The sequence below is a fragment of the Zingiber officinale genome, chromosome 7B (genome assembly GCF_018446385.1).
Source record: "Zingiber officinale cultivar Zhangliang chromosome 7B, Zo_v1.1, whole genome shotgun sequence".
NCBI classification, from domain to species: domain Eukaryota; kingdom Viridiplantae; phylum Streptophyta; class Magnoliopsida; order Zingiberales; family Zingiberaceae; genus Zingiber; species Zingiber officinale.
The window spans coordinates 21,429,943-21,502,031 of record NC_055999.1 but is presented as its reverse complement, the minus strand read 5'-3'; the positions used below and the strand labels follow the sequence as shown (position 1 = coordinate 21,502,031).

The 72,089-nt window shown below is 37.8% G+C and overlaps 1 protein-coding gene, 2 long non-coding RNA genes and 1 other non-coding gene across 4 annotated transcripts; all 4 read right to left on the bottom strand.

The window, feature by feature from the left end:
- Positions 1-19,690: 19,690 nt before the first annotated feature.
- TRNAT-UGU lies at positions 19,691-19,762 on the bottom strand. The gene has a single exon. It is a non-coding gene; the product is annotated as a tRNA-Thr (tRNA).
- Positions 19,763-31,965: 12,203 nt separating this feature from the next.
- Positions 31,966-38,580, bottom strand: LOC122005506. The gene is made up of 3 exons (XR_006118410.1): positions 38,528-38,580; positions 38,345-38,431; positions 31,966-32,231 (listed from the first exon to the last, which is right to left on the bottom strand). It is a non-coding gene; the product is annotated as an uncharacterized LOC122005506 (long non-coding RNA).
- On the bottom strand, positions 32,924-35,188 carry LOC122005505. Its single transcript, XR_006118409.1, has 4 exons — positions 34,707-35,188; positions 34,126-34,167; positions 33,508-33,632; positions 32,924-32,959 (listed from the first exon to the last, which is right to left on the bottom strand). It is a non-coding gene; the product is annotated as an uncharacterized LOC122005505 (long non-coding RNA).
- A 32,998-nt stretch (positions 38,581-71,578) lies between the features above and the next one.
- LOC122003662 (EPIDERMAL PATTERNING FACTOR-like protein 2) lies at positions 71,579-72,028 on the bottom strand. The gene is made up of 2 exons (XM_042558741.1): positions 71,863-72,028; positions 71,579-71,788 (listed from the first exon to the last, which is right to left on the bottom strand). The coding sequence occupies exons 1-2, from the start codon at positions 71,992-71,994 to the stop codon at positions 71,579-71,581; spliced, it is 342 nt and encodes a 113-aa protein (XP_042414675.1). The 5' UTR covers positions 71,995-72,028.
- Positions 72,029-72,089: the final 61 nt, after the last annotated feature.

Sequence of the window (72,089 nt, the reverse complement as noted above, 5' to 3'; positions counted from 1 at the left end):
AAATATATTTCCTAAGTTTCTCCAAAAAGTATAATACCTAAAATAAAAAAAATAAGTATGAAATAATCATTGAAAAAATCTATATCTTCTAGTGTTTTGGGAAGTAAAATCATCAATAAAGTCTTCAAAATCAAGTTTTTCTAACACCTCATTTTAGATACATAAAATTGTCAAGCTATTTACATTCAAATCATTATCATTCTTTTCTCTCAATTCTTCCTGCTCATTTGTTGCATGATTATGATCATCATTTTCTCTCAATTCTTCCCACTCATTGATTTCATGATTATTTAATTCTTCTTGATTACTCGATTGATGCTCATTTGTTATATGATTATTTAATTCTTCTTGACTTTTTTTCTTGTAATTTATCAACTGAATTTTCAATTGAAGAGTTAGCTTTAAAAAATTTACGAAGAACACCTATGTGAGTTTTAATAATCTGTTCCACTCTTTTTCTTTTGTTTCTTTTCTAATTCCAAGATTGATATTTTTTTAGAAACATATTTGTATTACAAATTTCAAGTGTAAAAATAAAACACACAAAATCAGCAACAAAGCTAACATTGAAATAAACACAAGCAGTAAAAATAATAGTCAAAGAATAATAAAACCTGATTTGTACTTGAAGCAATCGATATAACTTATTCTATGATAATTAAAATTGGGATGATTTATTTAAACTCTTTCAAATCTGTAAGAAAAATTATAAAATATTGACTCCAATACAATATTAAAAATTAATATTGAATATTGACAATAAGAAAAAATATAGATAAGTAGGTAACTTACGTTGTAAGTTTATATATTGATGAATGATGATGTTGATGAAACTAAAATTAATAAACTTTTCTAATTTAATTAGAAAAGATTCAAAGGAGAAGAAAGGAGGAAATTAGCGTTCAAGATTCACACTTTACTCTTAAGAGTCTTATGACTTCTGTAAACAAATTAATGAAGAAAGAATTGTACAAAAAATAAAATATTGGAAAGAGAAAAAGGATAATTTACCTTCCTTCTTGTTTTCTTTCTTTTCTTTTTTAGATTTTTTTCATAAATTTTAATAGAAAATATATTTTGTGGCCCTTTATTAAAAAATTCAACAATATATATATTTTTGGACCTTTATTAAAATAATCCAATCAAATATATTTTTTAGGTTTTTATTAAAATAATTCAATCAAATATATATTAAAAAGGCTTGGTTGTTGTTGTTGTTGTTGTATTAAAATAATCTAAGTATATATAATATATATTATATATGCATGTCAAATTTCGGGATCTCTAAAAATCGGGGGCCCTTGGCCATCACCCCCGGTGACATGCCTCAGGGACGACCCTGAATGAAAACGAACATAACTGGGATGGGAATACGTCATAAACCACCAAAGATAAAAGAGTATGCTACATTCGCTGTAAATTGTTGGTGCAATCAACCATGGTTAAGGTTGACTAGGTTGATCAAGTTTAAGTTAACTCAAGTTGGGCTTTGATGTTTTGATCAATATGTTAGTTAGTCGAAATAAAAAAAATCAAATGAGTCAAGGTTAACTGAACACTTGATGATTGGACATCCAATAGGAAGTTGACATGAAAAGAAAATTCCAAGTGGGTCCAAATGGATCATGGAGGACCGGACAATTAGCATGAGATAGAAAGTCCAAATGGATCATGGAGGACCGGACACTTGATAATGATGGAAGTCTCAGCAAGTTACGATGCATCAGATGCTGAGCTAAGGAAGTTCTAGTAGGTTGAAGTCAACCAGATACTAAGCAAGAGAAAGTTTTTGCAGGCCGTAAGACTGGATGCAAGACGAGGAAAGCCCAAAAAAGTCGAGGACCGAATTCTTAGCGAGAGGTGAGCTCAAATCGATCATTGGGTCAAATGCAAGTGTGGTACAAAAGTTTAGGACTAATGACCAAATTCAGAGATTAGTCGATTGATACAGAAATATCGGTCGACTAATAATACTCAAGAGAGCTCCTATTTGGGTTGAAATCTCCGATTGATTCAACTAGTTGGAAAATTAGTCAATTGATAATGATCCAAAAGAAAATCAATTTAATTGGTTGGGAAAATCAGTTCAATCGATTCAATCTAGAAGCAAACAGAAGTAAATCAATTTTACTAATTGAGAACATCACTCGAATTGATTTGATCTAGAAACAAATAGAAGCAAATCAATTCAACTGATTTGGAGACTGCTATGGGAAATCAGTTGACTGATATGGTCAAACATGTTAAAAAGAATCATTATGCAGGTTTCAATGGTCAAATTCATCAAATTAGTCGATTAATTGATCAAATTCATCATATCAGCCGGTTCTTAGAGGTTTTGAAGCAAATATTGTATTTTTGGACCAACAAGAGGAAATTTCAAGGAGCAAAAAAGCATTCAAAACAAGATTCATTAAAGTTATTTGTACTCATTGTATTTACTTTCTTTCTTATTTTCTTGTTGTATTCTTGTAAGAACAACTTGTAAGAGATTTCTCCACCTCCAGAAGGTGTCTGAGAAAGTGATTGTTATAGTGAAGGAAGATCATTAGGAGTAGACCTTGGAATAGTCGCCTTAACTAGTAAAATGTTGGAGTTATGCATGTGACATCGGTTTTGATTCAAGTTTCCGCTGCGCATTCAAATGATAAGCACAAGATTGAGATGAAGTGATCCAAGCTATTCACCCCTCCCACCCTTTATCTCGCATGGGTTTTAACAAGTGGTATCAAAATAAGACTGGTCTTCATTGGACTAATCACTTGAAAGAGCACAAAGTTAAAAGAAGAACAAGAAGGTATGATTCTTGGAGCCCTTCAATATCAACAAGTCATCAGATTGATCATTGAAGAAGCTCAATTTTGCAAATGGATCCTCGAGATGTATTCTAATATGACATCCGAGTACCTCCGTCATTTGGAATGGGAAGCTTTGAGTATTGGAAATCAAGAATGAAGTATTTCTTGAAAATGGATATATGATTTGTTCTAATATAAGGATTTGAAGCTTTGAGAAATACAAAAAGAAAATTTCTTCGAAGGAGCAAATGGAGTAAGGAACAAGTTCAAAAATCTATGGCAAATTAAAAGGTAACTAAATTACTAGTTAATATTTTGTCTAATGAGATTTTGTGTAAGATAGGTATATATCAAGATGTCAAGGAGTTGTGGAGTAAATTGATCAAACTCCATGAAGATCTAACCTCAATGTAAAGTGAATACAAATTTAAAGAGGGAGACTCTTTAGATAAAGAACAAGAAGATTCAGAAGTTGAGAGGTATTCAACATCCAAGGAAGAAATTGAAGAAATATCCACCTCAATGGTGAGGGAAAGAGGTTTTTGACACTGGAACGTGAAGAAACCTCGACGTATGAAACCAATGAAGAAGAACCATGTGTCACCCCAACGATTAAAGAAGGTATAACAAACTCAATTCATAAAGATAAAGATCATATAATATGCTTTGAGTATGGGGAGAAAGGACACTATAAGAGTAAGTGCCCTAAATTGATTAAGAAAATGACTAAGTTGACACCTAAGGCAAGGGAGAAGCTAAAGGAGGTGGATTGATACACAAAAGCAAAGAGAACATTATGTGATTCACATACAACCAAAAAGAATATTACCAGAATCAATGTCCAAAAGGGACACATCAAAATAAAAGCAAAGGAGGAAGCATAAACTTAGGGGGAGTTTCCAATGTATTATTTAATAATATTAATCCTTCACATCATGAAAAAATACATGTTAGAAATAAGTTTTATGATTTTAAAGCTTGTTATCATGAAAATAGGAAGCATGATAATTCTAAAAATAATTATAGATCATATTGTGCTAGAACAACTTTATCTAAGGATAGAAACGTAGAAAATAATCTAAGCAAGAATCATAAGCCTAAAAAAAGAAATATCCAAGGCAATAATGAAAAAAATCAAAATTTGACGATTTAAAGATTGAAAATCAAATCTTGAGGTCAAGACTTAATAAACTAGAAAAGACTCTTAGCAAGATGGAAAATATGTTTATAGGGTCAAAGAAACAAGATCTAGGCTTAAATAGACAAAAGTCATCTAAGGGCAAGAAAGGTTTGAGATACAAACTTATGTCCAAGGAAAACATAACTTCATACCATAGAGTTCCATATAGTTATGAAACTAACCCTAGGTCTAGGAGTCAAGTCAAGGTTACAAGGGATGTTATCCCTAGTATTGATCTTGAGGAGACTAACATGACTAAGACTTTTAAGAAGTCTAAGAAAGTCATTAGAAAGGTATCTAGGGAGATTATCCATAGCAAATACCAATATAGCCAAGGAACTCAAATAGGTATTGGATTCCTAAGAGTATGATCTCTTCATACTAGGTGGATATAAGGTGTGTTAATCCTAATTGGAAGGCTAGTGAACCAAACTATAGCAAAGTTGACACTTTAGGGTATTTTCAATGTATTGTGATATCTTGGGAATGAGATTTCTAATTTAAATCTCGAGAATGGTTTAATCCTATCTTGGAATATTTTCTAGTGTGCTAATAAGAATTTGAGGTTTTGAGATTGATCAAACTGGAACAAATAGAATAGAATTCAAAAGTGTTCCATGTTTGGGACTTTTGACACATTTGAGGGAGATAGGCCACCTATGTCAAATCGTGTATTTGGCATAGTAATTAGTTGATAACACTTATATAGAAAATCTAGATATATTCTTTGTGCCATAAATGTCATGCTTTGTGTGCTATATAACATGCCATGACAACATGACATACACAAATATTATATCTTACCATAATATTTGATACATGTCATGTCATACATGTATCATTAGGTTATGATAGTTTTTCTTTTGAAAGTATGCAATTGATATATGTCATAATCATTTACATTCATAAACTTTAAATTTCTTGAAATTAAGGATAATGACATCAATTAACATCCTAGGTAGGATAATTAAGTTTAAATGCTTAATTAGAGATGCATGATCCCTTAGTTTAAAGAAAACCTATTTTACATCTCATAAAGGTCATATGATGACTTGTGTGTATTGAGATATATTACACACAAGTGAGATGTTATGATAATGAACTAAGTTCAAGATACAAGTGAATGTATCAAAATGAGATTTAGTTTCATCAAATTCAAATGGATTTAATGTTGACCGATTATAGGGAAAGCTAATGTGCAAATTATGTGTGGTTAGCCCATAGATCATTGATGTGCATAGATTATTCATGTTTCTAGACATTGATTGCCATACATTTACTTGCATTTCATGAGCATGATTTATATTATCACACTTTATTTCTATGTGATTTTATTATTTTTACTCTTTTAGTTTAGAAAACTACTCTTTGCTTGTTTTTATTGATAGGATGTATTTTTGGAGTAAAATAGAGCATAAATCCTTTGGGATGTTAAGTTGGAGCAAGGAGCACACTTTAGCTATGTCCCATGACATAGACGTACTCCTACGTCCAAGAAAGATCAATAATAGAGTAGAAAAAGGCTCAACATGGGCTATCAATGCCTCATCATCAAGCTTCATCATCGAGCCAACACACAAAGCATTCGGTAAGAAAAGAAATTCAAAAGACCATCAAAATAAAATTTTAATTAATGAACATGCTCTGGTCGTATCCCATGATATGAGTGTGTTCGTATAGATGAAATCAGGCCCAAAATAGTGTAAAATACCACAAATAACTTCAACCATGGCATGGCCATGGTGGATGGCATAGTTGTGTCAAATTTGAAGCCTTTCCCATGTGAACCATGACATTACCGTGCCTCTCAGCCATAGGTTGTTGGCATCCTGAACTACATTGCGAACCAATCTTAAAACGGTCATAACTTTTAGTTTGGTTTGAGCATGGGTCATATGACCTATAGATCTACAACTTTGATTTAGAGTCCAACCATAGAAAATTGGATTTAAGGGTCAAAAAATCCATTTTGGTGGAGCCCAATAAATTTGTAGATCTGGATAGTTTGGGCAAGATATAAAATGATGAAGGAAACCTTCTTTGGATCATCTTAGACCAACGGGCTTCGCCCCCTTCTTGGGGAGAGGGTTTTCCCTTCTAGGGGAAATCTTAGAGTAACCATCTTCATCCATCTGGATGATGCGTCCACCTCTGGAGCAAGGATTTCATCCGAGAAGATCGGCAACGCATTAATAAACATTCTCTTCTCTCTATCTTATGTATTGAGTTGTAGATTACTATTTCTTTATCTTTCGATTGTATTTCCTTTTCTATAGAGTAGATCTCCAGATTCTAGGATTAAAGTGTAACGACCCGGCCCCTCGGCCCCTTGGGCGGCCACACTAGGGCCCAACCTTGGTCCCTTGGGCGGCCATAATGGCGGCCCAACTGGTGACCCCTTATGTCGTCAACTGACGACCCTTCGGCCGTGCCGTTACTCACAAGGACTTCCCGCCCCTGGCCAGTGGATTTTTGCCTTCCCCAGGATTCGAACTCTAGATCTCCAGGTTAAATACTAGAGTTTATGAATCCTGGTAGCCAAGTGAGCGGGAGTCCCTGTCCGAAGAAATTTTGGCAGCACCTCCCCTGTACGGGTGACAATCTGAAACTTCTACAATGCCCTCAGGGCCACATATATTTCAGCCAACACGACCGGAACAATAACAATAATAATAGACATCACACATCCAAACATCCACGCAGTTTAATAGTGAACAACTAAAGCAATGATAAGAAGACTAAAAAACAACCCTACTCAACTACACCTATAAAGCACAAATTCGACGGTAAAATCAACTCACCTCTTCTGTCGTCTAAGCAGACATGTAGTAAAACAAATCCAAATAAAACTCATAGACAATATCCATAAAGTAACTAATACAAGTCCAGATGTCAAAAGCAGAATAAGTCTAACATAGTCTAATAAAGAAAACCACCAGATCAACACACGTCCTCATGGACTGCAGGGGACTAGCGACTGGAACGCTCCGGACCTCATCAACCTGAAAATAGCAACGGAGGAGGGTGTGAGTCTAACACTCAACAGGTATCAACTGATATGCATAATAAAGAAAATAACAACCAGCACTAATCATGCGTACAGTCTCCTGATACAAGAAGGATAAATGCAACTGAAACAAGCAGGAGAAAATTGTACTAACCAGGACCAGGGTATAAGTACAACAGGGTCGTCAGACCGAGAGTGTCATAAATCCTGTATGCATGTCAATCATATGCACTCATATAAATGCAGCAAATAAATGCAGCAAACACAAGCAATAAATGTATCATGCATATGATGCCAATGTCATGGTCACCCCTGACGCTAGTCAGCCATCTCACACACAATGGTGAGACCGAGTGGGTAGGGCTATGACAACCGTGTACTCTGCCATCACTACCCCTGATGAGTGACCGAGTGGACGGGATGCTGTCGGAGTACACCTATCCTCCTACCCCAAATCATAAATGGGGGAGCTCAATGCTCTCATCTCCCGGTACACAATGACGGGGAGGGATCCCTGACGTGCTACCACGCTGCGTCACACTACCCATGAGCGGACCAACGGAGCACCGACAGAGCAAAACTGACGTGCTACCACGCTGCGTCACGCTACCCATGAGCGGACCAACGGAGCACCGACAGAGATGAAACTAGCGATGTGCTCAACAATAATAGAGCAGACTATCGCGCAGCATGCAATCATGCGAATGGTGCATGACACTAAGCATGGCAATATCCATATATAAATATAAAATGGGTACCATAGGATAATGAATCAAATCAAAGGTACACAGATCAGATAAGGTATCAAAAACCCTAGGTCCTGAACATAATAAATAACATGGTTGTGTCACTACCTCTATAAGTATGTATAATCAGGTAAATACTAACATGATGTGCATAACAAATAAACAAACAAGCATGTAACAGATCGGGTAGTGATCAACCGAAGTAAATGAGAAACACAATCATTGCTATTTGTTAAAAAATATTACTATGCATATCAAATGACATAAAGTCAAAGTACCCGCCTCCAATAAGAAAGGTCTGTATCCAGTCCAAACCCCTCGTCGAGACCCCGTCTCAAATCAAAGTCCTGTAGTACATGGTATCCAGATTTAGCTAATTACATATAAATAAATTAGCTAAATCAAATCCTCGAGAAACTAACACAAATCCAAATCCAATTATAAACCCTAATTGGATCATCTAACTCCTCAATTGATTCTAATTAATCCATTCGAATTAGGACTTGCAATAAGCATAATCAATCATGACAACTTACCCAATTTAGTCCTAATTCAACACATAATATCAACTAATCAAATAATCCAAATTCACTATGATCTACAACCAAGACCAATTACCTACTCCTTACCTCAATTCACAACCAAGTGACTGCTGGTGGAATACAGTCCAAAGGGTTCGCTGTCGGAAAGATGGTCTACTGCTGGATATTGTAGTTGAAGCCAACAAGTGTGGCTCTCCTCCAACCTAAGACACCTCAGATCTGTACAACAAAGATCTAGCACAAGGGAAGAGAATTATTGTACAAAATGAGGGAATTTCGGTTGCCACCAGTGAAGAAGATAAAGGAAAGTTGTGGGCGGTAGACCTAGGGCACCACAGCGTGTCCCTACTCATACCTGAGGTTCACCGGCTCGAGGGAATTAGGGCACAGGTAGGCAGTGGCTCGCAAAGGTAGATCTAGTGACCGCCGACAATGCTAGGGCACAGGCAAGGTTAGTTTGTAGCGGCGTCGGCGTTGCTCTGTGTGGGAAGAGGGCGACACCTAGGCACCGGCGGTGGCCTTCGGCGTTTAGAGGAGAGGCGTCGATGTGAGGAAAGGGTTCGGCCGGCAGGGGCTCGCAGCGAGAAGGAAGGATCGGCACTAGCGCTGGGCCTCGTAGCCGCAATCACGGCTCGAGCAGGGAGAAGGGCGACGGTGGAGACGAGGAAGAAGAAGAAATGGGGGAAGAGAAGTGGAAGAAGGGTCGGCACGGCTTAAATCGCGAGGAAGGGCAGAAACCGTCGCCGGTTAGGTCTTTGGCGTCGGGTGCGCGGGAGGAAGAAGGAAACGGCGTGAGAAGATGAAATAAAAAAAAAAAGAAAAAGAATAGAAAAAATAAACATTTCCTCGTTAAAATGGGGTAACCTAAACAGGCTTTCCCGGGCCCCGTTTTTATCCCCGCAAACTCGTCCATACGAGCTCCCAAAAATTCCCGAAAATTTTCCAAAAATTCTGGAAAATTCCCTTTATTATTATCTGCCCTTTTTCGATATTTTACATAAAGATTAGCCCTTTTTTATATGTAAATACTATTTATTAAATCTATTGAGTTTGCATGTTTCACATTCAATGACATATGTGTTTGTGTTCCAAGCCTAATATGTATACACGATCTTGATGATAAAAGCACAAGATTCGTATCCCATGAGAGTAGGGATGAACCGAAAGGAGAATCCAATCCTCCGATCCATAAAAATCCAAGATGTGGAGAGTCGTGTACGAAAGTAGATCAGTATGCCATGAGGAGAAATAGGCTATCATAGATCTTAATGGATTGGTTCTAATTCATGACCACACAGTAAGAGAAGACAACTTGGGGGTTGTGGGATCATGTGTTGGTGCAGCGGAGGCCGACAAAAGGGGGGGTGAATTGCCTGTACAAATTAATACTACCCTCCTCGGATCTTTCAACTTGAAAGCGCAATAGAAAAAAAAATTAAAACAATAAAGCTAGAGACTCAGGAGTTAACCTAGTTACAACCAAGAAGGTTGTTAATCCAGGGTGATGAAAAAGCGCGCAGTAGAAAAATCTCCTTCTCTAAAGGTGGAGAAGTCTTTTACACTCTTACAGCTCAGAACTATTGCTAGGAATTGATTACAGAGTTGATGGAACAGTTGATATCTAATTCCTAGTTCCAGAGGCCTTTATATAGCCTCTAGAAATCCTATCTCGGATGTCCGAAGCGCCTCCAATAGGGGTCCAATGCGCCTCCATCGAGAGTAGAGCCGTCAATATGGGTTAGGCCCGTCGGGTTGGCCCGCCCCGCCAAACAATTTAAGCGGGTTGGGTTGGAATTTTATCAACCCAAGTCCGCCGTGGGCCGACCCGCCTAGGCCCGCGACCCGCGCGGGTTGGCCCGCTCGGGCTTTGGTTGGCCCGCGGGTTGAAAAACACATGTGAGCTAAGTTTTAGACCAATTTATTATCTTTCTTTATTATAATTTTGAAATAAAAATAGTACTTTTCATCCAACATAAGTACTTATTTGTGTTCATTTATATTTAAAATACATGTTTATGTATACATTTAATTGTAGAAAACTTTTTCGAAGTAAAATATTGAATATATGAAATATTTTTAAATTTTTTTTAAATTTTTGATGGGCCCGCTGGTTGGCCCGCCAAACCCGCAACCCGCCTTAGAATGAGTTGGGTTGGAAATTTCCCAACCCGCCAAGTTGGCGGGTTGGCCCGCCCCGCCCCGCCAAATGGTTAGCTCGCCATGGGCCGACCCGCCCCGCCACGGGTTGGCCCGTCTGATAGCTCTAATCGAGAGAGTGGATAAAACTTTATCCAAAAGGCCAACGTTCACTTCTGCCAGGTCTGAGGCGCCTCCAACAGGCATTGAAGGCGCCTTCAAGCTGGAGGCGCCTCCAAGCTTGATGGAGGCGCCTCCAAGCTAGCTGGCAGCTTTTTCCAGCTTGCTTGCTTGCTTCTTTGCTTCATCTTCTGAAATCCCATTCTTTTGGGTGATTCCGGCCAACCGAAATAGGGCTCACCCGAACCCAATTTTCGGCCTTCTCCTCGAGCAGTCTTCCTCCCGGCTTAACATCCCTCGAACGCCGCACACGTTCTTCTTACCCACCGGTGTACTCTTCGACAGCTCTCTTGTCCTTCGGATGCATCGAGCCCGTCGGATCCCTTCCCGTGCCGTCCTTCTCGCTAGCTGCGTCTTCCGCTCGACTTCCTGCGCTCCTAAGCTCCTGCACACTTAGACACAGGGGTCAAACACAAAGTAGGACCTAACCAACTTGGTTGATCACATCAAAATAACCACGGGGTTCAACAATCTCCCCCTTTTTGATGTGCATCAACCCAAGTTCAAGTTAGGGTAAAAAAAAGATAAATAGTAATTTTAAAGAGAATTACTAAACTAACATTTTAAGACTAAATTTGCAATAAGTAAAATTGCAACTAAATAAAAGTTTAAGAAAGAAAAAAATTTTTGACAAAAAAAAAATTATCTCGACTTGTACTAATCTCTCCCCCTTTGATCACAGCAAAACGGGGTAAGAGTATGATAAAAAATATTTAGCAAAATTTTTTTTTTAAGTTTGAAAGATTCTGAGTAAGATTAATTTTCCAAAAAATTTCTAAGTAAACTGAATTTTTAGAATTTTTCAAAAAAACTTTCAAAGCATTAAAAAATAAATTTTTAGAGTTTTCCCAAAAAAAAATTTAAGTAAAGTGAAATTTTTTTAAAGTAATTTCTAAGTCAAAATTAATTTTTAGAATTTTCAGAATTTTTCAAAAATGTTTAAAAAACTTTCAAAGCATTAAAAAAAAAGAATTTTTAGAGTTTTCCAAAAAATTTTTTTAAGTAAACTGAAACTTTTTTTTAAAGTAATTTCTAAGTCAAAATTAAATTTTAGAATTTTCAGAATTTTTCAAAAATATTTAAAAAACTTTCAAAGCATTATTTAATTCTGGTTTAATATTTTTTCAGAAAGATAATTAAATATTTTATTTCAATATTTCAGCTTCGAGGTCATGGCGAGGTACTAGGCCTTCTTGGTTATTGGAGCAACAACCACTTCCTTAGACAAAGCTTCATAAAGAAATTTTAACATTTAATTTTGGTTCTGAAAGCCTTAATTAAATAAATTAATTTAGCACAGATTTTGGAACCCAATAGAGGTTCCTTCCAACAGGATTATTCAAAAATTTAGGGGGTACATATTTCTTGGGCACTCTTCCAAGTTGACTCTGGTGGTTTCTAATGTACCAATTCAATTTTTCATAAATTCTAATTTTTTATTTTGGAAATTTATTTAAACATGCATTATTTTTTAATTTTTCAACTTCAATTTTTAATTTTTCATTTTCTGATTTTAGATTATCGTACATCTCAAGTGGACATGCTTTTGCTAATTTCATTTTCAATTTAGTATTTTCTTTTTCTAATTTAAACAAATCTTTAGAAAGAGATTTGATAAATTTAAACGATTGAGTAGGGGTTAGAGCACGTACCTTACTTACCTGATTTGGTGATGCTCCCCCTTCATCGCTACTTTCTTCTTCTGAGGTTCCTCCCTCTTCATCTATGCTCATCTCTGAGCTTGAGTCGTCTTCGAAGAGATGATTGGCCATTAGTGCTAACCCCGAGAATTCTTCGAGGTCTGATTCGGAGGATGAGTCTGATCATGTCTCTTTCAGGTTTTTGTATTTGGAGGATTCTGGCTTCTTGTACTTTACCTTTTCCTTCTCTTTCTGTTTGCTCTTCAATTTCGGGCAGTCATCCTTGATGTGCCCTTCTTCGTTACAATTGTAGCAACGGACTGTCCTTGTCTTTTGATGACGTTTACTCGACTACGATCTAAATTTGTTAGATTTTAAAAACTTATTAAAGCGTCTTACCATTAACACAGCTTCGTTTTCGTCAATCGATGCGTCAGAGTCAGAAGCGTTTGTTTTTGCCTTTAAGGCAATGTTCTGACTATTCTTCTCTACTCCATTGGGCTCTGCAACTCGAGATTCGTGAAGTTCAAAAGTAGAAAACATATTTTCTAAAGTACTTACCTCGAAGACCTTAGAGATGTAGTACGCATCTACTGAAGTCTTGGACGTTGAGCAAAAGTCCAAACGGTCTGGAGGACCGGTTTGGCAAAAAGTAATTTCTCCTGAGAGGAGTATGTGAGGACATGTTCCCCGAAGAGGAAATAGTAGGCATCGGTCTAACCTAGAATTTCTGTGAAACTCAAAGTCAAGACCGAACAATTTGAAGGCTATCAAAACTTGTCTTTCTTTAAATATTATTACCTGGACTAACCTTTGTTGGTGCAAGTTTCCTAGGTCAAGATTGACCAGGTTGACTAAGCTTAAATTGGCTTAAGCTTGAGTTGTAATGTGCAAGTTTTGACAATATATGAAGTTTGTTTTGACAATGTAAGGAGATTATAGGATCAATCATCCATTTGGGGACATTGATCAAGGTTGACCAGTTTAATGTGAATAAGAGTCAAGTAGGTCAACGTTGACCGGATACTTAACTGGGAAGTCGTAATTGGAGATTAGCCAAGGGAAGTCCACTAGGGAGGTTGGCAGAAGATAAAAATCCAAGTGGGTCAGGATTGACCAGACACTTGGTGGGAAAGTTCTGGTGAGTGAAACTAGGCAGAAGGAAAGTCCTAGTGAGTTAAGCTAGGCAGATGAAAATCTTGGTGAGTAAAGGTAAGTGAAAGTCTTAGTGACTAAAACTAGGCAGATGGAAATCCTGGTGAGTGGAGTCAGGTGAAGACCCTAGTGAGTGAAGCTAGGCAGATGGAAATTCTGGTGAGTGAAGTCATGTGAAAGTCCTAGTGAGTGAAGCTAGGTAGTAAGGAAGTCCTGGTAAGTGAAGTCAGGCAAGTGGAAAGTCCCAGTGGGTCTTGGAGGACTGGACACTTAGTGACGAAGTTTCAACAGGTCAAGGTTGACCGGATGTTGGATTTGAGAACCCTAAACTTGAGCTAGACAAGTTAGGGTTGGTCAAGTTGATCAGGAGATCAATTAAACCAGAGCCCAATTGATCAGCCGATCGATTGGGAGAGTGTTGCAAGAAAAAGGGTTGCAATCGATCGGTCGATCAATTGTGAGACATTCTCACGAGCACAGAGAGGTTCCCAATCGATCAGTCGATCGATTGGACACTACCAATCGATTGGTCGATTGATTGAGGTTCGGTTTCTTGTAGTGACGCGAGGAAAAGCCAAAATTGATCGGTCAATCAATTCCAAGGCTTTCTGTGAAATCACAGAAAACCTCTAGATCGATCAACTAATCGATCCGGCTACACCCAATCGATTAGGATATGACCGTTTCACAGGATGCAGGTTTTGGATGGCTGGGATCGCTGGGATCTGACGTGGCAATCAATTGGAAGGAGGCCCAATCAATTTAGAGCCCTAGATCACGTAGATATAAAGCTGACAGCGAAGTTCAAATGACACATCTCTTGATTTCATATTCTCCGCTACTGTTCGCCGGACCTAAAGCCTTGGAAGACAAGTGTTAATGCACTTTCCAACTAGTCTAGAGGCATCTACAAGCTACAAGAGATCAATCAAGAAGGTTTTCATTTGTTTCATCGTGTATTTACTTATTTTTTTGAGTTGTATGTGTGTGAGAGTCTTATACAAGATTTCTCCACCTCTGGTTGTTCCGAGATGAAGTTTGTATTCATAGTGGAGAGTGTGCACTGTGCGGATCCTTGGATTAGTTACCTCTTCTTGAGGTGGATACCAAGTAAATATTTGTGTTAGCATTGGAAGCTTGTTGTGAGGTTTTTTGCTACATATCATCTTCTTCGACGCAAGCAAATAAGGGAGAAGAGCTATTCACCCCCCCCCATCTCCCAAAGTGACCCAGCAACCTTGTTTTGCAGAAAGTGGAAGCTGGAAACATGGTGGTTCGAGCCCCTAGAGGGGGTCTGGGTGACCTAGATGGCTCAGCGAAGGGGTGCCCTGGCAGGGTGCCTGGTCGGGCGCCCTGGTAGTCCGAGCACCCGGAGTTGCTGAGCTAGGGTATGATGACCAAATTTCATCGACTTACTGAGCTAGGGTATGATGACTAGCTGACCCACGTCAGCAGTCCAGGTTCTCGGAAGGGGTCCGAGCACCCAGAAGTGGATAACCTTTGCTGGATCAAGTTTCGACAAGAGTATGCCATGTTAGCACAATCCAGGCGCCCAGGAGAGGATCTAGGTGCCCGGAATTGGCTATAAAAGACGGCTTCAACCAATGGCTCAATGACAACATTCCAAACAACTTTCTCTTCTTCGTACTAATCAAAAAATGCCTCCTCGGGGCTCGAAAGATGCTCCGACGATGACTATACTAAAGATCTAATCCTCCAAGTCGTCAATATTATTTTTATTGAAGTTACTTGTGTTCAAATTGTAATCATCTATTGTAACTTTCTGATTGTTTAGTATTTTCCCAATGAAAGCACTCTCACGTGAGGACCTTGAAGTATGAGTCACCACAGGCTCTAAACCAAGTAAATCTAAATCGAATTAGCATTGTTCTTTTGTCTCTTTTTTTATTCCGCTGCTTTTACTCTCTCCGATTGTTTTAAAACGAACGTGAAAGCCATGAGCATTATTCACCCCCTTCCCTCTAGCATGTCTCGATCCTATAGAGGATTGTTGGGTTACAAGATTACAAATAAAGTCTCACATTGAAAATACATGGGAAAGATCATAGATTTATAAGGGAAAGATATCTCCATTGGTATGAGGTCTTTTAGGTAGAGCCAAAAAATAAAACCATGAGGGCTTAGGTCCAAAGTGAATAATATCATGTCATTGTGGAGATATCTAAATTTCTTTTGGTCCTAACACCAATTATTAGATACTACAAGGTTATTAAATATGAAAACAGAACATCATTTTTTAGAAAGATGTTACGATGACATATATCAATTGATGTTAGAGTTGCTTTCTGCTAATAACATAAGGATTGATAGCTTCTATAGTATAAAAAAATTGGTTAGAGGTTTAGGTTTTTCTATAGAGAAGATTAATTATTGTATAAACAATTGTATGATATTTTGGAATGAATATAGAGAACTAATTGAATGCAGAATTTATACTGACCCTTGTTACAAACATCATACTCGCATACTAGGGAAGAAGAAGAAAAATATTACTTGGAAAGTGATGTATTACTTTCATTAACTGCTAGTTCAACGCTGCCACTACAGCTTGCCACATGATGTGGCATCATGAGTATTAGCACGAAGGATGTATAATGTATCATCCTTATGATTTCCCTGCATGAAAATATCTTGATACTGTATTTTTCTCCTTTGCAATGGAACCACATAATGTGTTGGGATTTTCCATAGATGGATTTTAGCCATTTGGTCAGTCGAGACAACAATATTCAACTTGGTCAGTTATATTAACACTGTATAATTTACCACAATAGATGTGCATGAAAGATGAATTTATGTTCATTATTGTGCTTATTTCTTGTCTAACAAATTCCAAAGACAATATAGGTGTTTTCTTGCAACCTCTGATTGCCAAGTTGAATGAATTATGGAATGTAGAGTCGGTGACTTATGATGTTGCAAGTAAAACTAATTTTAAATTGCATGATGCATTATTATAGGCGATTAGTAATTTTACAACATACTTAATATTATCAGGATGAAGCACGCCTGATAAATTAGCATTCCCACACTATATGATAGAGTCTCATACATTTTCACTACCTTGCAGTGGGAAGATATTTTGATTTGATAATCACCATAAATTTTTACCAATTGATCACCCTTTCAAACAAAATAAAAAAAAAATCCTAAATAATGTTGTATTCATTCTTTAGGTGAAGAAATCATTGAACAAATAGACAGTTATGGATTTCTATTAATATCTCAACCTTGTTTTGAATAGATAAATAAATACATTGTTAGGATGTGCAAGTATGGTTGGAAGAACAGGAACATTTTTTTGGGAGCTGTCATATTAAAAGTATCTACTTATTTGACATAATTTATATATGATGCAAGTTGAAAAAAAATCTTCGATAATATTTTCAACACTATGATAAATGTGTCTGGAAGAACTAAAGAAAGAGTATGCGCTTCTTGTACTGCATGTAGGCATATAGACTAAGAAACAAAGACTTTTTATTATACTAAATTTATGATAAGTAAATTTAATATATTTGGTATTTTATAATATATTTATCCTTTAATATACTAAAATTTTAACTTATAATTATAGAAAAATATATAAAGTTATTGCATACGTTAGAATTCAGATCTATTGTTCAGCATGTCATAGATCTAGTGAGTTTAATTTAAAGTTATATAAGTAAATTTTGTATTTATTACCAAACTTGTATAATTTTATCCCAAATTATTTGTGTATATAGGAACATGATCTAGCATGATAACCCACTTGTGTAGAGGTCTTTCTCAAGACTCAAAAAAAGAAGGATGACATATCTGTCGATCCTCAATCCCAGACCATACACGTAAAATTATTAACTTTATTATATTTAATCATTTTTATCTTGATTAACTTTAGTAATTATAATCAAATTTGATATTAATCATATTATTTATTTCCACACTGGAGCAAATGACAAATAGAGTGACTCAGACATCACAGCCACCAACAAAGGAGGGAGTCACAACCTCTATCCACTGAGGCGATAAATGAGATATATTATGATGTTGTCGGTGGAAGGATAAAAAACTCCACCCTCTATGGTCTTGGCTCTCATACCAAAGTTGCATTTAATCATTTAAGGACTCATAGGGGTCATGCTAGTTCCTCTTCTTCTACTAAGGTGTAGTCTTTAAAATGTGAAAATCAAGAACTATGCACTCAAATGAACTCAATGGATGAGAAGATAGCCTATATGGATCAGTGGATGACCACTAAGGAGTAGAGGAAGGTCGCTGATAAGCATAGGAGAGCCATTGATGATCAAAGGAGGGTCAAATGAGACGCGAATCAAGAAGCTCTCTTGGCCTATATGCGAGCAGCCATTGCCTCTTGGACCCCAACACCACATGATTTTGAGTCACAGGAGACTCAATACCCATCAAACCATGTTGATTAGATTTTTCTAATATTTATTCAACTACAACTTAGTTTTTTATTTATCATACATAAATCATGGAAAATATATTTATTCTATTTTGATATTCTAATCTCTCATTTATAAATATTGTATTACTATATGTTTCAGAAATCCCTATTGATATACTGATCATCATCATCATCTTCTCATTTTTATCTAGATATCTTTTTTAGTTATACATATATGTAAAATTTTTAATTATACATCAATCTGATCATAATTTATCGTATTTGACTTTCTATAGGATTTTATGTTATGGATTTAGATATCTGATTTTGTAAATTTGGATTTAGATATAGATATTTGGATAGTTTAATTTGTTTCTAATATTGTGTTTGTGATTTATTTAGATTGTGTTTGATTTAGATGATTGTATTTATTTCTATTATAGATATTTAGATACTTTCTATTAGTTTGTTTCCATAATTTAGTATGTTTGTTTGTATGGATATTTGTTTGTTTGTTTGGATGTTAGTTTATTTGTGTTTGTGATATTATAGATATTTGTTTGTATGTATTAATTGTTAGGATATATGAAATATGATTGTATGTATGGATTGTGAAATGTGATGTTTGTATATATAAACTGTATGAAATGTCATCGTAATGGTTTTATATAGTTATGAAAATTATAAACAGGATAAATCTTAAATATAAATTATTTCTTGTCAATTTTTTTTAATTATCAACGGAAACAATGTTTAGTCGTAAACACGCTACAAGAATTCTAACTTTTAGTGATGCATAGCACAGTCAAAGTCGCAAAATGTGACCTTTTGACTATGCTTGGAGTGTTTCACGTCGCTTAAAGATAGAACATTAAGAGAGAATTTTCTCACATTTATTTTGTATCATTAAGCAACGCGTTAAACAATACGCATTGCCAAAAGAAGGCCTTTGGCAATGTGCACATCACTTCACATTGCTAAAAGGTAGTGCAAATTCTTTCCCCCTTAATTTGGATCATTTGGCAACACAATACAAAAAACACGTCGTCAAATGTGACACTTTGACAAAGCATTCTGCACTCAACATCACTATATAATAGTAGTGGAAATTTTTCCCACCTCAAATTATGGTCATTTGGCAATATAAAGACATTAAGCGTCGCTAAAATAAAATTCAGGAATAAAAATTTTCTAGATATGTGAAAAGGCCTCATTCTAACCCCATCTGTGAAAAGCCCTCGCCCAACTTGTTATGGTGAGGTCGCGAGGTCAGAACTCGCTTGCGATGAGGTTGGACCTTGTTAGAGAGCTCAGTGTAGAAATAACGATTTCAAAGACCAATCTTTTTAAATGAAATTAAAATTTATTTTAAATTTTAATAAATCATAAATGAATTTATTTAAAATGGGATAAATTTTTTTAAAAAATATATATAAATCAAAATAAATACCATTTAAAAACAAATCTTATACTAAATTAAAATTAGAAAGAAATTTATTAAAATAAAATAAAAAGAAATTTATTAAATAATTTTTATTTTATTTTAATAAATTAAAACTCTATTCTCTAAGTGAAATCGTTGCTGTATTCATTTTTGTTAAAAAAATTATAAATTAAAATAAATACCATTTGAAAATAAATTAGAAAGAAATTTGTTAAATAATTATTATTTTATTTTAATAAATTAAAACCTTATTCATTGTTCGTGTATTCTCTTTTTTTTTAAAAAAATAAATCAAAATAAATATCATTTAAAAATAAATTAGAAAGAAATTTATTAAATATTTTTTATTTTATTTTAATAAATTAAAAAATCTCAAAACAGAAATATTACAATAAGACGTTTCTGGTCTCTGGATCGAACAAATAGAAAAACTACAATAAAATTATCCTGCCCTCACGCAGGATCGAACTACGGACCTTCAGTTTACAAGACTGACGCTCTACCACTGAGCTATAAGGGCAGTTGTATTTTGTAATAGAAAAGATATCTGGTAAGATAGTACTCTTGGTTGATTCTTGTTTCTATTTTGATTAAATATTAATATTTTGTTATGCCCCTTTTCTTTCATCAAAACAATTTGATTCAAAACTTATGGGAAATGAAAGTAAAGTCTAGACTTATAACTTTCTTTCAGAAAATTCATTTAGAAGATAGTACTTGATCGTGAAGAGAATTTTGATTGAATTTATGGTGTTTGACAAAGATTAACAACACATGCTAGAGTTCTAACTTGGTCATCTAAGATGCTTTAATCTCTCAATAAACACTACTTTAATTGAGACCTAATACTAACCAGATGCCTTTTCTATTAATCATTTTGAGAAAGGGAAAGGAAAATAATTCTATGCAAAGGGATTGAAGAATGGAAAGTACAGGGTGATATTTACAATCAAGGAGAGAGAAGTGAAGCACTGGAGAAGTAAAGAAAGAATAAATGTCTTGGAAAAAATTAGTCTCTCCAAATTGCTGACATCTCAATGACTCAATTAGCTACTTAATGATTTGGTGAAGATCTCTTGCAAGGCTAGCAAATATGCAGTTGTTTTTTAACACCAAAATGCAGTTGTTTCTCTCAATCAGATTGTCCAAATTCTGCCAAGTTCAATGTCTCTGGTGATCTTAATTTCAAGTTGTTTCTCAAGGAGAGTTAGGTGCTTGGTAAGAGCATTCACAACAAAGGCAGGAGCAGCGGCTGCAGTGGTAGAGTTGCAGCCAACAGTGCTTTGCTAACTGACAATAAAGAGAAGTCAATCTTCATTATCCTCTAGAAGCAAACAAAGTATATTAAGGATCCTTCATGATTTGTAAGACCCCCTATGTAGTTTACTTTTGGGACCCTCTAGAGACAATGGTTTTAACCAAGAATTTTCCTGAGCAGTTCAGGGACCCGGAGGACTTCTCTTGCTTTGTTGAGTTTTGTTGTCCAGCAAGTTTTTGTGAATTGATGCTTAAGCCAATTACAAGAATATGCTAAGAGCATGTGTAGCTTGTGGGTCTAATCTTTCTCATCCTGAGAGAATAGATATAGTTTGTTTCCATATTGCATGACCGTGATTCCACTTTACGTACAAAAAAAATTCCACAACATAGGTCAAGCACATTTGTTGGTGTTATTGAACAGTGCTAGGAAGACTGTACCCCAAGGGAATCCTGTATCACCACTTAAACAATTTGCTCTTGAAAAAGTTTCTGCACCTGCTACTGAGGTGAACTAAAGCTCCTGTAAAGTAAGGTCGTGACCTGAGATCTCCACATTTCACTGAAACCTATGACCTCAATACATGCTTTTAGTGGTTCCCTAATCATCAGCAGAAATATGATTCAGGAACAAGACACGATGGGTGTTAAGAAATCATCAAGGAATCTGACATTGAGATGGCTTTAGCATGTACAAGAGATGTAATCTTCTAACAAATACCAAGGTTGATATTTCAAATGTTTTTTTATAGAGCTTTTCCCATCCCAAAGCCTGATGGTGTAGTTGTTTATATAAATATTTTCTTCATCCCAAAACCTTTGCAGAATTCATAAAAAAATCTATAGGTTTGTCTGATTGGAGGATAGCTGATGTCGTCTCCTCCAAAGTGAATGAGGATTCCAAGTGGGCATTGAAAGCCTAGTTGTGGCAGTAAGAATATCCTATTTGAGAACCGTCATTTGAATGGGTGACATGCCCAAATTTAAGTGGTTTCAAAATGCCAAGGCAATTTGTCATATATAAGTGGTGTCCCCCATGGAAGGAACTGCTTCTGTTGTTGTTATTTAGAATTACTTAAAGTTTTATCTCTCAGATAAACTATAATATTTAAGGATATAGCACTGCTTTTACTTGCAACCAGCAAAGAAGCTTAAAATATTCATCCTTTTGAAATTCTATTATAATATAAACCCTGTTAATCTTTTTAGACATGATACATCATCAGTTATTTTATTTTATTTTTTACTGCTTATTCAGAATTTATGGTTGCACACAGTTTCAGAGTCATTTATCTAGTAGCATTCACCAAATTACCAAATTGTTGGTGTTTTGAATAGTCCAACTGCATATCTTTGTATGTGGCTAGTTGAGGATGTTGCCATTCAAAATTCTAATTCAGTCAATTGAATTATTCCTAGTATTAGAGTCGTTGGGGCAGTTTTAAATTTTACTTAGTTGAGTTAAATGATTTTGCATTGATACCTCCTCTACCTTTATGACTCATGTAATAAGATAGAGTTTCTAGTTTCGAGAGAGTCATATCATCAAGTTCTTCAACTGCATATCTGAGCTTCCCAAAATGCAACATAATGTACTGAAAAGTTGGACAATTTTATGGTGAAGTTTAGTTCCATTTGGAGTCTCTAGTTCTTAGTTGCAGAAGAATTATCAAGACATGAAGTTTGACAATTTTTTTTGATATGGGAATTCACTGATATAGTATTAAGTTGTATGATAGATGACATAAGAAGTTCTCAGACCGTAAACTGACCATTCATTTGATGTCACATATTTTTTTGATAAATTTGGACCTTTAATTTTTTGGAGTTGCTTTGTTGATTTATTCCCTGTTCGGTCTGGGTGGGACCCGCCCGGGCTGGGACATTAGAGATGATATCAGAGCGACCTTGCGACGTTGAGTGCGCTTGTGGCAGGAGCACCCAGGGCACCACCTAGCGAGGGAGATTCTGGGATTTGTCTGTGGTGTGATTCGTGGTTATATAACGAGGACGTTGTGTCTTTAAGTAGGGGTGATTGTAATACCCCGGTTCTGAGATTCTGGTTAAGTATGGCTTAAAAGGTTAGATGGTACTCTCCATATCACCAAGGTGCACCTTCCTTTTCGGAAGCCGAAACTTAATAACTCCAAAGTTAAGCGTGCTTGGCTTGGAGAAATCTGAGGATGGGTAACTTCCTGGGAAGTTTTCCAGGGTGCGTGCAAGTGAGGATAAAGCACGCTGAAAAGACCTCCGGTGGTCTGTAGAGCTAGTCGTCAATTCGATGGGCAATTCTGATGGCGTTCCCGGTTCGGTCAGGGTGGGGCTTGCCCAGGCCGGGGCGTTACAGGAACCCCATAATACTAAGGGTTCCACCGCCGACAAGGGGGGTCGACCACCGATGTCCGATGCACCCGGTTGGATTCGCCCCTGGCTCTCTCTCAACAGGTAATCCTTAGTTTATTTTTCTTCCTTATACTATCATGTTGCACGTCCTTATTGTCGGTCGCAGACGCGTGCAACCAGTGGCCTCTTTGGCAGGGTGATACCAAATCGCAATGACCTTCTACTACCTCCGTGGCTTCAAATGCGCACGACCAGTGGCCTCTTTGGCGGCGTGTGAACGGTGGCCTCTTTGACGGTGCACGACCAAATTGCAACTACCTACTGCCGCTTCCTTGGCAATAGCCCCTGCCACCATTAGTTTTCCAACCTCGCTGATATATATGGTGATTTCTACAATTACCAGCCTCGCATAATCTCGCATATTGATTTTTCTACTAAATTAATTCACAAAATAGAAATATAAATACATTTTGTGCAGTGTGATTGTTCACGTAACATCAATCATACTTTCTCATTTGATCCATATTTGAGAAATTAGTGATATACTTAAGTAAGCATTTAAGAAATAATTAAGAAAGTAGTTTAAAAGTAGTTAACTAAATCTATGTCATGTCATCATACTGAAATTGTGTCACTCTCTCTTATTTTTTATTTGTTTTTGGGTGTTAGTAGTTCAGGTGTTAATGAGGGTGGATCAGGAGATGACGGAAGAGGTAGACAAACGGAGTAGTTCTCAAGAAGGCATTAAAAAAGGAAAAAAAAGAAGAAGATAAATTCAAGGTTGAATTTGAAGAGCATATCAGGGGTAGTTTTGGAGAAAATGGAAAATTGTTTAATAACTTGATACCTCAAATAGTTCGAGACACAATATCTCCTCGTATTACGGGTTGGGAGGATGTCTCTTTAGTCGAAAACAGCTCATCTTTGACTCTCACGTATCATAGCACCGGTGTCGATATTTACCGTTGGTATTCACCAAACATGTTTACTAACAAAATATATGTTTCCGTCGGTGTTTACCGATAGAAACATTGTTTCCATCCGTACACCCTTTTGGTAATTTTCAATGGAATAAAAATAGTTTTCGTCGAAAATGTTTACTATGGAAATTTATTCTATTCCTATACACCGACAGAATTTGGATTCCATTGGTAAAATCATTTCCGACAAATTATCTCCCAATAAATATTTTTCCGTCGTAATTCCGTCACTAAACGAATTTATCGACGGAATTACGATGGAAGTTTATGTCGGTAATCGCAGTTTTTTTTAGTGATTCCAAGCTATATTTTTATCTATTTGATAAAAAATAATAATCTGCCAGAGATATTTGGGACTTTGACGAATTTAAATTACACGAAATTAAATTCAACTTATTTGTAAAGATGACCTGAGCAGATAATCTCAGACTACCAACATGAGCTGGTTTCTGCTAATTGTTGAGTGCAAACCGAGCTCCGAGTCCAAATAGTAAAGTTCGAGCAGACTGAAGGGTCGGGTAGGCAAGAAGTAGATTGGTCGACTGGTTAGACAAGTCAAGTGAGCAGTTAGACCCAGCAGGTGAGAGATCAACCCCAAGTCTGAGTCGCGCAACAGAGAGGTCGACTGGGTAGTAAGGCCGAGCAAGTTTGACCGGATAGAGCAGCTGACTGGGCAGTGAGGATGATCGGTCGAGCGAGTGTGCTGAGCGAGTGACCGGTCGAGCGAGCAGAAAGGCCGAGTGACCGAGTGAGTGGCCGGTCAGGCAAGCAAACAGGTCAAGGGAGTGGTCGATCGAGCGAGCAAACAAGCTAAGCGAGAGGTTGGTCAGGCGAGCAAATAGGCCGAGCGAGAGGCCGGTCGGACGCTGAGGCTGGGCAGGCGCTACAACCGGGCGAGCGATGCAAGCTGCCGAATGGGCTATGAGGTCGGGCGGGCGATGAGGCCAGGCGAGCACTGTGGTCGGGCAAGCGCTGCAACTGGGCGAGCGATGCAAGCAGTTGAACGGGCTATGAGGTCGAGCAAGTGATGAGGCCTTGCAGGCGTTGATGTCAGGCGAGCGCTGCAACCGAGCGAGCGATGCGAGAGGCCGAAAGTGTGGAACTGAGGCCTACGATACGTAGTTTCCTTGAAACAGATTCGCCCCACCTCTGACTGTGCTTCGAGGTTTTCTCGAATCATCTATTTCCCATGATACAATGATAAATCGTGATTTCCACTAAGCACCGATGGTCACGGCGAATTGAGAGGTACCCGACTGCTATCACTAGCACTCTGCCGAGCAAGAGATGCACGACAGAGGAGAAGGGGAACGTAGGTGGAGAGCTTCAACTTTTTGAGCTTGTAACTTTTTTCCTGTGGTCGCAGCCTCTTTATATAGGAGCTCAGACCAATGGGCAGCTTTATGCGTTTAATGATCATTATGCGCCAGCTGTGAAACACCAACGTTTCACTCGGTTGTATTAATATGCATCCGTTACACAAGTAGGAAAAAGGTTTACGTGGCAAAATATTGGTTGTTCCACTTGGGCAAATTTTACCTAGACCGGTCCGGCATTCAGTGTGTATAGATCATGCTCGCACATGAGTCAACTTGGTTCAATGCAATCGTAGTCCTAGATTTGCACCCGACTGCTATCACTGGCACTCTGCCGAGCAAGAGATGCACGACAAAGGAGAAGGGGAACGTAGGTGGAGAGCTTCAACTTTTTGAGCTTGTAACATTTTTCTTGTGGTCGCTGCCTCCTTATATAGGAGCTCAGACCAATTGGCAGCTTAATGTGTTTAATGATCATTATGCGCCAGCTTAATGATCATTATGCGCCAGCTGTGAAACACCAACGTTTCACTCGGCTGTACTAATATGCATCTGTTACACAAGTAGAAAAAGGTTTACGTAGTAAAATATTGGTTGTTCGACTTGGGTAAATTTTACCCCGACCAGTCCAGCATTCAGTGTGTACAGATCGTGCTCGCACATGAGTCAATTTGGTTCAATGCAATCCTAGTCCTAGATTTGTACTCATGCATGAGAGAGAGTCTCTCTCCATGTATTTGTTCACATCATCAAAGTATGTGAATCAATATAAATCAACCAAAATGCCTTAAAACTCCCAATGTGGGACTAAAGTCTCATTCACAATGGAGCTTCTTTCATCTTCCACCTCTTCTCCATTCACATATATCCAACAATCCCCCATATAAATGGAGATAGGATATGTGATAGCATTCAGCAGTTGAGTCCAGTATAGGGCATATAGGTTTTTACCCTTTGAAGCTTCCCTTGTGAAGATATGTTTGCATACTGACTGACAATAGGCGCGATATCCTTGAACTATTCTATCGTCTGTGTAGGCACTGATATATCTCACCCAAGACTCCCCCTGATACAACTCAATTCTCATAAGTGTGTTCATTCTTGGTCATGAACACGCCTGGTTTTGTGAGAAGTTCTAAGAATTATGTCTCCAATTCTCTTCAAAGTGGCTCCACTTCTTTCTCACATAGGTGATCTTTTAAGAGTATTCCACATTACTCTTCTTGGATCATTAAAAGTCGTGTGTTTAAACTCCATCCTTCACTGATTCATTGGGTTGTTCCCCACAGTGAGCAACTTTGTCGGTACAATTAGGTTATCCCTTTAATCCTAGTTCTTGGGATCTCCAGTCTGCATAGGTTAGGTTTCCTTTGCACCAACATCTCTTATCGGCATCAAATTCATCCCTCGCGATGAGCTTGTAACTAACTCTATGTTTAACCCCTTGGTTAGCAGATCCACTAGTCTATCCTTTGACTTCACATAGTTAATAGCGATAACTCCCGTTGAGAATAGTTGCCTAATGGTATTATGTCTATGGCGTATGTGTTTCGACTTACCATTATACAAATGACTTTGTACCCGACCGATTATATTTTTTAAAATTATTTTAAAAATTAATTTAACATAAAAAGTATTTTAAAAATTGTGTTTAAAATTATTTTAACATAAAGAATATTTTTAAAATTATTTTAACTTAAAATTTATTTTAATATTTATTTTAAAACATATTTTAACATAAAAATTTTATTTTAAAAATTATTATAAAAATTATTTAAACTTAAAAATTATTTTTAAAAAATTACCTTAAATTAAAAATTATCTTAAATTAAAAATTATTTTAAATCTATTTTTACTTAAAAATTTTATTTTCAAAATTCTTTTAACTTAAAAATTATTTTAACATAAAAATTATTTTAACTTAAAAATTATTTTAACCTAAAAATTATTTTAAAAATTCTTTCAACTTAAAAACTATTTTAACTTAAAAATTATTTTAAAAAATATTTTAAATTTAAAAATTATTTTAACATAAAAATTATTTTAAAAATTATTTAAACTTAAAAATTATTTTAAAATTAACTTAATTTTTTTAAAAAATTAACATAGAATTTTTTTTAAATTAACTTAAAATTTTATTTTAGAAATTAACTTATTTTAAAAATTATTTTAAAATTATCTTAAAATTTATTTTAAAACATAAAAAAAATATTTTAAAAATTTTCTTAAAAATTATTTTAAAATTAACTTTAAAATTTATTTTAAATAATAACTTATTTTAAAAATTATTTTAAAATTATCTTAAAATTTATTTTAAAAAAAAAATATTTTTAAAAATTAACTTTAAAGTTATTTTAAAATTCTTTAAGAATTATTTTATAAATATTTAAAATTTATTTTTAAAAAAATCTTTAAAAGTTGTTTTAAAAATCTTTTTTAAAAAAAGTAATTTTAAAAATCCTTTTTAAAACTATGTTGAAAATTCTTTAAATTTTTTTTTACCTAATCAACTTTACTCTAAATCATTTTAAATCAAACTTAATTTTACATTAAAACATTAATTAAAATTTTAACTACTTTATCTTAATTAAAGAACATTTAAATTACTTATCTTGGTTTAATAACTTTAATAAATTTAGCTCTGAATTAATACTTAAATTAAATCTAAAAACAAAAAAGTGAAGATAAATATATTATAACCAAGACTTTCATTAAATCAATTAGCTCAATAAATTAATACAAAATTTAAATTTTTTTTAATCAAATAAGTATTAAATTGATTTACTTATTATTGAGTTAGCAACAAATCAATTCTTAACTTATTATGGATTAATTTAAATAACCTTATTTTATTCAAACTTATATAAGCAAGTATATAGAAATTCTTATGCAAATAATATACTTGATAAACATAAGTGTTACTAACACTAAAATTCCCCAAAAAACACTTAGGTATAAAAATGAGCTAAGGCCTTGAAACTTAACATACCCAACCCCCAATCTTAGCTTAAGAAAGAGTGTTAACTTCAAGGGGAGTGTTGACTTCAGGGGAAGACTTATTATTGAAAATATTTTACAAAATTTTATTTTAAAAATTATTAAAATGATAAGTCCTAAATACAACTTTTAAAAATCGATTTTAAAATCTTACTTAAAGTTTTACCGTTCAATTTTTTGAAAAATTCTCTTATATCTTTTCAAAAAAAAAAGGGTTTTCAAAATATATTGAAAAGTTATATTTCAAAGTATCCCTTGTTTTCAAAATCTACCTTTATCATCTTATTTTTGAAAGCCTTATATTTTTGACAAGACATTTTTGAAATTATTCCTTTTTTCAAAATTCAATTTTTGAAAATGTTTTTCAAATGGTTTGAAAATTATTTTAAATGTTTTCAAAATTTATTTTCAATTTTTATACCTTTAATCATCTAACTCTTTCTAGCATTTTCAAACTTTATATCCTTTGAAAAGATAGTACATTTTGTAAATTTTGAAAATGGTTTTTTCTTTATTACAAAACTTTATTTGAATTCTTGAAAGTTAAACTACCTCAGTAATCCTGACAAATTTCTATTAATTTGTGTCTTTCCTTTACTTAGCCACTTTTCTTAAACCTGTTTATGGTTGTTATTTTTTTATGAATGTCAAAAAGGGAGGGTTAGGTGGCTTAAGTTAGCAAACACCAAACTAATTAAAAAGTAAATCAAAATCACTTCATTGGTAACAGTTATTTTTACATATTTTTACTAACTTAACTCAGGTTGTCATTGCATCAAAAAAGGGGAGATTATTGGTGTGGCTAGCACTAACGGTCTAACTCTGTTTTGATGAATGACAAAGTAGGTTAAGTTAGTTTTGTAGTGATATGACACTTTGACAGAGTGTACAGGAGAAGTCTGGATAGGTCGACGGGCTGACCGGATATCTGGCACAAAGCCCAGCTAGGTCGACGGGCCGACCGGATAGCTGTCATGAAGTCCAGCTAGGTTGACGGGTTGACATGTTAGCTAGCATGAAGTCCAAATAAGTCGACGGGCTGACCGGATGTCTAGCACGAAGTCTAGCTAGGTCGACGGGCTGACCTGATAGCTGACACGAAGTCCAAATAGGTCGACGGGTTGATCGGATGTCTGGCAGGTAAGTTAAGGTAAGTCACTGGAGGGGAGTGACTTGGTGAGGACGCATTCCCAGTTAGGGAACTTAGGCGTCGATCCAACTAGAACCATTTCAAGAATCTAAGTTGTGATCGTGACTAGATTCCGATCTCAGTGAGACAAAATCTAATTACTACTCTATAATTATGTTAATACTTTGTTTTGTAAGGTAGTATAATTTACATTTGCCTTGGACTAATATTTTCTTGCAGAAAAATGAGTTGCTGCAAAATGGTGGTACGGGCGCCCGGAATGCAAAATTCTATCCCGACGCAATGTGGAGCGCGCTGATTGGCTGGGCCGATGTCATGCTCCAGGCGCCTGGAAGGGATCCGAGCGCCCGGAGCTTCCTATATAAGGAGGCCACCACCTGGAGCAAAGAACCACAACTTCTGCTATGACTGCTCTTGTGCACGCTGCTTCCAAGATGCTCTTGCTACGTTACGAAGCTTCTCCGACAACCAGCGACTTAAGTCTTTATTTTATTATTATTGGTAATTTCATATTACAAATTATTGTACTTATTGAGAATTATTAGTGATTGTCAAACGAAAACACTCAACGAGTGAGGGCCTTGGAGTAGGAGTCGACGAAGGTTCCGAACCAAGTAAAATTGGTTGTGTTAGCATTGTCCTTACTTTTGTTTTTTCCGCTGCGTACTCGATTTGATTTTCGAATTCTTGATGAACGCTATTCACCCCCCCCCCCCTAGCGTTTTCACAATCCAACAGCATCTTCTCAGGTCTTATATGGAAATACATACTCGAAAAAATGAAGCATTTCTCGGTTCTATTATCGAGTTCTTGTGTATCTATGATATTTGTGATTCATATACAAAAAATCGATACGCATTGTTGTTCTGTGCATATCCAATAAATTTACAATCAATAATGTTTGGTCATATCTTAATCCTTTTCTGATCAGGCACCAACACTTTAGCAAGACACCTCCACATTCGTAAATATTTATAGGACGGTTGTCTTCCATTCCACAACTCATAAGAGCTCTTATCTATTTTCTTTCGAGACACCTTATTTAAAAGATAATTAGCCGTTAACACAACTTCTCCCCACATGAACGCTGGCAGTCCAGAGCTCAATAGAAGAGTATTCATCATTTTCTTTAGAGTTCAATTCTTTCTCTCAACAACTCCATTTTGTTGAGAAGTATAAAGAGCTATAATTTTGTGTCTAATCTCATGTTCAGCACACAACTCAGTGAACAGTGATACATATTCATGACCTCGGTCACTTTAAATCACCTTAATCTTTTATTAAGCTGGTTTTCAACCTCATGTTTATAGAGTGTAAATTTCTTTATACCTTCATCATTACTTTTGAGAAGATACACATAACAGTATTTTATGTTATCATCTACAAAAGTGATGAAGTATTTATTCCCACCACGTGTTGATGTACCTTTAAGATCGCACACATTGGTGTGAATTAGCCCGAGTGGTTCATTGCTTCTTTCAATATGTTGAAAGAATGACCGTATCATTTTTTGCTTTAACACAAATTTCACACTTGTGTTTTAGGTCAACATGGGATGCAGGTATACTTTACATATTTATTAATCTACGCAACACATCGTAATTAACATGTCCTAGTCTACCATGCCACAAACATGAAGACTCAAGCATATAAGTGGAAGAGCTTTCATTTTTATTTATCTTAACCCTAATGGTCATTACATTGAACTTAAACAGTCTATCAGATATATAGCTCTTTAACAAATATTCTATTCTTAGACAGTACAACTCTGTCTGACTCAAAAATAATACGAAAGTCATGCTTACTTAACAATGATCTAGACACTAGATTCTTTCAAATCTCCAGAATATACAACATATTATTTTGAGTAAGGTCCTTGCTCGAGGTCATCTTCAGCACCACTTTTCGTTGGCCCATAATGTCCGAGGTTGTTGAGTTCCCCATGAACAGCTTATCTCCAATGATTTCTTCGAAGTTGTAGAGCAGCTCCTTGTTGCAGCACACATGTCTGGTGGCTCTAGTATCGATCCACCATTGCCACAAGTTTGAACCCACTAGGTTCAACTCGGAGACCATAGCACAGAGGTCGTCCATTTCTGGTCTCTCGTTCAGGTTAGACTCCTCACTACAAGAAAAAAGCTAATAGACAACGCTTTTAAAGCGTTGTCTTTGTGCCTGAAAAAGCGTTGTTAAAGGCACTGTTGTTAAAAGTCTGCTCAACGACAATACTTTTAAAGCATTGTCGTTTGTACCAAAGACAACGCTTTTGCAACGCTTTAAAAGCGTTGTCGTTTTATGCAAAGGCAACGTTTTGCAACGCTTTTAAAGCGTTGTTTTTGGTAGAAAAGACAACGCTTTTGCAACGCTTTAAAAGCGTAGTCATATTTTGCAAAGACAACACTATTACAACGCTTTAAAAGCGTTGTTGTTTTTTTTACAAAGACAAGACTTTTTGCAACACTTTAAAAGCATTGTCGTTTTAAAGAAAAAAAAATATAAAAAATTATTTAAAAATCATTATTTTTATATTTACGAAACTATTATTTTTCTTTTACCATATCTAGATTCGAATTTTACATATAATTAACTCAGTTAATGATTTCAAACTCATCAAAATAATAGAAATATGACGTTGAAGTAATATTAGTATTTAATTACATGAGAAGCTAGTAAATATCAAAATTAACACTAATTTTGTTTCAAAGTATATAGTGATATTCACATATAAAACGAAAGAGCACAAAAAATCTGTTTTGAACAGCTACAATCTGTTTAGCCAACAATCTGTTTACTTCTAAGAAGTAGCTACTGAATACTGAAGAAGTAGCCAACAATCTATTTACTCAAAACAGTACAGTAGTTACTGAATCCAGACGCTTAGTGTACTGATCAATTACTGAATCTAGACGCTCCTTAGTGTACTGATCTCGACTGTCCTGTATCCACCTACAAAAGTAGCAATAATATGTTTCAAGTCCATACATGAGCATTACTGATGGCTCTCAAAAGAAACAAAACAATCATTGGAGATGAATGAATGAATACTCACAACCAATATTAGATGAACAATCACTACAAGAAAAAAGCCTAACAACAACGATTTTCACCGTTGTCGTAGCCCATTTTGAACTGTTGTTAAAAACCGTGTTGTTAAAAGGGGTGTCCAAAGACAATAGTTTTTAACCGTTGTCTTTGAAGGCAAAGACAACATTTTTACAACGGTGAAAAACTGTTGTCTTTTCCTTCAAAGACAACAGTTTTTCACCGTTGTCTTTGAGCGTCTACCTTTAATAACAGGGTCTTCAACAATAGTTTTAAACTATCTACGACAACGATGAAAAACCGTTGTCTTTTTTAGATAAAAAATATTAAAAAATTAATACACAATTTTCCAATATTATAAATCATTCAAAATACTAAATTTCAAAATAAAATTTAATATACAATTTTCTAACATTCAAAAATAATATCTATAACATTCTGAAGAAATTTCATAAGCAACCAACAAAATGATAATGTACACTATTAAAACAAAGGTAGAACAATATAACATAAGATTTTCTACTTAGATGTCGGTGAAGAGGAGGGACTGCAGCTCCTAGTGCTCCTTAATTTGTTAAAGTCTCTCCATTTTTTTAGTTTGTCGGCATTCTTCCCAGTACTCTTGAAGGCACCTATTCAAATAAAGATATATATTACAAATTAGAAACTAAACTGTACGCGTGATTCTAATTGCACTGCATAAATGTTACATAACCATAAAAACCATTTGATCTAGTCATCTAAGAGAAGTGCAAAAAGCATTATCTATGTAACATAAATGGTAACCTCTTGAAACAATATGGTGGCTCTTAAATTTCTTATTAAGCAGAATTTTCATTTTATGTCACTGCATACAAAGCTTCTATTATAAACCATGCAAACATTATTTTTCCCAGTAATCAAGCAGCATTAATTCTAATAGGTACAATATAATGCAAACGTTCCCACACATTCCATATGATGCTAAGGAGTAAGTCATACATTAAATTCTAAAAGGGATCATTAAAGGAAAGAATGCCTTAAATAAAAATGAATCCAGAAAGTATCATTCCATATGTACTAATAGAAATCTTCGTTTATAGCCAACTGCAAATACATTTCATATTTATTTAAAATTTTAATAACATAATAAATCTAAAAAATTTATAATATTTCACTGAAAGATTAATTAAAATCACACCAGATGATAAGGCCAAGCTATCATTCCTCCAAGTGTATCCTAGAATCTTTGTAATGAGCACGTTGAGATGGAATATGTCATTGAGTACATAAAAGCTCCTGAGGTGTTGGAATCAGATGAAACATCTACAAAAATAAGCACCATTGATTAATAAGTCATTGATTAATTAGATAATGGAATATACAAATAGAGATTAATTAAAATAAATAAAGGATCTAACAATTACCACTATAATTGACTAAAATTAACAATCAAGAGCTAGGTTGAAGAATGTTTTAAAACATTCTTCAATGTATAAGGAAGCAACTAGAAGTGTTTAACATCTCAGGAATTGAAAATAATGCAAATGCAAACAAATTCATAGATCAAATAAACAAAAACGGGACAACTCTTCAACAAATTTCTATAATCAAGTGATATAAACAAACTGCAGAATTTCATGCGTGGGTAAATCTCGAGTCAAATGCCAATTGAAAGATCAATGTAAAACATGGCATAGACAGAGAAAGGAACATAGGAATACAGAGCAGTAGGTAAAAACATGTCTATTGAACTGAAGAAAAGTCATCATATCGTGTATGCTAACAATCACCAAATGGTTACTAATTATATAATTACCTGATGCTTTGTGGCAAGCAAGTGCAGTTCAAAAGCCAGCACCTACATCCAAAAACAAATGCTGAAAACATCAAAATTATTGAATCTATATTTTGCCAAATATAATCTTAGATGAGTGAACTACCATATAGTTTGGGTTTAAATATTTCCAAACACTAGCCGGACTTGACAATCAATTTCACATACAACAAAAGCAATTAAACTAAACACCTTAACAACGATTAACCAAAACCTAGTTATACACAATTGATAAACTTGCACCACATTGTCACACTATGAGATAAGATTGACAATCATGCATAAATGAAATACAAAACTAAACAATCAAACATAGATAAGAAAAGAACACCTAAGTTGAACAAGAAAGTAAACTAAATTAACTGAACATGAAACATTCAAAAGGAAAGTAAACTTAAACTATCCAAACCACTCTCCTGCGATCAACCATCAATCGACTACCTCCGTCGTCACACGGAGACCCGGATTTGGAACACCAGCCCCAGTGGACAGCAACACAATGACAGAACCTTTGATTACAACTCTCAACAGCCACACAAAATTAAGAAAGAACAGTGATGTACTGTAAATTGACACACTGAGATGCCACTTGCTTCTGCTGGAATTGTAGACTGAAGTTGCTGGAGTTCCTGCCTTCGGAACACCATCCGCAGGAAGCCACAACACTGCTCAGTGATGGAAGCAGAAGAAATTCGCCGGAGAAGAAGGGACAGTCGGCTTCCTCTGTTGGAACCCGCTGCTTTCGGAACGCCGTCCGCAGGAGAAGCTACACTGAGGAAGGGATGAAGAGGGATGCTTGCCGAAGAAGAACGCCTCGCCGAATAGAAACCCTAGTTGAGGTCGTCGCTTCAAAGTAGCCGCCGGCGTTTGCTGCCGTCGCCGCTTGGAGCAGATCGCAGAAGAGGAGGTTGGGAAGAGCTGGCCGGCCGGTGGCAAGGGAAGAGAAGAAGCCGCCGGCCGGAGAAAAGGAAGAAGAAGAGAAAGGGGCACTGTGCCCTAGCAGACGCGAGAAGGAGACGCGAGCAGAGAGGAGAGTTCTACTGTGCCGTGCGTGGAGAGAATAAGGAGAAGGGTTTTTAACGGGTTCGGATTTTGGGTTAAGGAGAGGGATCCGATCCGATTCATTAAGAGTATGAAATTGAGCTTCTGAAATTGGACTTTAAGAAGTGGGTTGGGTTTAGATATGGATTTGAGTTAAAACCATTAGAAGATGATCCCCTTCTTGATTGAGCTAGATAAGTCCAACTCTCCATTTGACTTGAGTCAAATATTCTTAAATTGAACCGGGTTTGGATCTATAGCTTTCAATCAATCGGTTTGATTCGACTCGTGTCCATGACTCCTCTTTAATTCCCTACAAAAATCATAAAATAATATCAAAATTAGGGAATAATTATAATAAGCTCACAAATATATCCTAACTCATGAATTATGATATTAAGCAAGATTTAAGTGAATGAGAGGATAAAAATGCTAAGTATAAGAGCTAAAATATCACATAAAAATGCTACTTATCACTCGTCGCTTGGCGAGGCAGCGCGTGGTGCTGCGGAGAGGGAAGAAATAAGAAATAGGTTACCTTTGAGCTCATCTTGGTTGCTGCGGAGAGGGAAGAAACCTGTCTGCGCTGAAGGAAAGAAGGGGGTGGGAGAGGGAAGAAAATGGGCGGCGCTGCAAGGAGGAAACGAAAGGATCAGGAGGATCGCGTGGGTGGAAAGAGATTTGGAATAGGTCTAATATGATTATAATTATAATGACACTTACAAAATGTGTCATCATACACCATCTAATATGATATTTTTCTAAAAATTTAATTAGTTTTTATAAGTGTCATTATAATTTATTTATATTGACACTTTTTAATAGGTGTCATGAAGAAAGTGTTATAATAAATCATTTTTCTAGTAGTGGAGGAGTGTCTTTCGCGGAGGAGTCGCGAAGGAGGAGTCGGAGATAGGTTTTTGTTCGTTGAAGAGTCACAAAGAAGTGGGTTTTTAGATTTTTTTTCATGAAGTTAAAAAAACTGTTGTGTTTTTAGGATTCAACAACATTCAATAGACAACAGTTTAATAAAACTGTTGTATATTATCACATAAGCAACACTAAAAGACAATAGTTTTTTAAAACCGTTGTCTTTGACACACATTAGACAACAGTGTTTTGAAAAACTGTTATTATTTAAAAAATATTATGGTGAACAACAACAGTTTTCAATAAAACTGTTGTTAAATGGAAAAAAGACAATAATTTCTTGAAAAACTGTTATCTATTAGGTGTGGTTAAATCCAGAAATTCTTGTAGTGAATCATTGGAGAAGTAGTATTAGATGCTAAAATTGCATAAACTTTTGAAATCCTATCAAGTTCTGAAAATAACTACTTTTTTTTTTTTACTTCAGATTCCACAATGGCTTCAATTATGACATCTGCACTTTTAAGATCTTCTAAACTTGATGTGTATCTCAAGTGGTTCAACAAATCAGTACCTACAAGCCATAACACAGATGCAACAAGTGCTGGAAAATAGAAGCCTATAAGCTCTCATTTGCAGCAGCAGAGTATCAAGCCATTAATGGCTGGGCAGCATGAAGGAGAGGAACTTCTAATGCATACGTGTTTAATAAGGCTGAGAAAACAGGGACAATGGCGAAGTCATTATAGATTAGTATGGAGAATAGTAGGGTTCTCAATTTTTGCACTGCAGTTCAGATGTGCAGTTTTAGAAATCATATTACTGTCCTGGCAAATTCTGAAGCAACAGATGTTTTCAACAACCAGTGAAATAGGGACTAATGAGACCATTTATAGCAGCAAATTGGAGGGAAGACCTTCAATGGTATATCTAATAACTGAAGCTGCCTTGAGTTTTCATAATCAACAACCATCAACTGACTTGAATTCCCTTGCTATTTTATTGGGAAAACCAAGAGAGGATTAAAAAAGACTAGCAACCATCATTCATGAATTTTTCTTCAATTATGTTCAAAGGCAAACAAGTGATTTCGCTACACAAGGCTAAATGGAGGTACCAAAAAGGTGAACAACCCATATAAGAAACTTCCGAACATAAATGGAGGTACTCAGAGAATACCCACTGGTATTGATCAACATTAGAGTTGTGAAGGTTACAACATTGCTATGGCGACTTCATAGCAAACAATAAAAAGTTGCATAAAGAATCAAACACCAAATTTTACCATTAAACATTAGTAAAAGTTGTAGACATTTCAAATCAAAATAAACGAGTTCAAAATGTGAAACTTTGCTAGAGAATCAACTATAATATGATAAACTGTGGTTTGTAGTACTCAGTATAACATTCATTTCTCAGTTCTTGTCTTATGTTGCATCTGTGTTTTTTATTTCATATTTTCATGAAGCATATATCTTGTAATACAAGCAAATATCTTGAAGTTCAATAATACAGATCTATAGTAAGCTTCTACGCCTACAACCAATGAAGTTCTATAAGAACTTCTTATGAGACATCAGTTGAGGTTTGTGTTGTTTACATTCCTTTCTAATTTATTTGTATGGAGTCATTAGAAAAGCCAAAATGAAGGGTAGAAACTCAATATAGCCTGAAATTCATATTTCTGGTACTTATGCAAACAAACATATATAGAGCAGACTTTTTATTTCCCAAATTGTGTGCACAAATGATTTCATTTGTAACAATCAAACCATCAATTAGTCCACTTACTAGATTCTCCATAATTTAACAGAATGAAGTGTTTACATATTTAATACTGCCACGATAGAGAATAGACATATATATCGTAGCTAAGAACATATGCATTATATCCCTTCATGTATACCATATTATTATTGTTGACGTGACAATATGATTCATCTAAACTCTCCAGGTTATTGAAATAACAGAAGAATTGAGCAAGTGGACTATCATATGGCTACAACTGATATAAAAAGTTAAGCAAAAAATTATCAAAATTAGAAGCTCAGGGAGCACATCTGAGTATTTCTCCATTCTAAAATGCATTTAGTTTATATAATTCAGTTAATGACCAAGAAGACTCTTTATCACAGATTAAACTGAGAATAACAAACAAGGGTAGATTGCATCTCATAGCTGAAAATGGATTCTAAAGAAGCAAAAAGTTCCTTCTTGCTAAAGATAATGAACTTAATTACATAAACCTTAGCTAAAACAAGGTAATGAACTTACATAAACTTGAACGCACCTACTCATAAATATGATCTTGTATACATTCTGTCAACTCCGATCGCACCTCATCAATTTCTTCTCGAGAATACTCTGCTTGTGTGAACTGTGAACATTAATGAGGAAAAAAAATCAACATTGACTTTGCATATTTTAAATAGTTTATTTCAAATAATTTGAGACATAAGCAAGTAAACATTACTATAGATCGTAGTGAATCTCTTTCGATAATTTCAACTTCTTCAACAATTTATCTCATAAATCGCATCACATAGTAACCACATTGTTTGGCATCTTGTTGTCGAGGAGCCTATGGAAAGTAGAGACATATTATTAATGATAAACATACACATTAAAATATATGTTATATGTAATTACACATACCTTTACTATTACCCACATAGTCGTTTTTCTACCTTTCCTTCCCTTGTTTGAATTAAACAATCTTAAGGCCCTTCATACGTTAATGATTTTTTTATATATGAGGTTTGTATTAACATAAATGCTTAATAAAAAAGAAATATGAACTCACATTTTCACTATATATTTCCAATCCTCATCATGAATGCGGTGCCTTAGAGAATCCAACAAATAAATAACTTCATTGTAAGGGTCAATAATAGTGAGAATCCAATGGAAACTATGCAACAAACACATAATTAGTGCATATAATTCAATAAATTATCAAAAGACAACAATTGAAAGTGATGTTTTAATTCTTACTTACCCGATATTACATAGCACCAATACAAGTTGATCTACAGATGCACCACTTAGCCTGCCTTCCAAATGACTTGCCCTTTGGTTTAGCCTTTCAAGCTTACCTTTTTGTCATGTGCACTGGTTGCCATATATGGGATTTTATGTGGATTCACAAATCTTAATTTCTCTTTCTTGTTATCTTTCAGCAGTTTTTTATAAAGATGTATGTCATTGCAAGCATAATAAAACGAAGAGGTAGATTGAAAAATGAAAGTTATTCACAAAATGGATGATTATCATAGATTACAGTAAACCTGGTAAAATTATATTTAAATTGCTAAATCTAAATACTTACCATATGTAGCCAACTACACAATTGCCTGAAAGGGGCTCCAAATGATACAAAGGAATGATGTCCTCAAGGTGTAGAACAAGTTCATAATCATCATCAAACACGTCATAATCAAAACTCACTGATATATATCTGCCATCATCTAAAGCACGTTTACTATAACAATATAACATATGTAATGCTCTTGGGGCACTTGTTGACAAAGTATGTTTTTTTTTGTTGTTCAAGCTTCTTCCTTCGAGGCTTCTAATAATTTCAAATCATGACAGTTAGATAGGATGATTAATAAAACAAGTGACAATTTAATTTGAAATAAAATCTAACAAATACCTCATCTTGGTTCACTATCAAGTGTTTTGGCCAAGCCACATGGGTTCCTACAGCATCACCAATTACTTCAAATTCACTTGGAATTGGATATGGAAAATGTGCTAATTTTTCTATTGCTTCATCAATGGAGACTCGCATGCAATTATTGGGAAATGGAACACCATGAAGCATTTTATCAGATTCATTGCCACAAACAATTGTACCATGTGCAACAATATTTGTGCTAGATTCCAATGTTAATGCAACTGGTTTTCCCTAAAATGTAAAAGTTGCAGGTCACAAATAGCAGCAGGTCATAATTAATGCAACTAGTGTTATACCTGCAAAACATCAACTTGACACAAAATTTGTAGGTCATCATCATCGTTCTTCATGTCATCTTCAATCATGGGTTGCAACTTTACTGAGCAACTGCCTTTGTCATCAATCGAATTATCGCACATGGTACCCTTTTTATACACCATTACTTCAAGGTTTTGTATACGTGCATCTTGCTCTAAAATTTTCTTCCTCACCTCCATCAGCTCCCTTTTATGCTCAGTGATTACATCAGCATGCTTCCATCTTCTACCGGAATTGAAATATATTGTTGGAGTGATATGACCTCCAATACCCCTCACAAGACCATTATATTCTTCAGTCTCAAGTGCTTTGGTAAATATATCCTCTTTAGTTCCTTCAATTATCAGCTTACCCTCCCTCTTTTGTTGAATGTAACCATCCTGTCAGGCACATTAAAAAAGCATTATTACTAAAAGAGTTATCAGTTCAATAAAAATGGTACTTTTACTTATTGTTATTTTGCTTACAATCTGTTGGATTTTTTTTATCAAATCCTCTCCTTTAAAGCCACCTTCTTTGGTGACTCGTCCTTTCTTCCACATAATAGCTCTATTAATGTCTTCATCATCACATAATTCAATCGCCTACAACAAAAAAATTCCAATAACAGTTAAATGAATAAAATTAGTCATTAAATGAAACAAACTCGCAGAAATTGGTCATCAAATTGCAGCACTAGAACAATCAGGAATGTGATCAGGATTAGAGCCAACTGAAGCAGCACATCTCGCAGAGGCACAATCATTAAATGAAATGGGAAATCAGGGAAAAGCTTTAAGGCATGGGGTACCAAATGTATCACTAACTGCCAACAACTTGCAGCAACAAGCCAGCCCCCCGCATACTCAGTTTCAGACTCAAGTGTTGAGTATGTGGTACCAAAGGTGGTTTGCTCTGTTGGTGCAACCTTAGGTCAAGGTTGACCTGGTTGACCAGACTCGAGTTGACTTGACTCGAGTTGTGTTTTGATGTTTGATGAGTTATGTTTGACGTGAACAGAAAAGTTGTATCTTGATGTTTTACAAGGATACAAGCTTGGGAGATTATGGATGCAACCCGTGGTCAAGGTTGACCTGGTTGACCCGAGGTGAGTTGACCTTGTTGGGACCTTGACGTCCGCTAGAGGGGGGTGAATAGCGGCTCACCCAAATCGTTCGCTTCCTACGTTGTTAGCTTGCGCAGCGGAATAATACAAAAATAAACAAGATAAACAAAATACAAGACAAGAAAGAATGCAAACCAAGCTACACGATCATTTACGTGGTTCGGAGATAAAGCTCCTACTCCACGGCGTGTCCGTAAGGTGGACGATCCCTATCCGTCGGTGGATTACTCCCCGGAAGACCTCCGGCTAGCTCAAACTCCTTGTGGGTGGAGAAACCTCACCACAAACTCACCAAGACCTCTTGGACACAAGGAAAACTCTTGAGCACTTGTAGACTACTAATTAGACCTTAACCAAGTCTAATTTCGTCAACTCAAACCAAGCTCCCAAGCTTTGGTTTTATAGCCCGCGGGTTGAAAACCCCGCCTACCAGTCGACATGCTCTCTGTGGAAATTCGACCGTTACACCATCGACTGATGAACACATTCGTCGACTGCTACAGTGACGCTATTGTACTGCTAAAGTGACGCTACTATACTACTAAAGTAACGCTACAGTGCTGCTACAGTGGCACTACAGTAAAACCCTAATTCTTATATTTTACTCGAGTACAATCTCTCAGACTCGTCTGCCCGACCAACCTAGACCTAGCCTTCTAGCCTCCTCCATCAGCCTTGCGTCCCTCGGATGCCTCCCCATCCTTCACGTCTTGCCTTTTGGAGCTTCCATCGGCCTTGTCATTATTGTCGGGTCTTCCTTTGCCAAGAGGTCGCGCCTCCGGGACTTCATCCATTGCCAAGTTACACTTGGACTTACGTTGCCAAGACTACATGCTTGGACTTACACCGCCAAGACTCATCCTTGGACTTTCCTCCTTTGCCAAGATCACACTTGGACTTCCTTGTTGTACCTGTATCCTGCACACTCACAATGCATATCAAATACAACAATAAACCTAACTTAAACCTTTGCCCAAACATCAAAACCTAGGATCACTAGATTGCTCCAACAATCTCCCCCTTTTTGATGTTTGGCAAACCGTTTAAATTAGGGAAACAATATATCAATAATAATGCAAATAAACATGCAATCTACACATGCATAAATCATGGAACCTAATTCTAGGCTCCCCCTTCACCTAAGCTCCCCCTTGAGTTAGGATTTCTTGCAAAGGTAAACTTCTCCCCTTTTGCTAATAAATGAGCAATCGCTCCCCCTTCACCTAAGCTCCCCCTTGAGCTAGGATTTCTTGCAAAGGTATGTAAGTTTCCCACTTAAACCTAAACTTCTCCCCCTTTGCCATACATAAAAAAAAAACTCCAACAATATCCCAATTATTGGACTCTTTGACCTCTAATGACTATAAACATCATGTATTAATCCCCCATAAGATTACATACATGTCCACCTCTCTTTTAGTCATTTTCTAGTGCTGAAAAACAATTTTAGACCATATCAGTCGACTGCAAGAAGTACCAGTCGACTGCCCCCATGAAAACGAGCTTACAGAGACATTCTGTGCTCGTGAACAGTGTTACCAGTCGACTGGTAACTGTACCAGTCAACTGGTACACTATTCATGAAAAAATCAGCCTTTTCTGGCCAACTTCAGAAATGCGCCAGAAATTCCACAGACCTCCAAAAATCCCTAAATTTTGTGGAGAGGTCTATTATATCAATATCTACTTGGGAAAAATATATATAAAAATATATCTATCACCAATCCCAAGATTGACACAAAACACAAAACTAGCTAAAAAGTTCAATTGAACCTTGACCTAAAGTCCTAGTTTTGGCTTCCTCTTGATGTATTTGCCCATACTAAACCATAATGCATCACTAGCATTAGTTTATATGGCATCTATATATTAAAAACTAATTTTCATGCAATATGAACCCAATTCATATTTCTATGCATGAAACTCAACTCAATTGTGCCAACCCACTATGTTAGAGACTTAAGTCCGTCTCCTAACCACTTGGCACATTTGATAACCCATCTACCATGGGTCCCAAAGACTCTTCCTAACCTTAGGAATCTTAACCTTAGTCACCTCCCTTGGTGACTCATCCACTATAGCTAGGTCACTTCGATGCACCTCGGGTGACACTTGGCCTACTAAACTCACCTTCTTAACCTTAGACACATTGTCTTTGATTAATTACTTCTTGTCCTTAATCTTGGACACCTCATCCTTGCTATAATTATATGCTACCCTAGCATATTCCTTCTTATTGGCCTTGGATGACTCTCCCTTGTCCTTGGCAACGCCTCCCATACCAATGTCATGTGCTACCTTAACATTTGACGTCCTTTTGGTCTTGGAAAAGATTTTTATGTTTTAAAGGAGTAACTCCCCCTAAAAACATGGTTAAACTTCTATCATTGCACCAACAATGACTTGGGGTTCCTAAATAATTAGGAAAGCCAAAACTTGAAGTTTTGAGGTTAAAAATTCAATAATGAAACTAACCTCAACCGAAACTTCACTTTGGTTTTTCTTAACCAAACCATACTTGTTTTCATCATGAAAACTCATGTAGACATTATTTAGATTATACTTTATCAAGGAAAAATAGTTTTCTATGAAAATACTTCCTATTTTCAAAGATTGACACAAATTTGAAAACTCTTGAAATTTTCAATGTTTTCTCTTAGTTTGTGTCTAACTTTCCAATGATGATTACTATCAAAAGATAGTCTTCACCAAGGTTTTTCAAAAGTATTTTGAAATCATTTTTAAAACCAATATCCAACCATGTTCTTTGGGCTCAATGCACATGACTTGTACATTAGCTTTCCCAATGATTGGAAGACACATAACTATGTGTTTTGATGAACCTAAAACTCAACAAGATGCACTAGATCAACATCTTGAGTTTAGTTCACCATCTTAACATCTCACTTGTATATAACGTGTATTAAAACACATACAAGTCACCTTATAGTTCTTTGTGAGATGTATATTTGGTCTTGCCCTAAACTAAGGGATCATGCATCTCTATCTAGGCATTGTAAAAATCATGATCATCCATCTAGGATGCCACTTGATATAATCCCTCTTGTTGGGATATTTACCATTTATAATAGATGCCATTTGTCCTTAAATAACAAGGGAATTAAAGTAATGCATGATGTTACATGGCATACATCAAAATAAGCAATTTTCAAAATGAAAAGCAAGCTATAGCTACATGATGTATGTATGACATGACATGGTATTTTTGTATTTTTCATAATAAAATATGAATGCTAAATATAAATATGATGTCATGACATATGATAGGCAAACAAAACATGGCAAGTTAGCATAAATAAAATTTACCTAGATTACCTATCTAAGTATTCTTAACCCTAGCTAACTCAAAATTTAACCCTAAATTGCCCATGATTTTCCATGAAAATGCCAAAACCCAATTTTGACATTTATTTTTCCTTTCTAAATTTGTGCCATTTTAACTTAAACAAATTTCTCAAAGTATGGTACATTTTACTCTTTCCAAGTGTAAATGAAATCAAATTAAAACTTAGATTTGCCTTTTACCTTTTAAGAAAATATCAAAACCCCAACTTGGCATTTCTTATCCTTTTCTAAATGTGTCAATTTAAATTAAGTTCAAAACCTCAAAGTTTGACACATTTCACTCTTCCAAAGAGTGAACATCTTACATTATGACCTAGATTTTTCTTTAATTACTCTAAGAAGATACCAAAATCCCAATTTGATATTTCTTATGTTTTTCCACATTGCGCCAATTTAATTCAAACATAATTCCTTAAGATTTGCCACATGTTACTCTTTTCCAAGAGTGACAATTTGGATTAAGGTTTACATTTCCCTTAATTCCATAAGAAAATGTCGAATTCTAAATTTGGCATCACTTTTGCTTCTCTCTAGTGTGTCAATTTAAATTAGATTTAACTTCTCAAATTTTGACACATTTTACTCTTTCAAAGAGTAACACTTATCATCCTTTTCATTTTCAAAGGTTAACAATCACTTTGAAAATGCTCTCAAGTGTCAACTTTCCCAAGGTTGGGTTAACTACCTTTCCAATTGGAGTTGACACTCTCTAAACCCATCTAGGGTGTAGAGAATATGTTCCTAAGAACCCAATACCTATTGGTGCTCCTTGGATGCTCTAGGTACTCACTAGGGATGACTTCCCTAGATACCTTCCTAACGACCTTTCTTGGCTTCTTAGAAGCCTTGGTCACTTCCACTAGGTCACTTCTAGAGTTAACTCCCTTTGTAACCTTATTTGTGACTTTATTAGGCCTTTTTGGAGCCTTAGTCACATTGGTCTTGCCAAAAATACTCTTATGGATTCCTTCCCTAGTATCTTTAACTTGACCTCTAAACCTAGGGTTGGTCCCATAACTATATGGAACCCTATGAAAGGAAGTCACATCCTTCTTGACTTTAGGTTTGTATCCCAAACCTCTATAGCCATTGGATGGCTCTTGTCTAGCTTTTCTTAGGTTATGCTCATTTTGACCCCTAAGAATATTTTCCATTCTTGTTAAGGTCCTTTCTAAATTATCAAGTCTTGTCCTCAAGACTTGATTTTCACCCCATAAATCTCTAGATTTTGGTTTTTCATTGAATCCTTGAGCATTTCTATTTTTAGGCATATATCTAAAATCCTTGGTGTTATTGCCTAAGTTGTTATTTACCTTCCTAACCTTAGGTGTGGTAAATCTAGCATAAGGAGGAATATATTTATCCTTAAGGTTATCATGCCTCCTATTCTCATGATAAATAGCATTAAGATGATAAGAGTTATTTCTAGCATGCTTTTTATCATATGTCAACGGAATGGATTCATTAAATGATACCTGTTTTACCCTTGAAGCTCTCTTCTTCTCCCACTTCTTCAAGTGCGCCAATTTCTTGAGCTCTCCTCTCCTTGGGCACTTTGTGTGGTAGTGACCCCACTCACCACATGTAAAGCACCTAATGTGCTTCTTCTCCTTCTTCTTCTTCCTACAACTCACATTAGTTTCTAAATTAACTTTAGTGAGTTTAGGGTTTACCTTCTTGAGCGAAGGACACCTACTCTTGTAGTGCCCCATCTTACCACACTCAAAACATTTGATGTGGTCCTTTGTGCTCTTCTTGGTAGTTGAACTAGAGGGTTGAACTTCCAAGATCTCCTCTTCCTCGGATTTCTCTTCTTCCTCTTCACTTGAAGATGTGGACTCTTCCACTTCTTCATCTCTTGAGGATGTGGAAGATCTCTCCTCTTCCACCTCTTCCTTCTCTTTCTCTTCCTCCTCTTCCTTTTCCTCCTCGAATGTTGACCTCTTGTCAACATCGGATTGGTCCTTCTCTTCTTGGACCAATGAGCCATTTTCCTTGGGCTCTTCCACTTCTTGGATTTTTATAGGGTCTTCATGATAGGCAATGATCTTTTCCAAAGATCACTTGCATTTGTGGTTTCACCTACACTTAACAAAATATTAGAAGGTAGCAAATTATTCAAAATTCTCATTACCTCCTTGTCTGCCTCCGATTGCTCTCGTTGCTCTTCGGTCCAATGCCGAGGTCGGAGGCGTTTACCCTTCTTGTCCGTAGGAGCTTCAAATGGGTCACTCAAGACAACCCATTGGTTCCAATCCATTTGGAACCATGTCTCCAACCGCTTCCTCCAATAATTGAAGTCTTCTTTGTCGTACGGAGGTGGAATTCGGATATCCCATCCGAGCGGTCCTTCGGACTCCATCTTCTTCTTCCTCTAGCTTCTTGCTCTCTTGGCGGTTAGTCCGTAGAAGAGCGACCTCGCTCTGATACCAATTGTTGGGACCTTGACGTCCGCTAGAGGGGGGTGAATAGCGGCTCACCCAAATCGTTCGCTTCCTACGTTGTTAGCTTGCACAGTGAATAATACAAAAATAAACAAGATAAACAAAATACAAGACAAGAAAGAATGCAAACCAAGCTACACGATCATTTACGTGGTTCGGAGATAAAGCTCCTACTCCACGGCGTGTCCGTAAGGTGGACGATCCCTATCCGTCGGTGGATTACTCCCCGGAAGACCTCCGGCTAGCTCAAACTCCTTGTGGGTGGAGAAACCTCACCACAAACTCACCAAGACCTCTTGGACACAAGGAAAACTCTTGAGCACTTGTAGACTACTACTTAGACCTTAACCAAGTCTAATTTCGTCAACTCAAACCAAGCTCCCAAGCTTTGGATTTATAGCCCGGGTTGAAAACCCGCCTACCGATCATTGCTAAAACATGCGATCGCCCTCTGGAAATTCGGCGTTACACCTCAACGGCTCGATTTCACACACACAATGATTCGGCCGATCGCACTACCGATCATTGCTAAAACATGCGATCGCTAAGATCATGATCGCTACAAGAACGCTTCACAAGATCTGCTACAGTAAACCCTAATTCTTATATTTTACTCCGAGTACAATCTCTCAGCACTCGTCCCTGCCCGACCAACCTAGACCTAGCCTTCTAGCCTCCTCCATCAGCCTTGCGTCCCTCGGATGCCTCCCCATCCTTCACGTCTTGCCTTCTGGAGCTTCCATCGGCCTTGTCATTGTTGTCGGGTCTTCCTTTGCCAAGAGGTCGCGCCTCCGAGACTTCATCCATTGCCAAGCTACACTTGGACTTACGTTGCCAAGACTACATGCTTGGACTTACACCGCCAAGACTCATCCTTGGACTTTCCTCCTTTGCCAAGATCACACTTGGACTTCCTTGTTGTACCTGTATCCTGCACACTCACACTGCATATCAAATACAACAATAAACCTAACTTAAACCTTTGCCCAAACATCAAAACCTAGGGTCACTAGATTGCTCCAACAGACCTGACTCGGAAAAGTCCAAGCAGGGAGCTTGGCACGGGAAAAGTCCAAGCAGGGAGCTTGGCATGGGAAAAGTCCAAGCAGGGAGTTTGGCATGGTGAAAAGTCCAAGCAGGGAGCTTGGTACGAGAAAAGTCCAAGTATGGAGACTTGGCACGGAGAAGTCAAAGTATGGAAGCTTGGCACATGGGAAGTCGGAGAGGGCTCGGTAGCTCGTTCTCCGGACTGTGGTCAGAGAGGGCTCGGGAGCTCGTTCTCTGGACCGGATGGAAGTCGGAGAGGGCTCGGTAGCTCGTTCTCCGAACTGTGGTCAGAGAGGGCTCGGTAGCTCGTTCTCTGGACCGGATGTGGAAAGTCCTGGTGAGTGAAGCCAGGCAGACGGATAAGTCCTGGTGAGTGAAGCCAGGCAGTGGGAAAGTCCTGGTGAGTGAAGCCAGGCAGTGGGAAAGTCCTGGTGAGTGAAGCCAGGCAGTTGGAAAGTCCTGGTGAGTGAAGCCGGGCAGATTGGAAATCCTGGTGAGTGAAGCCAGGTGAAAACCCTAGTGAGTGAAGCTAGGGAAAGTCACAGTCTAACAGGAAAAATCCAGATGGATCAAGGGTGATCGGACATCTGGTGTTGAGAAGGTCAAGTAGGTCAAGAGAGTGACCGGATACTTGACACGAAGAGAAAAGTCCAAGTGGGTCAAAGGGATTGACCGGACACTTGGTGGGGAGTCTTAGCAGGTCAAGGGAGTGACCGGATGCTAAGCATGATGTACCAAGAGGTCAAGGTTGACCGGATATTGGTTTGGACTTGGTTTGGGCAAAAACCAAGACCTGGTTCGGTCTGGTGATCGATCCACTGATACTGTGGTTTCCTGATCGGTCTGGAGACCGATCAGAAATCGATCAGTGGGCCTCTGTGAGCATTGATCGGTCTGAGGACCGATCAGGAAGCAAACGGACGAGCAGATCAGCCCCAGACCGATCAGGGTGATGCCTGATCGGTCTGGCCCTAGCCGTTGAGAGACAACGGCTAGATTCTTCTGCTGTCTTTGGCCTCTGTTCTTCTCGCAGATGGATGCAGGCTATAAAAGGGCTGAGGGCTTCTACAGTGGAGTCTCTCTTTCTTGATCTTCTTCTTGCTTCTGCAAGTTATTGCTTCTGCTGTTCTAGAGCTTTGTTAAGCTCGCTTCCGAAGCTTCGCGTGAGCTTCCTCGACTGGTTTCAGCAGCTGCTGTGATTCTGTGAAGTTGGTGCTTCATCTACAGATTTCAGTCGACGACGAGAAGGCAAGCAAGAGTTGTTACATTCATCTTTATATTTGTATCTTGCTGTGCTTCTTGTACTTGTACTCTGATCTTGCTGTTGCAAGAGTTTGTGGTGAGGTTTCTCCACCCAGAAGGAGTTCTTATTAGCCGGTTTTCCGGGGACTCATCCACCGACGGATTGATAGGCTTCGTCCACCTTACGGACACGCCGAGGAGTAAGAGTTTCATCTCCGAACCTCGTTACATCGTCGAGTTCGAGTTTGAGGTTTGATCTTTCCTTTTTGCGTTTCTATTTAGTTATTTCCGCTGCGCTAACCCTAATCGTAGGAAGAAACGAAGAATTTGGGGTCAGCTATTCACACCCCCCCTCTCTAGCCGCGATCATCGGTCCTAACATGCTCCTGCATACAACTTGCGTCTACTGCATAGAACTTATGTCTCAGCAACCACATTGACAGTGAAATGCCACCAAATAGTAGGGAATATGGGAAAACAGCAAGACACAATCAGTGATCCCACTAGCACAGTGAAAATTCAAATAATTTTATGTGAATAAATTGGAGGGTTCATAAGAACATATGCTAAAAAAATACTTACTATTTCTTCCGCAAATCGTGCATATCCTTTACGTGAAAGCCGATGAGGATACATGTGTTGTTTTCTTCTTTCTTTTTGTTGATCACTTAGTTTCTAGTTAGTGATGATACATGAGGATACATGTGTTGTTAAACTTGAATATAAATAAAATAGTTTAAAAAGATTAAATTACAAATCTTACCATGAAGTCTTCAGACATGCGACTAATCACAAACGACCTCCAAGTATCTCTTGTAATACCATAGCCAATAGGTGGCTCATCCAACTCCTCGGGTTTATCAAGCTTACTTAAAATGAACGTCTTAGTGAGATAACTTTTGTATTGACGCCACTTATTGTTTGCTGATTTCAAACAACCATTCTTTCACTTTGGGTCAACATTGTACATCAACTGTAAATCACAAAAATGGAAAAATGTTAAAAAAAATTAAGACAAACAGTAAATATATTATAATAATTGATAAAACATGCTAATTTACTTACATTAACTGATTCCCATATCAGTTCTTTAACATCACTTGGAACATATTTCCAAGTCTTGTAACTAATTTGAACCTTTTCTCGAGACAACACACCAATATAACTTTGCATTGCAATAGCTACTTCTCCTATTGGCTGTCCAAGTTTATTGAATGCAACATCCTTTCTAACTCCTTGAATCCTTTGCTTAGATAGCTTATCTAGGTGTGTACAACCTCTAGACATTCTTGTGGTTTGGGTGTTTGTAGAATCCAACTCTGTGTTACCATCCCAACTCTCGGTAGTGGCTGGAGTTTCAATTTTTTCCTTACCCTTAGCTTTTTTTGCATGCTTTCTAGAGGCTTCCATGGAGTCCACACGTTCTGCTGATCACAACAACATGATAAAAATAATCATAGAAAAAAGTAAATAGACAACAGATACAAGAAAAGAACTTCCTAGATGTTTTGTGTGGTGTTGTTCACTTGAGATAAATACCACTATACCCATCCATTTGAGATAACTTTGAGAACCGAGAATTGATAAAATAATCATAGAAAAAAGTAAATAGACAAAGTGATAAAAACTAACCGCAACATGAGAAACAAAACATATCAATATTGTCCACAACATATCATTCTTCAAAGGTAAATAACATATCAATTTAAATTGTTTACAAATTCATATTGAAAAGTAAAAAGTTCAACAGTTAAATATTGTCGACCAAATTCCCATCACAGTCATCCCGAATGCATGGTGGTTCATTATCATCTTCTCCGTCAACATCCATTGGTGGTAACCCTCTGCTAAAATATTGATAGTGGATTGCAGTTTCTTCAAACTCTATACCATTTATGTATTCAAAGTACTCTCTGCTTGGAGTTGCAAGTACAACACTCTATAAAGGATCTTCAGGATCTTCGATGTAAAATACTTGCTTTGCTTGACTAGCCAAGATAAAAGAGTCAGATTTGAATCCAATTCGATTGAGGTTTACCAATGTGAAACCAAGATCATCAACTTTAATACCATTATTATTCTCCACCCAATTACATTTGAACATTGGAATTTGAAATTTGGTGTAATCAACTACCCATATTTCTTCTATAACTCCATAGAAAACCATATCTGACACAATAGGTTTTTTATCCTTTGCACTAGCAATTTGCATTGTCTTTGCAACTAAGCTGATTCTGGAGTTTTGTACAACTCGTATACCATCACGCTCTTTTGTAGCATAAGTAACCCCATCAATCAAATAACTAGAGTACTTTAAGATTTGCTTGTTAGGTCCGCGCGCTATCCATTTCAATCTTTCTGATACTTGATGAGTGGAAGGGTCTATACGTGCAACCTATATTTTTTATGTGATAAATTGTTAATTATGCGTAAATATGATAATAAATGTATGTTAATACGTAATACTAAAGGAACTTACATGATCATGTAACCAAGTAGCAAACGTTCGGTTATGCTCATCTTGTAACCACTTCTTGGACTTAGCCCTTTGACGAAATCTTGCATTCAAATATGCCATGTGTTCCCTAATAAAATTATTAGGAATAAATAAACCAATAGAATGTAAGCTAACCAAATGAAAGTATTAATAAGTTGGAGAAATTACTCGATATAGAAATCAATCTCCGCATCATTTGCCAATACGTAACGATGTGCTTGCTGCAACTCATCGTGACTAGTGGAGTGCACCACAGCATCCGATAATGGCTTAGTAAGTTATATTTGTCGATGACTTAATGGGATCCCAATTGTGTGCACACTACAAAGATAATCTGAGAAAAATTCAACTGCCTCTTCAGCAATATAACATTCAGCTATACACCCTTCAGGCCGATTGCGATTTCCACTACAAGAAAAACCCTCATAGACATCGGTGGAACAACAACGGTTTTAAGCAAAAACCGATGTCTTTGAGTATTTTACACCGATTTTTCTAAAAACTGGTATCTATGAGCGCAGATTTTCGCTCATAGACATCGGTTTTTTAGCTGGTGTCTATGAGCGCCTTTTTTTTTGTTAATAGACACCGGTTTTAACAGCGGTTTTTAAAACCCGGTGTTAATGAACCAAAAAATAATAATTTAATTTTTTCACCGGCCAAAATTTACAAGACTTCACAAAATTCCCTCCAAACCTAAACCAATATCGTGCCCCTTCTCTCAGCATAAACCTAAACCTAAACCTAAACCTCAGCCTCATCTCCGTCTTCCCCTTCTGCCGCCTCGCCCTCGGAGATCTCGCTGTCGCCGTCCCCTTCGTCTGCAAGTCCTGGTACCGCGCCTCCCTCGACCCTAGCTGCTGGCGTCGCCTCAACTTCCGCTCCCTCGATTTCTCGCCGTCGCCGTCCCCTTTGAACAGTGGGTTCATTTCCTCGTCACATCTCCCTGCTCGATTCCGCCGACCCTTCTCTTCTTTCCATTTTTCCCGAGTCGACAAAGCCACTCGTCGCGCCATTTCGCTGCCTAGCTGAGCTTCGCAGGCGGCGCCACAGCTGACGGGGCACAACGCGAGGACGAGTGGAGGCGAGACGAAGAAAAAAGAGGCAAGTGTATCTACCTGTGATAACTCGAAATCCATGAGGTATAGTGGGGTGGAAAACCTATAGAAAGTGAGGATTTGGTATGGATTTCGACTGGTTTTCTTCTGGTAAAGGTTTTGATTGTTCTTCCTGGAGATGTTTTGATTTACTTCTTTTGTAGACGCTTTCGATATGTTTTCCTCTTCTGTGGATGTGTTTGATTGGTTTTTCTTTGTATACGATTCGAGTTGGATTCTTCTCGGTGGGATGTGTTCTTGTTGGAGGTTTCGGTTGAAGGTTACTGCTTGGTTTGCGTATGTTACCCAAAATTGTTTGACAGTGATTTCTGATGTGTTCACAGTAGGTTTTCCTAGAGATTTTGGCTGGTGTTCGATGATTTGAGGTTGAGTTGTGTTGTGTTTTCCATGATGAACAAGTTGTAGAGAGTTGCACGTTACCTGTTTGTTAGAATGGGTCACAGAGAGGTCAGAAGTGATTCGAGCTTTCCTTGAAGTTTTGGTTCCTAATTGGAGGGTTTCGGAATGATTTAGAGTCGAATTTGTGTCTTTGTGAGAAGTTGATTTGAAATCTTTGGGTAATTTCCACTCAATGAATTTTCCCCTGCAACATCGTTTACGGATTTCTTTTGATTTGGTTTATGGTTTAGCTCACTTAGAATGTGATAGCAGATCAGGAAAATTAATGATGCATTGTCAGGACTGGTGGGTGGAAGACCTTTCTGTGCTAAAAAATGATCTTTATCGACGAGTTATCGCTGCAATGAGGAGAGCTGGTGACTACGTATATTCTTGATGTTTATTTGTTCCCATTCTATAACCTCTGCTGGTTCTTAGGCAGTATTTTGTTACTTTCTCCTATAAACATGATGTCTTGAGTTTGTGAGTCAGTGATTATATGCAGCCTTAGCATTTCTTTATCTATGATCATATTTTTTTCTCAGGTTTGTTGATAAGTTTGTGCATATGTTTGATCAACGTAACCTAACTTCTGCTGGTGTTGGTGCACCAGTACACAAACTTGATGGTCACAAGGTTGTTGTTCTCTATGTTCAGGCATGCTATATTACTATATTATTAGCATTGGAATACTTCTGTTAACTGCTGCTATAACTTACTGTCCTTTTAACTTTATTCCAGTGGTTTCTTGACAAAGCATCAATTTTTAGAAGAGCTGCTGAGGATGGCTTCCTCAATATATGGGATTATGAAGGTATTTGTTTATCTATAATGAAGGTTATGGAAAGTCATTTTCCCATATATTTTTTTGAAGCGAGTCTTTAAAGACAATAGAGGACCACACTCGTCTTCTGTCCATGTGATGATGCCATTCATGCCCAACACTAAAGGCATTTTTTTTTTGGTGAAATAAGCATCACTGCAATCTTCCATCGCCTCTATTGTCAGGGTTGTTAATTTTAATATAATTAACCTTTATCATGTTAATCGTGATGTGTTTGTCTTAATTATTTGGGCTTAACTATATGGATCTTATCTTAATGAGTGTAGATCTAATGCTTGATCATTAGATCTAATGAGGTATCTGCAGATCTAATGCTTGATCATTTGTCTGTGAGTTCAAGATGACTTTTTTTTTACGCCGATCAGCAATCTGTAGCAATAGCACATAGTTGTATGCAGATCTAATGCTTAGATCATTCCTCTGTGAGTTCAAGATTACTTTTTTTTAACACCGATCAGAAATAAATCTACATATTTCCCAGAAAATAGAGAGGTTTCATCTTTCTAAGTGATATGAACTTGTTATCTCTGATAGTTTTTGTGATCATAACATAGACCAAGGAAGAAATCTTCAAGAAATGAGTTTTTTTTATTTAATGGATTAGGCAAATAATTGTTTTGATATCTGAAATTGTTTTCTTCTTGTCCAATTGATTTACATAGATTTTTTCTTCTTTTAATAATTGATAGAAGATTGATTTTTCAAACCTTTGATAATGTGATATTCCATAATGAAACTCATAAAAGAGGAGCACAGAGATTATAGTCTTCATTTCCATGTGTTATTTATGTTTCCTAGTATTGTTATGTTCTTTGGAAATCTCCTTGTAAGAGTTTGCAAAAGTGTTCTGTTTGTCCATCCCTGAAGCCTTGTCCCTTTGAAGCCTAATGTCTAGCAATGGGTTCATCAAGGCCTCATATAATGTCATTGTGCATAAGAGAGATGCAAGTTCTTCTACAGTGTATTTCGATACCTTGCTCAGATACACTAGTTTTGAATAGCATATATAAATTTATGAAGAAATAGTGAAGCAAAATTTGTATAAGCTAAATAGCCTTACCGCGACATCTACATGTGTCAGGATGGGGAACTAATGAGAAGACACTGATCAACATTTTAGCACATAGAAATGCCACCCAAAGAAAGCAGATTCAGTTGGCTTACGAGGAATTGTACAACGAGAGTCTCACCAAAAAGCTCGAATCAGAACTGAAAGGAAACTTTGAGGTGGTTATTTTTCTCAACCTTTATTGTCCAATGAATGTTTTTATCTGTAGGGGCAACATCATTTGTAGAAGCTAATATTAATTATTTGAAAAATTTATAAATGTGAAGAGATCGACATGAACTTAGATATGACTTGAACCAATACTATGAATGTAAGTACATAATTAATGGTAGATTGATAGGACTTGTGGCTTGTTATGCGTGATATGCTTATGTACACTATCACATTGTAGCGGTGTATCTGATTATGTTTAATTCTTCAGAAAGCTGTATACCGCTGGAAACATCCACACTTCCAATCAAAACTTGACACTCTTAATTTGATAGCATGTAAACGTTTACAAAAAGCATTAGATGTTTTGTTTCACAAGAGTGAAAACTAGTTGCTTCTACTTAATATGTACATGGTTTATGCATATGGCTTAGGTGAAAAGGAGAAAAGAACCCACACAAATTGGGACGAATTTAGCTCTGACATAGCATGTACAGTAGCTTAGGGATGACCTTAAGCAATTCACACAACATAAAACACATGAATTAAACAACCCATATTAATTGACCTACATCCCATTAAAGAAAATTTATATGTTGACTTAAGCAATCCTTATGCAACCATTAATGAGTGTAGCATTCTCTCATTTCATAAGCTTATATGGTTGCTTTATTTGCCTAAAATAAGTTACAAACCGGATGCTATGCTTTTGTTACAAACCAGATACTAGTTGGAGACTAAATGATTGCCTAAGAAGAAAGGAATTAGAGATTAGGAGCTGCAGTGAGTAGAGTGGCTGGATAAGCTATCTTAAATGGTAACCTTAGGATTAAAGTATTGATTACATTTTTTTAACCTGCTCAACTTCCTCTAAATATCTAACACATTGATACTCGAATTTAACCTAACCTATTAAGATAAATGGGTAATCAAACCTAAAGGGTACCCATTACCATATTTAGCTATACCAATGAATTTCAAGTTCAACTAGAAGTAAGAGTGAGTGTCAATATGCCTGTGGGTACCTCAAGAATAGGGAACTCTTTGTTTTTATGATTTAACCCCTCTTCATTATTTTACTCACCTCTTTTGTTTTTACCTATATTCATGTTTTTCATTAATCAGATAGAGACCCCTAACTACATTATTTAGGCTACAAGCTCGACCTCTACCACATGGCTATAGGGAGGAAATGATCATGTTGATCCCTAATTGTTGGTGCAACCTTAGGTCAAGGTTGACCTGGTTGACCCGACTCGAGTTGACTTGACTCGAGTTGTATTTTGATGTTTGACTTGGGAAGATTGTTGATGCAACTTTAGGTCAAGGTTGACCTAGTTGAGTTGCATGTTGATGTTTGACACTCGTGAGAGAGTTCTATTCTTGATGTGAGACAAGAATAGATGTTTGGGGGATTGTAGGTGCAACCGTAGGTCAAGGTTGACCTGATTGACCTGATTCGGGAAAAGTCCAAGTATGGAGACTTGGCACTGAAAAAGTCCAAGCAGGGAGCTTGGCACTGGAAAAGTCCAAGTATGGAGACTTGGCACTGGAAAAGTCCAAGCAGGGAGCTTGGCACGCGAAAAGTCCAAGTATGGAGACTTGGCACGGGAAAAGTCCAAGTATGGAGACTTGGCACGGAAAAGTCCACAGTGAGTGAAGCAGTGTGGAAAGTCCTAACTGGGATGTTAGGCAGTGTGGAAAGTCCTGGTGAGTGAAGCCAGGCAGTGGAAAGTCCTAACTGGGATGTTAGGCAGTTGGAAAGTCCTGGTGAGTGAAGCCAGGCAATGGGAAAGTCCTAACTGGGATGTTAGGCAGTGTGGAAAGTCCTGATGAGTGAAGCCAGGCAGTGAGAAAGTCCTGACTGGGATGTTAGGCAGTGTGGAAATCCTGGTGAGTGAAGCCAGGTGAAAGTCCTGGTGAGTGAAGCCAGGCAAGGGAAAATCCAGATGGATCAGGGATGATCGGACTTCTGGTGTTGGAAAGTCCAAGTAGGTCAAAGGGATTGACCGGACACTTGGCAGGGAGTTCTAAGCAGGTCAAGGGAGTGACCAGATGCTTGGGATGAAGTACCAATAGGTCAAGGTTGACCGGATATTGGTTTGGAAGTCTTGGAACTTGGTTTGGGCAAAAACCAAGCTCTGGATCGGTCACCAGACCGATCCAGTGATACTCTGTTTGCTCTGATCGGTCTGGTGACCGATCGGATCAAACTCTCGTTGATCGATCGGTGACCGATCGACAAGCGAAAGAAAGCGGTGATCGGTCCATGCATCGATGGTCTGGGGACCGATCAGGAGACGATGTCGCGGAAGCACAGCCAGAGTTGGGATCGGTCTGTGGACCGATCCAGCTGTAGCCTGATCGGTCCACAGACCGATCAGAGTACGCACAGAAGGTTCTGTGCACTAACTGATCGGTCTGGGGACCGATCAGCACAGGGCCTGATCGGTCCGTAGACCGATCAGGGTTCTAGCCGTTGCGACGCAACGGCTAGTTTCTTCGCTGTCTTCTTCGCAGGTATAAAGGGGTCGAGGGCTGCTGCTGCGCGATAACTTCTTCCTCTTCTCTTCTGCTACAGAGCTGCTGTTCTGGTGCTTGAGCTCTGTTGAGTTCCTTCCTCGCAAGCTTCGCGTGAGCTTCCCCGACTGGAACAGCTGCTGCTGTTAGGGTTTTTGAAGCTGCTGCTTCATCCGGACTCCAGTCGACGAGAAAGCAAGATTGGTAGAGTGCTTGTGTATTCTTACTGTATTTCTTGGTTATTCTTTGTACTTGTACTCTTTGTTTGCTTTTGCAAACGTTTGTGGCGAGGTTTCTCCACCCACAAGGAGTTTGACATTAGCCGGTTCTCCGGGGACTCATCCACCGACGGATTGATAGGGCTCGTCCACCTTACGGACACGCCGAGGAGTAGGAGTGTCATCTCCGAACCTCGTTACATCGCTGCGTCTAAGGTTTGATATTCTTCCTTTCGTTTCTAGTTTATTTTTCCGCTGCGCTAACGAATTGTAGGAAGAAACGCGATCGATTTGGGGCGGCTATTCACACCCCCCCTCTCTAGCCGTACAAAGGATCCTAACAAGTGGTATCAGAGCGAGGACGCTCTTCGTCGGATCAACACCCGTGGGAGCAAAGCTAGAGATGGATCAATTCGGAGAAGACATCACGATTCCACCCTTCTACAACGACAACTTCACATATTGGAAGGTAAGGATGATGTATTTTCTTAGGACTAATATGTTGAACTGGTTTTGTGTACAAGAAGGGTTTTCTCCTCCAATGGATAAAGAAGGAGAGCCTCTAGAGAAGAACAAGTGGACGAAGGAACAAGTCCACCAATCCACGATCAACAATGAGGTAACTAAAACAATTGAATTTTCATTACCTACTAATATTTTGTGTAAGATAGGTAAATACAACAATGCCAAGGAATTGTGGGATAACTTGGCCAAGTACCATGAGGAGAGCTCCACTTCAAGCCATGAAGAGGAGCCTAGTGAGCCAAGTAGCTCACATCATGGAGGGAGCGAATTGGGAGTTGAGGGCTACTCAACATCCAAGGAAGAAGAGGAGGAGAGTTCCTCTTGCTCAAGTTCGGAGCAAGAAGAGGAAGTTTCCACCTCCGGAAGGGTTGAAGAAGAAAGCTCATCTCCATCCACAACCCTAGGTAACTCAAACACTGTGATTTCAAGCAAATTACACATAATGTGTTTTGAGTGTAGGAAACATGGGCACTATAAGAGTAAGTGTCCAAGGAGAGTTAGGAAGACTCCACCGGCACCAAAAGTCAAGGGAGCCGGAGTCCCAACACGCAAAGGCAAGAAGCACGTGGTGTGCTTTCAATGCAAGCGAAGGGGACATTATCGGAGTCAATGTCCAAGGAGGAGGCAACCTCACAAGGACAAGGGATGCACATCGATAGGGGGAGCTAAGGCAAACCCTAAGGTACCTTTTAAGGCACACTATTGCAATTCAAATAAGAAACATGCTAGTAGTTTTATTGCTATTGCAAATAATGATGAGCATGTTAACACTAGAAATCGATACACATGCTTAGGTGCCAAACATGTGAGCCTAGATAAGGATAACACTAGGAAAGCCAACCCTAGAATTACCTCATCTAAGGTTAAGGAGAACCTAGGTAGGAATCCCAAATCAACTAGACACATGCCTAGGAATGCCTCAAAGAAAAATGACAAATCAAAAATTGAGGTATTAGAGAAGGAGAATCAAGTCTTGAGGTCAAGACTTGATACTTTGGAAAAGACTCTTAAGAACTTGGAGAAGTCATCTCTAGGGTTTAAGGGTCAAATTTCAAAGACCAAGGACAAGAAAGGTTTGGGTCACAAACCTAAGTCCCAATTGGTCAAGCCCACTTACCATAATGTTCCATTCGATTATGGAACAAAACCTAGGGCTAGGAAGACCACCACCAAGGTCACAACGGGAGTCACCCCTATAGTTGACCTTGATGAGACCCAAATGACCAAGGCTTCAAAGCCTAAGAGGGTCATTAGGAGGGTTGCTAGGGAAGTCATCCCTAGTGAATATTTAGTGAACCCAATGAGCTCAAATAGGTATTGGGTTCCTAGGAGCATCTTCTCTACCCCATAAATGGGTTAGAGAGTGTCAACTCCAATAAGAAGGGTAGTTAACCCAACTTTGAGGAAATTGACACTCAAGGAGCATTTTCAAGGTTTTGTGAACCTTTGAAAATGAAATGGAATTATCATTCACTCCTTGGAAGAGTAAAGTGTGCCAAAGTGAGAATATTTTAATCTTATTTGGCACAATTTAAGGAAACCTAGAGAAAAACCATAATTGGGATTTTGGTTTTCTCTTAGGGATATATGGGCAATCTAGGGTTAGATTTTAAGTTAGCTAAGGCTAAGGATACTTAGATAGGGAATTTAGGTATTTCATTTGTGCTAACTTACCATGATTGTTTACCATATGCCATGTCATGACATCATATTTAATTTATGATCATTTGAAATGTCATGATAATGCTTAGGTTATTTATATGTCATGTGTTAGTTTAGTTTCAAACTTTATGCCATGACATCATGACATTGGCACATGTTTTCATTTATGATACCATTTTATGCCATGTCATCATCTCTTGCATTAATAATCAATTGAATTGATTTAAGGATGAAAAACACATTTTGATATTGAGATCAAATTTGTGTTTAGAAAATGCATGAGACCTTAGTCTAAGATACCTAAACCCATATCTCACATCAAATTGACTTGAATGTGGTTTGATACACCTTAGATGTGTGTGAGATATTAGGATCATGAGTTAGGATCAAGGTGCATAGTCCTTGTACCTAGATGAGCCTAATTCAAGAAAGGAGGATCATAGGGAAAGCTTGTGTACAAGTCATGTACATCTAGCCCTAAGATTATGGTCCTAAATTCAAATGGTTTTAAAAGCATTTTAAAATTGATTTGAAAAACCTTGATGAAGCTTTCCTAGTGATAGCATTCATCATTGAACATTGTGATACAAAGTTGAGTTAAACTTGAACTATTTCAAAGTTTTTGAACTTTGTATCAAGATTGAAAAATGGAAGTTATTTTCATAGAAAACTATTTTTCCTTGATAGTATATGTTATGAGGAGTGTATCCTCAAAGTTTCATAATTTTTGAAATTTTCTGGAATTGTTTATGGGTTTCTGAATTTCGGATAAAAATTCAGGAATTCTGATAAGGGATCTTGGATCGGTCACTGGACCGATCCAGGGAAGTGTGGATCGGTCCGGAGACCGATCCAGTAAGAGGCAGTGAGGCAGTCCGATCCCAGTGAATGTGGATCGGTCTGGGGACCGATCCAATGGGATCCTGATCGGTCTGGTGACCGATCAGGGCGTGCCAAAAGCTGAATTTCAACTGTATATCTGAAATTCCGGCTGTGAAAGTTTGTGGTTTAGGTTTCTAAGGGTTTGAAACTCGCCAAGACATTGTTGGTGCAATGGTCAAGGGGGAGTTGACTTTTAGGGGGAGTTTTTACTCCAAAAGACTTTTTAAGGATTAGTGATATGGGATTATCACTAAGTTGATTGTTGAGTTTAGTATCAAGGGGGAAATTAAGAGTTTCAAATGAAAGGTATGGGACTTTCATTAGGAAGAAACTCTTGACCTTGATACCCTCCTTTTTCTTTTTGATGTGTGTCAAAAAGGGGGAGAATTATTGGGGAACCCAAGTTAGGTTATCGGGTTAACCTAAGTTTGGGGGAGAAACGTTCAAGGGAGAATATTGGAGTTTGGAAAGAATGTTCAAGGAAGAACATTGAAAACCTGAGTTAAGGTTATCGGTTTAACCTAACTTGATTATGGTTTTGTCAAACATCAAAAAGGGGGAGATTGTTGGTGCAACCTTAGGTCAAGGTTGACCTGGTTGACCCGACTCGAGTTGACTTGACTCGAGTTGTATTTTGATATTTGACTTGGGAAGATTGTTGATGCAACTTTAGGTCAAGGTTGACCTAGTTGAGTTGCATGTTGATGTTTGACACTCGTGAGAGAGTTCTATTCTTGATGTGAGACAAGAATAGATGTTTGGGGGATTGTAGGTGCAACCGTAGGTCAAGGTTGACCTGATTGACCTGATTCGGGAAAAGTCCAAGTATGGAGACTTGGCACTGAAAAGTCCAAGCAGGAGCTTGGCACGGGATCCAAGTATGGAGCTTAGGCAAGAGCAAGTCCAAGCAGGAGGTTGGAAGAAGAAGAAAAGTCAAGTGGGTCAATGTTGACCGGAGACTTGGTGTGAGAAGTCCCGATGAGTGAAGTCTTCTTGAGTGAAGCTAGCTAGCTGGAAAGTCTTGGTCAGTGAAGTCAGGCAGATGGAAAGTCCTAGTGAGTGAAGTCAGGCAGTTGGAAAGTCCCGTGAGTGAAGCCAAGCAGCTGGAAAGTCTTGATGAGTGAATCTAGACAGATGGAAAGTCCTGATGAGTGAAGTCAGACAGATGAAAGTCATGGTGAGTGAAGCTAGGTAGTTGGAAAGTCCTGGTGAGTGAAGCTCAGTGAAAGTCCGTGTGGAGCGAGAACCGGATGGATCGGGGATGATCGGACTTGGTGTTGGAAAGTCCAAGTAGGTCAAAGGGATTGACCGGACACTTGGCAGGGAGTTCTAGCAGTCAAGGGAGTGACCGGATGCTAGGGATGAAGTACCAATAGGTCAAGGTTGACCGGATATTGGTTTGGAAGGCTTGGGACTTGGTTTGGGCAAAACCAAGCTCTGGATCGGTCACCGACCGATCCGGTGATCTTGTTTGCTCGATAGGTCCGGTGACCGATCGGATACGAAACTCTCGTTCTTGATCGATCGGTGACCGATCAGCAAGAGGCGAAAGAAGCGGTGATCGGTCCACGGGCCGATCGGGCCATCTGATCGGTGGGGACCGATCAGAGACGATGTCGCGGAAGCACAGTTGGGATCGGTCCGTGGACCGATCCCTTTGATCGGTCCACGCATCGATCGAGTACGCATGAAGGTTACGTGCACTAACGATCGGCAGGGGACCGATCGGCACAGGGCCTGATCGGTCCGTAGACCGATCAGGGTTCTAGCCGTTGCGACGCAACGGCTAGTTTCTTCGCTGTCTTCTTCGCAGGTATAAAGGGGTCGAGGGCTGCTGCTGCGCGATAACTTCTTCCTCTTCTCTTCTGCTACAGAGCTGCTGTTCTGGTGCTTGAGCTCTGTTGAGTTCCTTCCTCGCAAGCTTCGCGTGAGCTTCCCCGACTGGAACAGCTGCTGCTGTTAGGGTTTTTGAAGCTGCTGCTTCATCCGGACTCCAGTCGACGAGAAAGCAAGATTGGTAGAGTGCTTGTGTATTCTTACTGTATTTCTTGGTTATTCTTTGTACTTGTACTCTTTGTTTGCTTTTGCAAACGTTTGTGGCGAGGTTTCTCCACCCACAAGGAGTTTGACATTAGCCGGTTCTCCGGGGACTCATCCACCGACGGATTGATAGGGCTCGTCCACCTTACGGACACGCCGAGGAGTAGGAGTGTCATCTCCGAACCTCGTTACATCGCTGCGTCTAAGGTTTGATATTCTTCCTTTCGTTTCTAGTTTATTTTTCCGCTGCGCTAACGAATTGTAGGAAGAAACGCGATCGATTTGGGGCGGCTATTCACACCCCCCCTCTCTAGCCGTACAAAGGATCCTAACACTAATCTTATCCCTAGCCGATCATTAAACATTAAATGTGTGGGAATTTACTAGAATCTACTCCTACATGAAGCAAATGAATAAAAACTACAAGTAAAGTTTACCTACCCTGTTATGACTTCAGAAGAACATGCTGAATTTTCCATGTATGCTGGCCTTTAATATAGAGGGATATAAGAGGATTATATCTTAGGTCAAGACACTCCAAATCCATCATAAACCAAAGGGAAAATAGTTTCTACTTACTAGAGGATTGAATGGACCCAAAAGGAAGCTCTAACTTGCTGTTTTGGGTGCTGAACTAAGGAGGCAGCTGCCTTCTTGCCGCATTCCTTACTACTGTGGTTGGTAGCAGAAATCACAGAAAATAGGAGGCTTAGTGCAGGATATTCAGGATACCAAGATGGCATCAGAGGTAGTACAATAAATAGTATATCTCTTCATCAGAGGTAGCTTTGTTCTTCTATGCTTCACTAGATTTGTTGTGTAGTCATATTTCTTTGTTCAACCATTATCATGCCTAGTAAGTTGTTGTATGATGCTGTCGGTTCTTATCAATCTGTACACTTGAATTAGAAGGAGCAAATTATCTATGTTATATTCTAAGCAGCATATACTAAGTGTCATATATGAAAGTTTTAGATTCTATGTTATATTTGTTATCTTGCACAGCAGCCTTTAAAAACTCAGTATTCTATTTTATTTGATACATGTACATATTTGTTTTAGTTATTTGACATATGGTGGATTTATGTGTTTTTACAGTTTACAAATCTCAAGTACTCCAGAGTTGAAATTGATGAAGTGCGGTTCGAGTGGGCTGAATGCATGCTAGATTACATTTGAAGTGCGGTTCTACCTTGATGTGTTAAAAGAATGTTCTACCTTGATTTTGATATCTATTAGCTAGCTTTTGATGTAAAAAGAATGTTTGGGTATTTTATGGATACTGTTGTAAGAAGATTATTTATATAATTTGTGAATATTTGTGTATTTTATGGATATTATTGAATGAAGAATATTTGTATAATTTGTGAATATTTGTGTTTTTTTTTTGTTATTGTCGGTTTTTCATTGTTTCGGAAATCAAATATGTGCTGTTAAAAAATATACATATTACATCGGTTTTCCACCGCTGCAAAACCGGTGTTATTAACTAATATTACATCGGTCATTTGCTGCTGCCAAAACTGGTGTTATTAACATACAATATTACATCGGTTTTACACCGTTGATGAAACGGTGTCGTTAAGTGGTACTACACCGGTTAATAACCGATTCGAAGACCGGTGTTGTTAAGTGATACTACACCGGTTTTAAACCGATGTCTAAAATGGCAGACTTTTAATATCAGCTTCATAGACATCGGTCGAAAATGAAATAGACACCGGTGGAAAACCGATGTCTATGAAGGTTTTTGTTGTAGTGTTCGCACATAACCTTTCAAAATCTTCATGTATCTTTCAAATGGGTACATATACCTATACCAAATTGGTCTACATAATTTCACCTCTCGTACAAGATGAACAGTTAGATGAATCATTATATCAAAAAATGATGGAGGAAAATACTTTTCAAGTAAACATAATATCGTCACAATCTCTCTTTGCATATCATCCAACTTTGAGACATCTATCTCTTTATTGCATAACCCATTGAAGAAGAAACACAAGCGAGTGATAGTGTGTCTGACATGTTTGGGCAAGACACCACGGATGGCCACTGGAAGTAATTGTTACATTAAAGTGTGGTAGTCATGTGACTTAAGGACAATAAGTTTCAAATCTTTCATCGACACAAGATTTTTAAAATTGGATGAGTAACATGTCAGAAGTTGTATTCCAAACAAAGATTTCAAAATCTTTCTTTTCTCATCCTTACTAAGTGTATAACAGGCTGCTGGCAAAAATGTTCTCTTCTCCCCTATCCTTGGTGCCAAATCTATCCTCACATTCATTTCCAAAAGGTCTAATCTTGATGCTACTCCATCCTTTGTTTTTCTTGGAATATCAAGTAACGTACCGATGAGACTTTCACAGACGTTCTTTTCAATATACATCACATCAAGAACATGTCGAATGTGTAGATGTTTCCAATACTGAAGTTCAAAGAATATTGATTTCTTTTTCCAGCATGATTTTACATCATCCTTCTTCGACTGAATATTCCCACTGATTTTTCCCCAATGACAATTAATTCTTTCAACTATTTCAAAAACTTCATCGCCACTCAATGGTTTTGGTGTAGGGGTAAACTCTTGGTTTCCATTAAATGCCTTCTTTTGCCTTCGATAAGGATGGGTTGCAGGTAGAAACCTTCTATGGCCTGTATATGACATTTTCCTACTATGCTTCAAGCTTTGTGAATAGGTTTCTTCACCACAAATAGGGCATGCATGATATCCTTTTACAATACATCCTGACATGTTCTCATATGCAGGGAAGTCATTAATAGTCCATAGTAAGACAGCTCTAAGTGAGAAAGTTTCTTGTCGATATGCATCATATGTTTCAACGCCTATATCCCATAAGCATTTTAAATCATCAATTAGAGGTGCTAAGTAAACATCAATATCATTTCCTGGTTGTTTGGGACCAGATATCAACAATGTGAGCATCATAAATTTTCTCTTCATACACAACCATGGAGGAAGATTATAAGTGATCATTAAAACTGGCCAACAACTATATGCAGAACTCATCGAACCATGGGGATTCATCCCGTCAGCTGATATGGCCAATCTAAGATTTCTTACCTCAGTAGCAAAATCTGGCCACTTGTGATCAACTATTTTCCAAAATGGTGCATCAGCTGGATGACGTAAGTATCCATCACGAAGTCTTTTATCAGCATGCCAAGTCAACTCCTTGGATATCTCCTTATTTCGAAACATTCTTTGAAATCTTGGAATAGGAGGGAAGTACCATAGAACCTTTGCAGGAACTCCTTCCTTTATCATATTTGTTTGGCCCAACTTCCACCTTGACATCCCGCAAGTAGGGCAATTGATAAAATCCTCATACTCCTTCCGATATAAGATACAATCATTAGGGCAAGCATGAATTTTCACATAATCCATCCCTAATGCACATAAGCTTTTCTTTGCATCATAAGAAGATAAAGGCAATTCATTGTCATCTGGAAGGATTTCTCCTAACAAACTAAGTAAGTCAGTGAAACTTTTATCACTCCAACTATATTTGGCATTCAAGTTGAATAATTTTACAACTGCAGATAACATTGTAAATTTAGTGCATCCAGGATATAAAGGTTTCTCGGCATCTTCAAGTAGCTTATTGAATTGGGTTGGATTCTCGGCATAACTATCAAATGCAGCATGTACCATATCTATTGGGTCCTCAGCAACATATTTTTGTTCATCTGGCCCTCCTTGATCACTATCATTCTTTGAGTTCCCTATCGTAGCTCTTTCACCGTGCCATATCCATGTGTGATATGTTAAATCTATACCATTACAATACATATGTGCTCTAATAGTTTGTACATTTCTCTTCTTTAAATTACCATATTTTGCACATGGGCAAGGTATTGCGTTACGATCATTAGCATTTGTCATTGCAAATGGCAAGAAAGAGTCTACTTCAAACTCATATTCACGTGATAGTCTATCCTTTGACATCCATTCTTTGTCCATTCTTGTAACGACTAAATAAACAACAATGAGCTAACACCTTCAAAATAGTTGTAAATAATATACAAAATATTAATACAAACACAAGTTTTAAAACAACAGATAACAAAGGAAAGGTAGATAACAAAAAATAAAAATAAAAATAACAACAGATATTAATTACAAATATTTTAGAATATCAACAACAAAAGAAAACAGCAAACAACAACAGATATTTATGAATTATGTTTTCTAGGCATAAGTTTGCTAATGTAGTGGAGATATTTATATCTCCCAACAGAAGTAGGTGGTTAATATTTTGTAAACATAAGGGAAAATTGAGTTTTTCACTTGTGATGAAAATCTAAACAGCTAGAGAATGAAGTTTGACTTCTTGGATGCAATTATTATATGATTAGCATGGATTAGAAGATGGATTTAATGAAAGAGAATGATTTTGTTTTTTGGGTGAAATTACAATTGGTATTTTGACTTCTTGGAGGCTACTGAATGCTGATTTGGGACTCGAATGGAATGGCAAGACAAAGGACAACAACAAGGAAAAAGAAACAAGACCAAAGAAGGGAGCTTGAGAAAGATCTCAAAATTTCACAAAAGGTCTCAAATTCTCACAAGGAAGCTACCGAAAGCACACCGCCTCAGCGTCATTGGGGTTACGGTAGCATACCAGATGAAATCACTCTCACAAGGAGTTTCAAGGCTTGGAGGAACAACTTAAAAAGTACTAGGACAAGGAATCATTGGGGTTACAGTAGCATACCAGAAGACAACGAGATCTGCTGCGGGGGCGAAGGAGGCGAAGAGATGGGTCAATCTGTCGTGGTCGATCGCCTCAGCACCGAGATCTGCAGCTTGACGAAGGTGTGGTCTTGACGGAGAGGAGTTCAGAGGAGTGGTTCGCGGAGAGGGGTTTGTCGGAGAGGAGTTGGATGGAGAAGGCCGTGTGAGATGAGGAGTTGGGAGAAGGGTTCGGGATCAAAAATGATCGGAAGATAGAAGTTGGGAGAAGGGTTCGGGTTTTCTACTAATCAATATTTAGATCCAACGGTTTGTATTAATCAAGATTTAGATGAGATTTTAAACATAGACAACACTTTTTATAAAACGTTGTCGTAGACACTAAAAATCAGTCTAATAGACAACGCTTTTTATGAAGCGTTGTCTTTGACCCATAAAAATCACTAATAGACAACGGTTTTTAGAAAAGCGATGTCTATTAATAAGAAAATAATGAAATAGATAATGCTTTTCACTAAAAGCGTTGTTAAAAAAAATAGACAACGCTTTTTATAAAAAGTGTTGTCGTTTAAGTGTTGTAGAATCCCAATTTTCTTGTAGTGCCTACTTCTTCTTCTTCTTTCTGCACTCTGTAGATTTGTGACCCACTCAGTCATAGTTGAAGCACTTCCCAGAGAACTTCTTATTGTTGTTACCTCCTCTGGGTCCCATCTTGGAAGACTTGGGGTTCTTCCATTTTGAGTTTTGACAGTGCTCGACCACGTTGACTTTCACAGTAGCCTGAGAGAACAACTTTCTCTCTGAACTCTTGTTGTCTTCTCGATGTAAAGTCTAACAATGAGTTCCTCTACATTCATCTGCTTCTGTTTATGCTTCAAGTAGTTCTTGAAGTCCTTCCAGTTAGGGGCAGCTTTTCAATGATAGCAGTCACCTGGAAGGTTTCACTCAGAACCATCCCTTCTGAGTGAATCTCGTGTAAGATCACCTGAAGCTCCTGGACTTGGCTAATCATTGTCTTGGAGTCAACCATCTTGTAGTCCAGGAATTGACCCACGATGAACTTCTTGGCCCCTACATCCTCAATCTTGTACTTCTTATCCAGTGACTCCCACAGCTCCTTAGTCGTTCTCTTCATGCTATACACAGCGTACATCGAGTCGGCAAGGCGGTTGAGGATGTAGTTTCAGCAAAGGAACTTAGAATGAGTCCATGCCTCCACTGCACTGATAGTCTGCTCATCAGCTTCCTCAGCACACTTGGGAGAGTTTTTGTCAAGAACCGAACCAAATTGAACGTAGTCAAGTAGAAGAGCATCTTCTACTATCACCTTTTGAATTTTAGTCCACTGAATTTCTCTGGTTTTTCCCCATAATTGATTGGTACAGTTCTAATCGAGGTGGAGGAGACCTTCATGTGTTGAGTTTGTTGCACCTCAACATTCTATTCTGTGGTCATCTCAACATAATCAAATCTGTTTCAAAATTGTTGGATAAAAAAACAACAATCTTGTGAAGATATTTGGGACTTTGTCGAATTTAAATTACATAAAATTAAATTTAACTTATCTGTAGAGATGACCTGAGCAGATAATCTCAGGCTGCCAGCAGAGGCTGATTTCTGCTAACTGTTGAGTGCAAACCGAGCTCTGAGCCCGAGCAGCAAAATCCAAGCGGACTGAAGGGCCGGGCGGGCAAGCAGTAGATTGGCCAACCGGGCAGACAGGTCGAGCGAGCAGTTAGACCAAGCAGGTTAGCGATCAACCCCATGTTCGAGTCGCACAGCAGAGAGGCTAACTGGGTAGTAAGGTCGTACAAGTTTAACCGGACAAAGCAGCCGATCGTGCAGTGAAGATGCTCGTTCGAGCGAGCGTGTTGAGCGAGTGGCCAGTCGGGCGAGAAAAAAGGTCGAGCGACTGAGTGAGTGGCCGGTTGGGCAAGTCGACATGCCAAGCTAGTGGCTGGTCGGGCAAGCAAACAAGCCGAGCGAAAGATCGGTCGGGCGAGCAGACAGGCCGAGCGAGAGGCCGGTCGGGTGCTACAACCGAGTGAGCGGCCGAACGGGCTATGAGGCGGGGCGGGTGCTGAAATCAAGCGAGCGATGAGAGTGGTCGAACGGGCTATGAGGTCGGGCAAGTGATGCGAGTGGCCGAACGCGTGAACCGAGGCATGCGATATGCAGTCTACTTGAAGCAGATTCGCCCTACCTCCGGCCATGCTTCGAGGCTTTCTCAGGTCATCTGTTTCCTAGGATACAACGATAAACCGTGATTCCCACTAAGTACTAATGATCACAGCGAACTGAGAGGTACCCAACTGCTATCACAAGCACTCTGCCGAGCAAGAGATGCACGACAGAGGAGAAGGGGAATGTAGGTGGAGAGCGTCAACTTTTCAAGCGTTTCACTCGGCTGCATTGATCTTTTTTTACGTGGCAAAATATTGGTTGTTCCACTTGGGAAAATTTTACCCCGACCAATCCAGCATTCAGTGCGTGCAGGTCGTACTCGTACACGAGTCAACTAGGTTCAATGCAATCTGGTCCTTGGATTTACACCCCCTATGTACCCACGCGTGAGAGAGAGTCTCTCCCCTTGCATTTGTTCACATCATCAAAACATGTAAATCAATATAAACTAACCAAAATACCTTAAAACTGCTAATGTGGAACAAAAATCTAATTCACAATGAAGTTTTTTTCCCTCTAATTCCACCTCCTCTCTATTCACATATATCCAATAAATTATTCACCATGAGGTCTGGGGTTCAAATCTTGGTAAAGCCGAGGTAAATATCTCCCTTATGTGCTAATCACTATTCCAAAGGCTAGTAGCCGTCCGTGATTTACCTCCTTCGTGTTAGCCCTGAGGCGGGTTGGCGGGGACGCTGGGGGCGAGCGTATTCATCTTTTACCACCACATATATCCAATAAATTATTCATTCTTAGATTGAGTAGTGGGATTTGAGGTGGACTTTAAGGTGAAGCCGGGGATCGGATTGCTCAGATGATCCTTGAAACGATTATTACGCTGGAGTTGGTGGAAGTTGCGGAATTGGATGCATGCTACTGGGAGGGGAGGTGGAGGATTTTTATCCATTGCCATGTGATGCGGTTCAAAATTTGTCTGCATTCTCTCTATTCCTAGTAAATGGATTGTAGTTCACTGTGGCAAAAAGACGAATACGTTCGCCCCCAGCGCCTCCGTCAGTCCGTCCTAAGGCAAATGGATTGTAGTCCATGGACGTAGTTAAGTTTGTACTCTAGCAAAATTTATCATCAATTCATCATTGAGGTATGGTTTAATTTTCGACAGATACAATTACTATTTTGGGTTAAGGCTGAATGAGCTTCTGTAATTTATCTCACTATAATTTGTTTTTGCCACTGGTAGTAAATGGATTGTAATAGCTAATTAAACTCTATAAATTCTAGAGTAAATAAATTAAAGTATGTGACATGTCAAACTCTCGCTTAGCATTCTGATCATTGATCCATGATTTCGTGTCGAGTCACTTAGTATCCTCTCGAGTCATTTGGTATCCATCCGTAAATTATATGAAAAGAAATAAATCATAGAATCAATTTATGATTAGAGAGAGGATGAAACTTATGAACAATAGAAAAGGCTTCCGGCCAGGATTCATTTTATGTGAAATCCAAATTGGAAGGAAAAAAACACACACAATTAAGATCTTCATTTTCATGGATTAAACATCCTGTTCCCGCACTTGCATTTCCACTTCATGGGCTTGTAATTGGATCTCTTATCCACGCTCGACTGATCATCCACTGTAGTCGCAGGCACCTGAACTGCCTCACAATGGCTTCTGCATCTGTTGCTTCTCATCTCACAGCTCGGTGGCCTCGATCCCATCAATGCTCCACCCAACAACACCATCTCCTCGCTTTTCTGAGTAGTGAGATGAGAAGAAAGACTAAGAATTCATGCAGGAAGAGTAACATTTCATTCACCTGATTAATCACCTTTTCGTCATCTTTCATCAGCCTACCCCCTTGAATTTGCAGGGGAATAGACAGGAGCGGCACCAACAGTGAGAGAAGGAAGGCTCTACGAATTTGACAGCTGCAAAGAAATGGACGAGCAGTACAACCCATTTCTGAAAACGAGCTGCTGGTGATTAAAATGCCTGCGCCCAATATATCGACGTTATCGCTCATAGATTTTATGATTTAACTTTACTATTATTATT

Coding starts and splice junctions, on each gene's coding strand:
- LOC122003662 (XM_042558741.1), bottom strand. CDS start 71,994: ATGGGTTGTACTGCTCGTCCATTTCTTTGCAGCTGTCAAATTCGTAGA. Junction 71,789..71,862: donor TGATGAAAGATGACGAAAAG/GTGATTAATCAG, acceptor CTCACTACTCAG/AAAAGCGAGGAGATGGTGTT.